Raw genomic sequence first — 72,089 nt, 5'->3', positions numbered from 1 at the left:
ATATCTATAACATTATATATAATATTAAATATTGTTAGAAACATAAAATAAATAATTTAAAGATAAGTTGTTTAAATTTAATTAAACATACTTATAACTTTGACAATTAAAATAAGTTCAATATTATCAAAAATAAATAAACTGAAAATCAACTTTGGGGTTCAATTGATGTAGCAGTTATGATTTTTTTTTTTTGTTTGATTAATCATTATTTTTTTAAAGATAAATTAGTTTTATATAAATTTGATAAAGGATGGTATTGATATTTAAATATATATAAAAGAAGTGATTAGATAATTAAAACGATGAATGAAATTATGTTTTAAGTCATGAAATTTTAGAAAAACTCAACCACCACGAAACAACTAACCCATAACATTATTTATACAAATAAAATTATTTTTAAAAATAAAAATATTTTCAGTAAAATTGTGTTTACAGTTATATATTTTTTATTATTAATTGATTATTAAAAAAAAGACCTTGCTTTAAATAATATGATTAATGAATTTTTTATTATTCAAAATAATTAACTAAAAAAATATTTAAAATAATTTTTAGTCGACTTAAAAGATGAAAATATTTAAAATAATTATTCAAAATATCACGAGTTTCGATTTTAAATTTTCGATTTCATTTGAAATTGTTTTAAATTTATATTATGTGTCAATTAATAAATTAATTGTGGATGTCATGCTTATAAATGGTGATTGATGGAAAACTCCTTGAAGAGCCACCGCTTGGTGATTAAGTCCACTCCTTAATTTTTATATATATATATATATATATATATATATAATTATGACAAGAAAAGATTGAGAAATGATGTGTCATTTCTTTCTTGAATATGCGAGAATTTTTTTTAATTTTTAATTATTTTCCTACACTTTATTGTCATTATTTTTATTTTTCTTAATCTTTATCGTGTATATATATATATATATATATATATATATATATATATATATATATATATATATATATATATATATATATATATATATATATATATATATATATATATATATATATATATATATATATATATATATATATATATATATATATATATATATATATTAATTATCTTCTCATTTTATTTGAAATTTATTTACTGTTAAACTTTATTTTACTAATTTAATATATTACTAATTCTTTATCATCTAACTATTTTCATTTAAAAAATTTATATTTATTTTTCTCAATCGAAAAATATCATCAATTTTTTTTTTTAAATTCTCTTTCTTAATATTTATTTTCTTAATTTATGTATTAATTAACTTTATTATATTTATAACTAATTTGATTTTATTATGTTGAATTAAAATTTTAAGTTAAAATCATTTAATTTTTTCTATTTTTCTTATAATAAAAGTTTAATAAAATATTTCTTTAGTTTTAACATTGCAACTTTTAATACTATGGAACATACATTTTCGAAAATGAAAATGTGAAGACGGAATTTCACAATAAAATAGAGCATAATTTTTTTGTCGACACTCGACACTTTATATTGGACGAAATTTATCTAAGGATGTAAATATATATTTTATTATAGATGAATTTTGTGTTTTAAAATTTGATAGAGTTTAACTTATTTAATTATTATAGTATAACGTTTTTCGATATATAATTTATTACACAAAATTTAAGTCCACCCCAATGTAAATTTTTGGATCCGTCTTTGGGTCATACTGTGTATTGAAATGTAATGTCTTGAACTATAAATCCCTTTCCGGAAACATCTGCATGCATGCACGCCGAACCAAAACAAATTATTTTATTTGTGTCGAAGTCAACATCTATATATAATAATAATAATAATAATAATAATAATAATAATAATAATAATATAGCGCAACTTACCCACTGTGGCTGTTCGAAAAAGTAGTCCATAGAAATTTCGATCGCCCCGTGACTATAGTCACGCCAATTCCATCTCCCATGAACATGATATTTGCTTTCTTCTTCTTCAAATCAATATTCTCTTTGTAAACTCCTTTTTTTATGTAAATAATATATACCTCCTATTACTATAGCTAGGAGCATTATTTACAGCTTCCGTGATCGATTGATAATGGCCACTTCCGTCTTGTGCCACCACCGAGTCGGCGTACAATCCTCTCGTACTCCTCGATATTGAAAACAACTCCTTATCTCCCTCGGACATCCACTTGGGATACCTCTTCCCTTCTTCATCTCTCGTGTCATTTATTGTTTGTTTAAACGGTAGACTATGCATTTGACTATACAACGCCAAAACATTACCAATAAGTTGTGTGACTTGAGCATGGCTTCCCCTTATGCCCCTCTCCACACGCCTATCGGTCCCCTCAAAACCCTCAAGAGTCAAGACACGTATCTTGGTTACTTAGGGCTGCGCTCAACCACGCCTTAAGGTTCCCTCGGTGGTGATCGATGGTTCTTAGAACCGGCATGGATTTTCCTCATCGTATCCAAATACCATGCCAGCTCCGACACAGAAAAGTCAAGGAGCTCCTTGCAATCCTCCACGACTAAAGTGTTGGGAAAAAAACTCTGACAAAAACACAAAAGAAGAAAAAAACAAATTGAAAGAACACTAACAAAATTTGATAACGGAGTTCGGCCAAAATGTTGCCTACGTCTCCGAGCACTAAGGCTATCAATTAATAAGGAAGAAGAGATACAAATTTGGGTGCAATAAACCAAAAAGGGGAGAGTTTCTTTTATACACTAAGAAACTTCCCCAACTCCCATCATCTTCCGATGTGGGATTTATTCTAATTGTGAATATAGTTTCTTTTATATACTAAGAAACTTCTTTCACTCCCATCATCTTCCGATGTGAGATTCTAATTGTGCCAAAAAACAACAAATCTCCACCTTGGCACAATATCCAAATACTAATCTTCAATATTAAAAAATAAACCTTCAGTGCTTCCAATTGGTGCTCTTCAGCGCCGACTCAAACGCGGAAGCTGTTTACCAAATCTAAACAATTAGATTTGGTTTTCCCCATGTCTTTCATCTCGAACTCTATACCCGATTGAGCCTTCAATTTATCAACTTCATATTGGCTCTTTGATGCTATCAACATATCATCAACGTACAAGAGTAGATATATGTAAGACTCATATTGCAATTTGCGCAAATACACACATGAACTGAATCTGCTTCTTGTGTACTTGTGCTCCATCATAAACTTGTCAAGTCGCTTGTACCATTGTCTCGACGATTGCTTCAACCTGTACAATGATCTGTTCAACTTGCAAACACAATTTTCTTTATCAACAACATTGAATCTATCTGGTTGATAAATGTAGATTTCCTCGTTCAAATGACCGTGTATGTCTGCGGTCTTCACATCTGGTTGAGCTAGCTCCAAATTCATCTGTGCTACCAAGGCCAACAAAATTCCAATGAAAGAGTGTTTAACAATAGGAGAAAGTACCTCATTATAATCACCTCCTTCCTTCTGAGCGTAGTTTTTAGCTACCAATTTTGCTTTGTAGTGAACATTAAACTTTTCAGGAAATCATTCTTTCTTAGCAGAGATCCATTTACAACCAATAGCTTTTTTCCCTTTTTGTAGATGCGTCAACTTGCATGTCTCATTCTTCTGAAGAGATTGCATCTCATCTTCCATAACACCTCTCATTTTTCTATTTTCAGTAATTCGACTGACATCTGAAAAAATGGATGGAACATCATCTACGACTAGAAGTGCATAGGCCGCCATGTCAACAAACCGACCTGGTTTTTGAATAACTCGTCTTGGCCTATTTATAGCAATTGATTCACTTTGTTCTGAAGGTTCTTGGGTCAGAACCTCTTCCTCATTTAACTCTTCGTCTGTCGTCGGAGAGTCACTTCTAGTTGGGCTTATCTTTATCTGCTCAAACTCCACCTGTTGCGGAGTACAATCAATCTTGTCTGGTGTTACCTTATTCAACATTGAATAATCATCAAAAGTAACGTCTTTTCTGATAATGGTTTTCTTTGCATCCAAACACTAAAGGCGATATTCTTTAACTCCCGTATTAAATCCCATAAAAAGAGCTTTCTTTCCTCGTGGATCCAAATTTGATTCAACTCCATGATAATATACAATAGAACCAAAAATATGCAAAAAATCATAATCAGTTGCAGGTTTTCCAGACCATACCTCTAATGGAGTCTTGCCACCAAGTGCAGATGATGGTAGGCGATTTACCAAATGTTGAGCGTATGACACAGCTTCTGCTCAAAATTTCCTGTCTAACCTAGTATTAGACAACATACATCGAACTTTATCCACCAATGTCTTGTTTATACGTTCCGATACTCCATTATGCTGTGGTGTTTTTCTGACTGTGAAGTGTCGAACTATGCCACACTCTTGGCATAACTTTTGGAATGGATCATTCTTGTATTCTCCACCGTTATCAGTCCGGAGAATTTTGATCTTTCTTTCTGTCTCGCCTTCAACTTGAGTTTTCCATTTAAGAAAAAATCTCAAACACTTCACCTTTATTCTTCATAGTAAACACCCATACTCTTCTGGAAAAATCATCAATAAAAGTAACAAAATAATGTCTACCTCCAAGAGAAGGAGTCTTGGCAGGTCCCCAGACATCTGAGTGCACATAATCCAAAATACCCTTGGTGTTATAGATAGCAGTGCCAAATTTTACTCGCCTTTGTTTTCCCAGAATACAATGTTCACACAAATCTAACTTACAAACTTTTGTACCTTTCAACAATCCTTGCTTGACAAGAGTTTGCATAGATTTCTCACCAGCGTGCCCCAATCGCATATGCCATAACTTTGTTGCCTCTAACTCCTTACTGCTCCCGGAAGTTGATACACATGATGTCCCATTAACTGTACTACCTTGATAGTAATACAAATTATTACTCTTCCTGATAGCTTTCAACATCACTAGCGCTCCAGAGATTACCTTAAGAATTCCATTTTCCAATTTCACTTGTAGGCCTTTCGACTCCAAGGCCCCAAAGAAATGAGATTCTTTTTCATATTCGGTATGTACCGAACATCTCTAATAATTCTGGTGGATCCGTCATCATTCATCAGTTTGATTGAACCTATCCCCTTTACTTTACATGTATTAGCATCTCCCATGTAAACAACTCCATAATCTAACTCCTTAAAGTCAAAGAACCATTTTCGAACTGGTGTCATATGATAAGTGCAAGCTGAGTCCAATATCTACGCATTAGGATGTGATGTTGTGTGTGACATCGATAAAGAGTATTCTGAATCTGTATCACCTTTGTTTTCTACAACATTCGCATCTTCAGAATCTTTCTCTTTCTTCTTCAACTTTGGACAGTTAATTTTCCAATGTCCTTTCTCACGACAGAAAGCACATTCATCTTTGACAACTCTACTTTCAGATCTTCTTCCTTTCCCTTTTGATTTGCTCTGCTGACGGCCCCTGACCATCAATGCTTCATCTACTGTACCTACTTTGTTTTTCCTTTTATCCTGATTTCTCAATTCATTACTATATAAAGCAGAACTTACTGTACAAGTGGAGCGAAGAACTTAATACTAATCATAGACCGCCTGAACTTGAACAAATCTGGGTAAATCTCAAGAATGTTCCACCACACATGTGCAACCCGATGGGCCTGGCCTATATTTCAAGCATTATAGGCAAACCACTTATGTTTGACCCAGCAATGGAAGGTTATGAGCGTGCATCTGTGGCCAGAGTTAGTGTCGAAATCCATCCAAGTAGCTCTCTTCCAATCAAGCTTGAACTTAAAGATAGACTGGGAAATTTATTTGACATTGGAGTACAATACGAATGGAAACCAAATCGATGTATATGGTGTAGCACTTTCACACACGCTACAAATAAATGTCCAGTCAATAATAATCTAAAATCGAAGGCCAATAACAACACTCAAGTAAGCGATATCAATGACTCTAACCAGGCTCAGGCTGAGAGAAATGTGAACAGGTCTGAACTTAACAGCAATGAACGCACTAAGGATAATAAGATGGGCAACCAAAAGCAAGAACAAATAAGGGTAAGGAAGAAGATAGGAAAAAGAATGAAGTGGGTAAGGGTACAAACTGGCCCTACTAACGTTGATCATATTGGTCATGTTCAGGGCACCGGTCCTAGGGATTCTGTTTTCTCAAGAATAGGTCCTATTCAAAATGTCATTCCTGGTCAGGGTATCGGTCCTGATAAAGCTGGACATAGACACATCGGTCCTAGAGCTTCTCATAAAGCTACTGTTCCTAGCCATATTGACCATATTAAGTCTGGTCTTGGACTTGTTGATCATGAAACTACTCAAGCTACCGGACTTGCTACTACAGGTCCTGATGAAAAGTGTGCAACCATTGCTGATCCCGGCTATATTGGTCCTAATACTGGCACAAGTCCTATTATTGTGGATGATACTATTGTTGGTCCTAACTCCACCGATCCCAATACTGATCAAAGAACTGGTCTTGAAGTAACTACATGTCCTAGTTCCAAAGTTTCTGAAATTCAAAGATCTATGGGACGGGGAATACTTGGCCCATATGAAACAAGCAAAATTGGATCTGAAGGCACTCCAATAGGTCGTGAGTCTACTCTTCACAATTCTAGGAATGCAAGCAGGAACCTAAAAAACAATGTCATCAAAATTCGAAATGACCTGACCCTTGGGCTCAGAGCCACCTTTCGAGATGATGAACAGGAGAATCTTGGAATAAGTAATAAAGAAGCTCTTGAAAATGGACTGGGAAATCTTGGGATTTGTGAAATCAAAAGATCAAGTGCAGAAGAAGACAATTTGGTCTTGAATAAGGCAGTGAGCCTTAATTCTGAAGTAGGGCGAATAAAAATCGATAACAAACATGAATCTAGTAGTGAAGAGGTTCAAAGTCAGAAAAAATCTACTAAAGCAGAACAAGATGAAAATCGAAGACAAAGCAGAAAGATCCTGGATCCAGAAGCTACTAAATCTATCACGGGAGAAGATGAGATCTACATGAGGCAACCCTCACTCAATGGCAATAGTATTCCATGTAATCAAACTGTAGCCATTGAGGATAGTGAGGCAAGTGATGCTTATGATTTCTCTGATGAAGAGGTCCAGGACAGTCTGGAAAGTCAGGAACCCAACACTTATATTCATTCATGAATATAGTGACATGGAACATAAGGGGACTCAATGACCCTCTAAAATGTAAAGAAATTAGGAGGATCATTGAGAATCAGAAGATCACTATTATGGGTATTCTTGAGACAAAAGTCAAAAGTCGGAACGTTGAGAAGGTTAGCAAACTGTGTATTGATAGTAGCTGGGAAATCATTCATAACTCAAATGACAAAACGGGCAGAATCTGGGTTATTTGGGATAACAAAGTTGTTGAGGTGATGACTCTTTTTTCGAATGATCAAGCAATCCTGGTGGAGGTCAAAGACAGAATCACAAGAATCGTGTTTAATCTTGCTATTATCTATGCTAGCAACTCAAGCACGGAAAGAAGACTCCTCTGGAATTGTCTTAGAAACTGGATCGGTATTGATAAATCTTGGGCTGTCCTCGGTGATTACAACGTAACTAGAAACGAATCTGATCGTAGCCCAGAATCTGAAATTACTCGGGATATGATTGAATTTAATGACTGCATCAGAGATATGGGTTGTATCGAGCCTACCAATTCTGGGAACTTCTTCACTTGGTCTTCTACGAGAGGGAATGAACAAATTAGAAAAAGTAGAATTGACAGATGTCTGGTAAATGAGAACTGGATTAACCAATTTCCGAGAAGTCAACTTCATGTTTTGAATCCGGGTATATCTGATCACTGCCCGATTAAATTGTTCTGGGAAAAGGAAGAAAGGTTCAAAAGGCCCTTTAAATTTTTCAATTTTTGGATGGATAACGATAAATTCAAGGGTATCCTCGAAAGTGTATGGTCAACAGATGTCAGAGGTTCCAACATGTACAGGGTTTCTAAGAAGCTTAAGCTCCTGAAGAATCATCTCCAAAGCTTTGACAAGAAGAAGTTCAGCAATATCTCCAATAGAGTTCTAGCTGCTAGAGAAGAACTGGAAGAGGTTCAGAAAAAGTTATTAAGGGATGCTAGTGATGAACAACTCAATGAAACAGAAAGATATGCGCTTGAAAACTTCAGGAAGCTGAGTCTGCTTGAAGAGAATTTTGTTAGACAGAAATCAAGACAGAGCTGGCTTTCGTTGGGTGACAAAAACACAGCTTTCTTCTACAGAAAATGCAAGGCTAGAAACATGAGAAACAATGTGTACAGGCTGAAGAATGATGATGGTGAATATGTTCAGGGTCAAAAGGGTGTCCAAGATCTGGCTATTGATTTCTATAAGCAGCTTATGGGTACAAGAAAGCAGCATCAAAGTCACCTGAATACCTTGTATCAAATTATTGATAGGAAAATCTCTGCAGAAGATAGTCGCGAGTTGATAAGGGTGGTCACGAAGGTTGAGGTTAAAGAAGCTCTGTTTAGTATTGATGGGAATAAAAGTCCGGGTCCTGATGGGTTTAATGCACAGTTCTTCAAAGATAATTGGTCGGTTGTGGGTAAAGATGTTACTGATGGGGTTCTGGAGTTTTTCAAAAATAGGAAGATGTTAAAGCAATGGAATACAGCGGTCCTAACCTTGATCCCCAAAACTGCGGTACCTGAGAAAGTACAAGATTTCAGACCAATTTCCTGCTGCAATGTGATTTATAAAATAATTTCCAAAATCATTTCTAAACGTTTTAAAAATGTTATAGGAAAAATAATAAATCTTAATCAATCTGCATTCATCCCCGGTAGGACAATCTCTCATAATATTCTTCTCATGCAGAGCCTATTAAAAGGCTACGGGAAAAAGAAAATATCCCCGAGAGTGGCTTTCAAAATAGATATCAAGAAAGCTTTTGACTCTGTTAGATGGGAAGCCATTCGAGACTTTCTGGTTGTTTCTGCTTTTCCTATGATTTTTATCGATTGGATTATGCAATGCGTTTCATCATCTTGCTTTGTTGTTAGCGTCAATGGAGTCCACAGAGGCTATTTCAAAGGTGAAAACGGGGTAAGGCAAGGGGACCCCCTCTCTTCTTACCTTTTCGTAGCTATCATGGCGATCTTTGAGAGCATCTTCGCGATGTTCCGAAAGAATCGTCCATACATCTTTCACCCATTCTGTGAGGTAGAGGAGGTAACACATTTATGCTTTGCTGACGATTTGTTCATTCTAGCGCACGCGGACGTTGATTCTATTAAAACTATTAGGGCTGCACTAACGTTCTTTTCTGAGGTAACAGGTTTAACTATTAATGAAAGCAAAAGTGTGGCATTTTATGGAGGCGTGAAGGACGAAACAAAACAGGACATCTTCAACATCATGGGCATCAAGGAAGGCAGATTTCCCATAAGGTACTTAGGAATTCCGTTAACTGCAAAACAGATCGAGATCTCACACTGCAAGCCGCTGATTGAAAAGGTAAAAAACACGATATCTGGCTGGGCAGCGAAAAAACTTTCTTATGCAGGGAGGATCGAACTTATCAAAACCGTGGTTATGGGCATAGTTGGCTATTGGGCGCAGCAAATGGTCATTCCGAAGAAGGTAATGAAGGAACTCGACACACTGATGAGAAACTTTATCTGGGGAAATAGTGGAAGAGGAGGAAAGAAAGTCAAATGGACCGCTCTCTGCAAACCGAAGGACGAGGGAGGCATCGACTTAAAGAACTGTATCGAGTGGAACAAGGCTCTAACCTTCAAGCATCTGTGGGCTTTGGAGCGCAATCAGGAGTCACTATGGATCAAATGGGTGCATACGAGATTTATGAAACACGAAACCAGCATCTGGACCTGCAAAATTCACGAAGGTATGAGCTGGTCTCTAAAAAAGATTCTTAAACTAAGAAGCGATATTGCAGATCTTTATGACATCCGACTAGGGGACGGGAAAGGCACTCTATTCTGGCACGACCCTTGGTTTGAAAACCAGCCCATCATCGACAAGGAGCAGTTTCAAAATACTCGTATCAGAAGGGACTGCGCAAAAGCGAAAATCAGAGACATCAAATACGGGAATTGGAACTTGCTCTTGAGAAGAATTCCAGAAGGAAAGAGGATACTTGATCATATAAGTAACATACAACTACACGACAGACCGGATATTCATGAATGGAAAGCTGAGGACAATGGGAAGCTGGTATTGAAGAAAATATGGGAGGTAATCCGGGAAAAAGCACAGAAAGTAGAATGGGCTCCTCTTGTATGGTCAACGAAGATTATCCCTCGACACCAGTTCATCCTATGGCTCGCCTTCTGGGAAAGACTCAACACACGTGATCGTATCAGTAAGTATATGAGCATCCCGGACGCGAGCTGTCTTCTATGCATAGGAAATGAAGAAACCATAGATCACCTATTCGGGAGCTGTTTTATTGCTTCGGAGCTTTGGGACAGATTCTATAAAAGCCTGGAGCTGATCAGTTTCCCGAGCGAATGGAATGAAATCAAAGAAGCGGCACTACTCAAAGCCAAGGGAAATAGATTTGCAACAAGCGTGTTCAAGTGCGGCTTTGGAGCAGTGGTGTATAACATTTGGCAAGAACGGAATGCAAGGGTATATGACAGAACCCGCAGGAGCATTGACGAGTTATGGAAAGATATTGTATCGGATTGCAGCGCCCTCGCGGGAACGTGGAGAGGAATTCCAAGCACGGAGCAGAACTGGAATATCTGCAGGAACTGGAATTTACCGTTTTTTAAACTCACTAGAATTAAAAGCATTGTAAACAGATAATTCATTTACGTTTTTAGCTTTTATTCAGAATGTTACGACTTCAAAATCATTCTAGGCCTGTCTAGAATGATCTCTTAAACTCGTGGTTTTTTTTCCCGTTTTTGGGAATTTTTAATGAAATGACGCTAAGTCGTTTTCCCAAAAAAAAAAAAAAAGCAGAACTTACAACATCAAAATAAACATTTCCCTTCCCATGAAATAACGTTGTTTCTAACTGTTCAAATTCATCAGGAAGGGACGATATCAACATCAACGCAAGATCTTCATCCTCAAACCTAACATCAAGGTTTAACAGATCTGCTACTAATTCATTAAACTTAGTTATACGCTCATTCATAGTAGTACTTGATTTGTAATCAAACCGGAACAGTCGCTTCTTCATAAGGAGCTTATTCTGACCACTCTTTTTCAGAAATTTATCCTACAATGCTTGCCATAGTTTCTATGCAGAAGTTTCATTCTTCACAGCATACTTCTGCTCTCTGGATAAGCACGATCGAATTGTTCTGCACGCCAACCGATTCATGATACTCCACTCTTTTTCTTCTATACCATCTGGTTTTTCGACCTCAATAGTAACATCTAGACCCTGCTGAAAAAGACAATCTAGAACCTCACCTTGCCACATGCCGAAATGCTCAGTTCCATCAAAGATCTCCACCGCAAACTTCAAATTCGACATCGGTGTCCTCGTCCAGGATGACGAAGGAGTTGACGCCCCTTTTGAAGACTCCACCATGCCAAGGACGAACCTTCGGCTCTGATACCACTTGTTGGGGAAAAAACCCTGACAAAAACACAAAAGAAGAAAAAAACAAATTAAAAGAACACTAACAGAATTTGATAACGGAGTTCGGCCAAAATGTTGCCTACGTCTCCGAGCACTAAGGCTATCAATTAATAAGGAAAAAGAGATACAAATTTGGGTGCAATAAACCAAAGAGGGGAGAGTTTTCTTTTATATACTAAGAAACTTCCCCAACTCCCATCATTTTCCGATGTGGGATTTATTCTAATTGTGAATATAGTTTCTTTTATATACTAAGATACTCTTTCACTCCCATCATCTTCCGATGTGGGATTCTAATTGTGCCAAAAAACAACATAAAGACTCGCGAGAGTCGACAAACGAAATCATTTCGAACATCGAGAACCCGTTGCTAGCCCGCATTGCCGTCCAAATGTGTCGTCTCCATGGCGACAACAAAAACCGATTTGGGGTCTTTCGGATTCTTAGTGTTCTCTAACTTCCATCTTAAATTCTCGAGGCACTCACTTTGATTTTGGAGCTTGTGACATGCACGAAGCATGGTAGATTTCATGGCGTATTCCGCTTGCCCTCCAAAGACTAATTGAATGAAAGGTAAGAGTAAAACAAGGAGTTTGGGTATGGCCATTAGAAACTTCATATATAGTTGGTAGAAGTGGAATTAATGTTGAAGAAATATTAGATAGGGGTGTTTTAATACTTCATGAAAAAGAGAATTTTTGAATTGTTTGTTTAGTAATGAAGGAAAGGCTAGTTGTTTTTTGGGTTTTAATAGTTCAATTCAAGTTATAATAATTAGTTTTTAAATTTTAATCTAGTTATATTAATATATTTTTCCGACTATCATATCCTTAGGGAAATTATTTATATATTTTTTTTTTTTGTTAGTCTTAATCTAATTATGAGATTTTTCGTTAACTTTTCTTTTTAGACAACATGCGGTAACATTCTATTATAATGATTTTTTTATGTGTAATTTCACCCAAGATTATGTAGTTTATTTAGTCAAACACTCAAGAATATCTTTAGAGTATTATTTAGTTGTTGATTCACCTAACCTCCAATGTTTATGGGATTCTACTTTATCGCTGATCTATCGATGAACACATTGTTATCACATAATTTAATAGATTTTAATACTCACAATTTCTAAGTTTAAATAATTTAAATCAATATTTCAAAGTCTCTCTTTAATCTTAAATTGAAAAATAAAATAAAATTAATGCTGCTCAATTCCACATTAGTCAAAGTGATGTCATTAATTTTGATAATTTTTTGAAGTGTAAATGGATTTTTAGGGATAAGTTTGATCTTATTTGTATGTTTAATTATTTAGATGATATTTAGCTGTAGGGACCCAACAATGGCCAACATTAGTCTCCTTTAGAGACTTAGATCAATACAAAGTCAAAAGTTAACTCAAATTTAAAGGATGATTAATTAAAATTCTAAAATATATTTTATTTTAAATTATTATTTTTATTATATACTTTTTATCCAAAAAAATATTTTCAAATTCAAACTAATCATTACTTTTCAAATAACTCAAGATTTTTCAAAACCATTAACCCAACTAAGCCTAAAATCCAAAGAAGGTCCATTTTATTGTCTCTTTTAATGGAAGAAAATGTAGAGTAAAAAAAACTAGTTTTAAAATTTTGAAAACCAATTTACTCTTTACACCTGTTGGTGGGCCTATTTTATTTAATATATATATATATATATTAATTTTAAATTTAATTAAAAGGTAATTTTAATATTTAATTGAATAAAATTAATTAATTAAATTGTTGATATGATATTTGAAATTTAAGAGAAAATTTAAATTTTATCACAATAACCAAATATCCCCTTAGTTAATAGAATTTGAAGTTAGTGAAAAAATATTCACCTCTACTTTGGGTAGTTTCCTCTAAAAGGTCTTGGTATGTAGTTAAACAAAGTAAGGGGCAGTAAGACCAAACTAGAGAACATAAAGTGAAGTTAATCTTGATAATGTACAACCAACCAACCAACATTTTTTATAAAAGTTTTTCATGATTTTTATTTAAAAAGCACAACAATTCTTTCATCCATTTTAAATACAATACAACATCAAATCGAGTACTAAATTACTTTAACCTTCTTTTCTTCCAACACATTTTTTAAATTTATTTATTTATTTACATTTAAACTAATCAAGCCCTGATACCACTTGGAATGAGTATTCAAACGGCTAAGAGAACACTATATTAACAAAGGGAAGTGCGACTTCTGTAGAGACAAAATATATTTCCTTGGACATGTGATTAGTCATCAACTAGTCTATTCCAACAAAAGTAACAAAATTGAGATTGTTTCTAGGATTGGCTAACTATTACAAAAGATTTATTCGGGGATACTATCAAATAGTTGGGGCCCTCACTGATTTGCTGAAGAAAGACCAAGATTTTGAGTGGTCACAAAGTTGCAGCGACACATCTCAGAATCTCAAACAGGCGATTGTGTCAAAACCGGTTTTGAAGCTTTTAGTGTTTGAGAATCCGTTTGAAGTACACACAGGATGTGGAGATGAGGTACTCCACTCATGAGAAAGAAATGATGGCGGTCATACACTATCTGGAAGCGTGGAGACATTACCTACTCAGAACAAAGGTCGTGGTGGTGACTGATAATGTTACCAACACTTATTTCAAGACACAAAAGAAGTTGTCACCCAAGCAGGCGAGATGGTAGGAATTCTTGAGCAAATTCGACTTTTAATGGGTGCATAAATCGGGCAAACATAATGATGTAGCAGATGCATTAAGCCGAAAGACCACTCAGTATACATTGGTAGAATCAACTTTTTTAAAAGAGGTGAAAAGGCAACCTTAAACGATTCCAAATATCAACTACTGGTGAAGCATGTTAAAGCTGGTGAGAGCACCAAGTACTGGATTGAAGATAAAAAATCCTCCATGTGAAAGGAGGAAGAGTATACATTCATAGGACCCTCTCCTCCTAAAGTTATTGAGGGAAACACATGAACCTCAATGGGTCGGTAATCCTAGAGTAGCGCGGCGGATGATAGCCTTGTTAAAATACTATTAGCCTAAGATGGAGCAACTTGTTTAGTGTGTTAACTTGACAAGTCTGAAAAGATGAAATTGTTTAGCAAAAAAAGCTTTTTAAAAGTAACAAAATTGTGTAAATCATATAATTTTATTTTAAATTCTTATTATAATATAAACTGATCAAAAAGTCAAAGATTATAAAAATAATGAATATTATGTAGCATAAAAACATATTTTTTAATTATAAAAACAGATAAATTTATATATATATATATATAGAGATATTTGAAATGTTTATTTTATTATAAAAAAAATATTGTAAAAAATCAAACTAATAGAGTGGTTATGAAAATGAAATTTAGAAATAATAATGCATAAACATTAATAACAAATAAAAAATAAAAGTATAATGTTCCCTCAGTAATGTTAAATGTATAATCACATAGAATTATCAGAATTAGCATGATATTAATCATCATAGGGAACGAACATATATGATTTCAATCTGCTTCGCAAATCGCAACGAAGACTATCAAATGAGAATGAATCAGTGAAACAAACAGCAAAATCAAAGATCAAACAATAAAAATGGCGAAGAAGCTCAGATATATTGGAAGGGGTATAGTCCTAGACCACAAAGATCTCATAGTGAGCTGGTATAAAACGGTTATCATCATCGCTTCTTCCAAACGCCATACGATTATATACAATGAATATTCATCAGTACAGATTTAAGGATGGGATGAATTTAAAGAAACGAACCAGATCCGAATCGATTCCGCGGAAATGAAGTCGATGAATCGCAGAGGAGATAAAACTGTTTTGATGATGATGATGATGATTGAAGAAGTCTGGGTGTGAATTTATATATATATATGATGTATGAGACGGCAGGAAGGGAACTAGGGTTTTGCTTTCGGAAATTCGAACCTAGTTGGTTTATTATTGGGCCTAATCTACTTGATGGGCCGTAGGGCTAAAATTTGAATATTATAAAACTCCATCTATCAATGTCAATCTTGCTATGTTTTTAATTGAAATTTTTAAGTCCATTTTGTTTTAAATGTTTATTTTCTTTTCTACTTTATTTTAAATTATTTTAACTCATTAATCATCTCTACATTTAAACTAATTTTAGCAATTCCATCTCAAATGTTTTTTTATATTAAAGAATAAATATTTAAGGATTTAAATAGACTTGTAACAATGGATTATGGATTGTAATTTAAAGAAGAAGTCATGGTTTGAGATTAAAAAAAATAAAAACTTACTTCATTTCTAAAGTGTATACCAAAGTTTTAAAAAGTTGTAATAACAATTGCATAAATATTGGTTTACTTTTTAGATTTTATTAAAAATAAAAAATAGAATTCCTCTCTAATACATTAATATCATTTTAATCATCAAATTGTTTATTTTATCAACTAAAATATCATATTCAATTTTATTTAAATTTAAATACAATTTATGGTTCAAAGATAATATGACATAATTAAATATTATTTCATTATCATAAAATAAATTATTATTATTTAATTTATTAATTAAATGAATTTATTTTATTATTATATATTAATATTTTCATTAAAAATAATTTTACTTATAGAAAATTATAATAAATTATGATCTTTTAATAAATAAATCCCAATTATAATTATAATTTTGAGTAGCACAAATATTTTATTTACAGGTGGCAGCTACACGTAATGAATGACGTTAACGGTGGCCCACTAAACTCGAAACTTCCCAAGCCTATGTACCTTTGCTGTGTATTTATAAGAGAAAGTACGATAAATTTAAAAGCTACGTTTTTTTATTTGTGTCTCGCGAGAACTCGTGACATCTCATTTCATTCCAAAGCCTTGTTTGGTTTAGAAAAGATTCAGAAACAGAAAATTATTTTTTTAGAGGCAGAAAAACATAATGATTAGGCTTGTTTGATGAGTTTTTTTTATATAACTATATTGTATTTGAATTATTTCGATAAAGTAACTAAAAATACATAATTTATATTATATTAAAATAATTAAATATTTATAAAAATGTATTTATTATTTTAATTTGTAATTTTAAAATTTATAAAAAGTAAAGTAATTTTCTATAAAAAATATATAATAAAATAAATTTAATATTCTAATTCATAATTTAAATAATATAATTGAAAAAAAAGGTATTTTTGAGTTTATAGTAAAATTATTCAACAACTTCTACAAGGCCTTATTCTTTTTGAGTTTTTAAAAAACTCATTCAAAATTAATTTTTCAATTAATTATTTCTCAACAATCGCATTACTCATTTTATTAATTAAATTACTAAAATACCCTTTATTTTAAATTATTATTTTTTATTTTATTCATGTATATCAATACCCTTTAAGTCTTTTTATCAAAAATAATCATCGTCTTCTCAAAATCATCACTAATCATTATTTTTTTCTTTTATAATTTTTTTAAAAAATTCTAATCCAAACTGGCCTAATCTTCTTGGAGATTAATATATCTAAAAGACAGATAAAAAGAAAAGAAAAAGAAATGGCTAAAATGATAAAAGATAGAGAGAAAGGGTTAGCTTCATTTAACTTATAGACCTTGTTAGGATAAGTTTTTTTTGTTTGAAAATTTTGGGCTAACATGAAAATAATTATTGATGGTGATTTGGACGAGGTAAATATATTTCTGGTTAAAAAAAATTTTAGAGTATTAATATATAAAGATAAAATAAAAATAATAATTTAAAATAAAAAATATTTAATATTTTGATTAATTAATTTAATTATTGTAATAAAAACAGGCCAAGCAGAAAATTATTTTTTGAATTTGGGTTTGTAAGCATGGAAATTTGACATAACCTAACTTATAATTTTAAAAATAATACTTTAAATTTTATGTTTAAAATAATCCAAAAGAGGGATTAAGAACTAAATTATAATTAATTATGATTAATTATTATAGTAATTAAACCATAATTAAGAAAATTAATTAAAAATCCAAAAATAATTCAAGGTTAAAATATTGTATTTGTTTGACCTAAATTAAACCTAAGAAGGGGTTGAAATTATTTAATTATGATTTTTAAAATAAATTGTGTATAATTTATGGTTTACAACAATTAAATAAATACCATAAATACCCAAAAATAAAAATAATAAACATAATTTTTACTATGTTATTAAAAACATTTATGTGTATTATTTTGATGAAGAAAACACAAGAAATTGTTAAAAATTTGATTTCAAATAATCATTTAAGAAAAATAGATAATTCGGTGTAGCCGAAAATAAAAAATTAAGCGTAGCAAAATCCTGGAGCATCGGATCAGTGCTAGATTTTCATCCAGTGCTCAGGAAGACGCCATGCACCCCGTTGTAGTGGAAGCATGCGCGCGCTCGGTCCACACGGAATCAACAAACGAGGACGCTAACCCAGTTAGTCAAGAAGCTCCAACACCAACGAAACGCAACAATGCGTTTCGTTTAAGCAAAACGAAGTCGTTTTGTTCGTCTTCTTCCCGAACTCCGGAGGCCCGCGACTAACAATGACGATCTTCTAGAAGCTCCAGCTCCTTTGTTTCTCAACCTTAACCTTTTGTTTTTTCACCCATGTGCATGTCTCCTCCTAGTCATCATTACCCATATGCTTTGAATTCAAATCCTACATCCTAATTAGGCTACCGAAGACAAACAAGAACTTAAAGGATAAGATTTCAGAAGTCAAACTGAAATTGAATTCGACCTCCCCAACTGACCTAGCTTGGTATAAATAGTCTCTAGGTGATCTTCTTCCACACCATCAAACAACAACCACATATTACAACCTAAATCAAAGAATCAAAGATTCCAAACAAATTGGATTTTTGTAAAATCCCCTTAGGCGATCAAAACACATCTTAGGACTACTAAACAAATGGAATAAATGTTATAAATACATATTTTAATAGCCAAACTTTTTTAAAAATAAAACCTCCTTTTGAGGGACGTGGAGGACATAACGCGAAAGTCATTTACCGAACGTAACCAAATAACGAACCCCTTATAGAAATTCTGGTATAAAATACTTTTATTTCCATACTCTTTCAACAATTTTCAATTTTTATATTTTTTTTTATTTCTCTATATTTTTTATAAAAATAATTTAATTATATTTATTAAATTAATTAATTAATTAATTAATTTAATTAAATCAAATTATTATAATAATAATATATTTACATTTTAATATAAATATATGTATGTATCAAAATATAAAATTTTAAGACAATAATCAAATATTTATATCTATCTCTATACTATATAATTTTTATTAATATATGATATTTTTTCTTTTATTTATCTAATACTTATTTTTCTTTTTTATTTTAATTAAATTTAAAATTATATATTAATAAAAAAATTTATAAAAATTAATTGTTTCATATAATTTATTTTCAAATAAATTATTATTCTTAATTTAAGAAATTTATTCATTTTTAAAATTATGTTATAAATTCAAATTAGTTAAACTAGTAACGCCTTAAATTAAAATAGTGGTTATAGTTAAGAGTGTAAATGAAGGAATTTGAAGGGCGATTTTGAATCTTTGGCTCTTACTGTAATATATATATATATATATATATATATATATATATATATATATATATATATATTTTTTAAATGTAAATTACTAACGATAAATAGACATCAATAATTCTCGTTCCAACCTTAGATGTTAATTGAAAATGCATTGTGTTATTGGAATTGTTAAAATATATTAGCCATTTTCGACGATCTCTATTTGAAAATGCCTAACTCTAGCTCCAGTTCTGATGTTGAGTTGGATAGTTTTTTTTTAATTTACTTAAAAACTATATATTTTTTAAATATCTTATTGAGTTGTTATTCTGAAATACATTTTAATTATATATATAAACAAATTTAATAATATTTGTTCGTTCAAACTCTTTTAAACCCAACTCCAAGTGTTTCCGAACATGGATATATGTTAGCCCATTCATTTTCCACCCTTCTAAGCCATCAAACTTTTCTCTATTGACCTTTGTTTAACAAGTTTGGATAAATAATCATCCCCAACTCATAATTTGTAAACATTGATTGTCTTTACATATTCATCAAAGTCATTCTAATTTTCTGGTTAACCATCACCATCAACTTGATTAGCACTATAGTGTTCTATTTTATCAATAATATTTGCAGCCACATATTATTGAATAAAGAATTTTTAAAAATAGAATTACCGATAATAGTTGGAATTATAAGCTATATATATAGGAATAAACACTAAATTTTATGAAACGTATGCAAAAGATAATTACGAATATGTAAACACTAAAAGTAGTCATTGAGTCTTAAGGAATTAAAACTGACCATAAAAATTTAAAGAAAAAAACGTTTTTACAAGTTCATTAGTACAACCATAACAGCCAAAATAACTAACAAAAGACCAAGACAATATTACATTGAGCTGGAGGATCGAGCACATGGACAATCACTTTGTTATTTTGTCTGAAATGTGAAAGATCGAGCATTAGAAAGATTGATTTCTCATTTCATTTCAAGATAGAAAAGAAGAAGGAAAATATGACGAGTTTGGAAGAAGATGTTCACGTAGGGAAGAAAAAAAGTTTGTGGGAAAAATTTGCGAAAAATTATTTTATATATATATATATATATAAATATTTATAATAGTTATAAAGAGATTTACTCGAACTGGAAATATAAAATTTGAACTCGAGCTCGATTACAAAATTAAATTACTCGACTCGAGCTCAATTAAACCGAGATCAAGTCGAGTTTTGACCGAGTTACTCACGAGATTCTCACCAACATTTTAAAAAATGTAATAAAATTCAAATTATTTTGAATAAAAAATTAAAGTGGTTAATAATTTTAAATATGTATAACATTATATATAATATTAAATATTATTATAAACATAAAATAAATAATTTAAAGAAACTAAGTTGTTTAAATTTAATCAAACATACATCACTTTGACCATTAAAATAAATTGAATATAAAAAACTTGGTTTTGTTTTGATGTAGGCCTCGGTTGAAGGGGTTTTTGAGATAAAACTCAGTTTTTATCCCAAAACCCAAACATCTTATTAACTATTAAATCAAATAATTTTATCATTTAAATATCAAAATTACCCTCTAATTTTATTTCTCTCTAAACTATCATTCTCTCACCTATACCATATCTTCTAAAGTCAAAGGGTAAATTAATCTTTAAATTTTAAAAACCAATTTTTTCCTACATTTTATCAAACAAGAGTTTTTTTGGATAAAACCCATACAAAATCCAAAAAACCCCTTCCTCAAACAAGGCCGTAGTGGTTATTGGGATTTTTTAAAAAAAAAAAAAAAATCATGTCGGATTAAAATTTCTAATTTCAACCAGTTTGGAATGGTTAAAAGTAAAAAATATTATTTTTTTATAGATAAATTAATTTTATATAAACTAAATAAATGATAATTTTGATATTTAAATACATAAAATGAATGATGAAATAGTTTAATTTTAAAATAAAATTCTAAAAAAAAAACAATAACCACTACATCAATCAATCAAACGAGCCCTTTATCAAACTAACCCATAACATTATCTATACAAATAAAAGTATTCTTCTAAACATAAAAATGAAAATATTGTCTGTAAAATTGTGATTACAATTATATATTTTTTTTATTATTTACATTGATTTAAATAATATGATTAATGAAATTTTGATTATTTAAAATAATGGAGATCAAACAAGACATAGAAATGATGAGAAACTGAAATAAATGCATGAAATAAGTGGACGTTAGGACCGAATAATTCACCAGATTTTAATTTATGTCCTCAATTCCGCAACCCACCACCTCCCTCTCACGTGTCCAGTACTTATTACCCTCCATTGATAAGCGCACTCACTTATCACTGATAAGTCAGTATATAACATGGAAAGTAAGACCCACTGCAAAACGCATCGAAGATAGCGAGACCGATGCATCCTCTCTCCTGTTTCCATTTCTGCAATCTTTCTCCTCCAGAAACCCTAGACCTCACCGGAATTCTCCTTCGATTCCGACCTTGATTCGCCGATCTGCTAGGTTTTACGTTCTCAGATTTCAGCTCAGATCAGACTTTTCTTACGCGATATGACCTCGCTCAGCAGAGAATTGGTGTTTCTCATACTCCAGTTCCTGGAGGAGGAGAAATTTAAGGAAGCTGTTCACAAGTAAGTAAATCTCTTACTGTTTTGTTCATGTATGAGTGAGTTAGCGAGTGAGTTTCACATGATTTTTGAGGCACATAGAAATAAGAAATTCAAGTATTTTGATGTTCCATTCCGTGTTTATGCTAAACGAAAGGAGAAAAGGTACAGATAAAGAAATGGGAGATAAATTAGAATTTGACATAACAGGGTCAACTAATGGTACTTGAAATATAAACCTTGTTATTGGTAGTCGTTTCGATTCTGATACTCTAAACAAAGACTCTTCTTGTACTGGGTTTGTTTTGGATCAATGATGGAGGTTAAGATGATAAAGACCTCTTTATCTTGTAGTAGGGGGGAAGGAGATGATTATTAACATTTGAGTGCTTCTAGGTTCTATTTCCCTAAATCGAGATTTTCAGATTGTTTGCTTAGTCAGCAAATAATTTATAGCAGAAGTTTAATCAATCCATTTGAAAGTATCACTTCTGCTTCTGCTACTGCTTTGGGTTTTAATTTGTCATACAAACCAACACTTTTCATTATCAAAACCCGAAGCAGAAGCAACCGCTTATTTACTTTCTTAGCCGGTAGAGGATAACCTGAATGTTTTTCATATGAATTTGGTTTTGGTGATCAGGCTTGAGCAAGAATCAGGATTTTTCTTCAACATGAAATATTTTGAGGAGAAAGTACAAGCTGGGGAATGGGATGAAGTTGAAAAGTACCTCTCTGGATTTACGAAAGTTGATGACAATCGGTACTCCATGAAGATATTTTTCGAAATTAGGAAGCAAAAGTACCTCGAAGCACTAGACAAGTACATGTTTAATTTAAACATTTTTTCCTAGTTGAATCTGTTTGACATAGTTCAAAAAGAACTTAGTTTTTCTCACATCTTTAACTGAACTGAACAGGCAAGATAGAGCAAAGGCTGTTGAGATACTAGTGGGTGATTTAAAAGTGTTTTCAACATTTAATGAAGAATTATACAAAGAAATTACGCAGCTCTTAACGCTTACCAACTTCAGGTACACAATTGTTTAACACCAACTTTTGGATTATGAGAAGTAAAGTTTTATTCTGTCCTAAATGCAATGGAGCCTCAGTAAGTTTGTGTTCCTAATATAGACCTTATACACTATTTTATTACAATAACTAAGATAACCATGCTATCACTTTTCACAGTTTAATGCTTGGGATTTTTGTTGTTTCTTCTGGGGATTTGTCTTTACCTAACATTGGTTCAAGAATATGTAAATATCTTCTACAAGAATTTCCGAATTATTTTTCTAGGAATGCCTTGTATCAATTTTCTCATTATTTCCATTTATTATGTGGTCCAGTAATTATTCATTTAAGGGTCTTTTTACGAAGTTCCCTAGTCCATTGGATAACTACAGTTTTGTTAGGTCAAAGGGTGTTTAATAAAGAAAAGTCTGCAAGAAACCATTGTGCAAAAATATGTTTGAAATTAGCTCCTTTTTGGGATTTAGGATCACAATCAATGTTTTGAACTGCATTTCCCTGAAGCTTACTTAATGGCTTAAGCATCAATTCTCTTGTCCAAACATGGTGAGGCATAGTTGTTTTAGCACTTCTATAATGTCATTAACTTCTCAGCAAAAGGGGTGTGTGGTTTGGTAATCGCGAGTCTCTTTTAACAGACTCAATAAAGGTTCATTGTTCTCAGCCATAGGCTGCACATCTTAAACTGGTAATTTGTCTGACTTTGCTTCTTTCGGATATCAGGGAAAATGAGCAGTTGTCCAAGTACGGTGATACGAAAACAGCTCGTAGCATCATGTTGATAGAGCTTAAGAAGCTAATAGAAGCCAATCCTCTTTTCCGAGAGAAGCTCGTGCTTCCTACTTTAAAATCTTCAAGACTGCGCACACTAATTAATCAAAGGTAAATAGTGATTCAGCCTGCCGTTTTATGTTATCTCACACCCCTTCATATTTGTTGTTATTTCTAATTCTCGTGTTGATAATTCAACTGAAGAATAATTACTCTATTGTAATCTTAACTAAATGTATGAGTAAACATTTCTGTTCTTTATCTATCACTAATTCTGGCCTGGGATTTATATGTGTCTACCCAGTTTGAATTGGCAGCATCAGCTCTGTAAGAATCCAAGGTCAAACCCTGATATAAAGACACTGTTTATTGATCATACTTGCACACCTTCCAATGGGGCTCTTGCTCCCGCCCCTGCTCCTGTTAGTATTCCAGCTGTTGCAGTTCCAAAGCCTATTGCTTATTCATCTCTTGGAGGTCACAGTGTATGATCATTCTCCATGTTTGTGCTCATTGTTTTGCTCTCATGTAAAAAGTGTAGTGAAGAATTGTTTGTTATACATCTCAAGTAGAGGATGCAAGCTTTGGAAAGAGCTTTTCTATTTGTTTATATCATCTAATAGTATGCTTTGATTTACTTTGCAGCCATTTCCACCAGCTGCAGCGACTGCTAATGCTAATGCCTTAGCAGGTTGGATGGCAAACGCTGCTGCTGCGGCTGCTTCTTCTTCATCTGTTCAAGCAGCTGTTGTTACTGCTTCCTCCTTACCAGTACCACCTAACCAAGGTTAAAATTGCATTAGCTATATTTACTGCCAATGTTTCCTTGTATGTTTTATCCTTGTCTTAAATTTTTAGATCTGGGACCATACTGTTAATTGCTATTTTTTCCCCAATTGCAACCTCTCATTTTTTCCCCAATATAATGGTTGGTTTCTATTAATTTGTTCCTTTCATTTGGAGGCTGGAAGTTGTTCTTGTCTGTAGAGAACAGGGTCGTAGTTGAAGGATTTTCAGCACATGCATTTACCGTTTCTTGATGAAAATAACCCATTTAATCTTTATAGAGTAGGTAGTTTACAAGCAAAAAAGAATTCAGTCACATCCTGAAAGCTGGCGAGGATCCGTTAGAAGCTCTATATACCTATTTGCAAGAACAAAATGCTTTGGTCATATGCTAATAGGCATGTAAAAATCCTTTAGATATTCTATTTAAGAAATTTGCAAAATATGAAACAATGTAGTCTTGAATTGATTGCACGACATGAAGCATGATTCAAGATCCATATGAAGATTCTTGAGCTCTTTGTGTTAGCCTTGTGCCCAAATTTTATTCTCCAAGTCTCCCTTGCAAGTTAAGTGATTCATGTTCTCTTTGGAATAGTTTCAGTGTTGAAACGGCCAATAACGCCACCACCAGCCACTCTAAATATGGTTGATTATCATCACACTGCTGATCATGAGCATCTAATGAAACGATTGCGGACACAATCTGTTGAGGAGGTAACCTTCAATATCTGCTTCTTAATACATTCTTTAGTACGAGGAAAAGATAAACCCATTATGCATTTAAATTTGTGCAAATCTTCCTTTGGATAACTAAAGTTTTAGTCCTCAGGTTTCTTATCCAACTTCTCGTCAACAAGCTAGTTGGACATTGGATGATTTGCCAAGAACTGTAGCTTGCACAATGCAACAAGGATCTGTTGTCACAAGCATGGATTTCCATCCTTCTCATCATGTCTTGCTCCTTGGTAAGTAAGATTGATCTTTACATCATCTTTCCTTTCAATGGGTCCTAAGATTTTTCCTTAGATGTATCCATGATTTGTTGCTTCTTGATGAGAAAAAAACCACATGTTTGGCTCTATATGAAGCTTAAAATCAGGATTGGATGTCCGGTGGCTTGTATTCTCATACGGATTTTGTTTTTGCAGTTGGTTCAAACAATGGAGAGATAACACTGTGGGAAGTTGCCATGAGAGAGAAATTAGTATCAAAGCCATTCAAGATATGGGATATGTCAACATGTTCTCTAACATTTCAGGTTTCCCATATTCTCCTGTTTTCAGACAAGATCGTGTGATAGATTTTACAAATGTTCCCTGACCCAAATATTCATCTTACAACCTTCTGTTTGAATGTCAACAGGCTTCTATGGTCAAAGACACACCTATATCAGTTACTCGTGTCGCATGGAGTCCAGATGGGAATTTTCTAGGTAAGTTTCTTCAACAAGAAATCTTTCAAATGATACATCGCTTTTTGCTTACTTTTATTTATTTTTGGTTTAGGGGCTGCTTTTACCAAACATTTAATTCATCTGTATGCTTATAATGGACCCAATGACTTCCGTCAGCATTTAGAGGTACGCGGAGAAAGGTTTTCTACTAAGAATAGAAAATATATTGTGACTTGATTTGAGCGCCTTGTTTCTTTACAGATTGAAGCTCACGTTGGTCAAGTGAATGACTTGGCCTTTGCTCACCCAAACAAACAGCTTTGTGTTGTAACCTGTGGAGATGATAAAATAATAAAGGTAGGAGGCAAATCCAGTATTTTCTAAGAACTTTACCTATTCGATATGGTTTTTGTTTTGACAAAGAAGGGATTTTGAAACAGGTTTGGGATTTATCTGGCCGAAAGTTGTTTAACTTTGAAGGGCACGAAGCAGCTGTCTATTCAGTTTGCCCTCACCAAAAAGAGAGTATTCAGGTATCTGAAATAACACCCAATTTGCAAAAGTTGTTCTATAGAAGTCCAAAATATATCAGCTGTTACCTTGATGACAATATATTTCCTGCAATGATTGTCAGTTTAGATCATATTCCTTTATGTTCTGTTAAACCGATTCGTCTAGGTCATATTCAGATATATGAAGTGTCTATAGCTTCAAAGAAATTATTCATGCATGGTTTATTGTTGACAAGTTTAGCTGTTGGACTGACCCCTTCTGAATTTAGATGGTACTAAGTGTTTAAAAATTATAGTACCAGACCCTATAGCTGGCTGGTGACTTGAAGAATATCAATACTGATAAACCAGGTTATCAGTATACGTCCAGTCTTCTTAATATTTAGCTAGCGTTTTGAAGATCCTTGAGTCTTCCATTGCAAAGGTCTCATATTTTTCAAGAAAGAAAACATTACAAACAATTTGCTTGTTATGCACATCAGTGCAATATAATAGGATATATATTTGTATTTATGTGAGCCAGATTCTAGGTTAAACAAGAGAGTACTTTGCTTGCACTTTTTATTTCATCACATTTATTTTGCTGCCTCTACACCCTTTATACCACTCCTTCCCTTCTGCTACTATCCTTGAAAGAGGTTGGAGTTAACATGGTTTCTTTTACCGCTTCATCACAGTTCATATTTTCAACTGCTGTTGATGGGAAGATAAAGGCATGGCTATACGATAACTTGGGGTCTAGAGTTGACTATGATGCACCTGGACATTGGTGTACGACTATGCTTTACAGTGCTGATGGAAGTAGGTAAGTTTTGTGAAATCTGGTGCAAAATATAAACAATAAAAAGAAAATAACAACAATAAGGTTTTCCATTTTTCTTTGGATTTATTAAATTTGTTTAACATATTCTAGAGTTTCATATTCATATAATTGATGAAATCCATTCAGGTTGTTCTCTTGTGGTACAAGTAAGGAAGGGGACTCATTTCTGGTTGAGTGGAATGAAAGTGAAGGAGCATTAAAGAGGACATACACAGGTTTTAAAAAGAAATCTGCTGCCTTTTTGCAATTTGACACTACTCAAAACCGTTTCTTGGCTGTTGGTGAAGATCACCAGATTAAGTTCTGGGACATGGATAATGTCAATATTCTTGCCAGCACAGATGCAGATGGTGGACTTCAGGTTTGTTTGTATCTATGTTCATTTTGTTGGTACTTTTGGCTCCTTTTATGTGCTTTTTTCAGGTTGTTATTATTGATACAGAGCCTTCCGCGCCTGAGATTCAACAAGGAAGGAAATCTCCTTGCAGTTACTACAACCGACAACGGGATTAAGATACTTGCAAATGCTGCCGGTCTTAGATCTCTAAGGGCAGCTGGAATTTCATCTTTTGAAGCTATGAGATCCCCGATTGATCCTTCTTCAATTAAGGTAATACATCCCTCTACCTCATTGATTTGTTTTTTGTATGCTCGACACAATAACATTATTTGATTTTTAATAACCTGCGTGCCTATCAGGTTTCTGGGTTTTCTGCTGTTACAAATGCTAATGCAGTCAATTGCAAAGTGGAAAGAAGCTCTCCAGTTCGAGCACCTCCTGTTCTTGTATGTGTTTGCATGCTCATTTTCCCTGTTGCTAGTACAAAAAATTAAATGTCAAGAAAAGAAAAGTAACATTACTGAATCTTCTAATTCTTACCCGTTAAGGGTAACTCAAGTGTGAAGTGGGGGTCATGTTGGTGGGATGACGTGTCTCCTGAAACAAAAAACGGTCTAATAATTTTTTTAAAAGTATTTTTATATTCATGTCGCAAGTTTCCCTTAAAAGCATTTTTCAAATGAAGCTTTTTCACTAGCATAGCTCTAAAGTTCCTTTGTACTGACGCAGTTAGTGCTTGAATATATAATCATTGTTTGAAGTTCTGCTGCATATTGTGCAATGGGATTTTTTTTGTAATATATATATTTATTTTTTTCGTTTAGAATGGAGCTGATTCTATTCCTAGAAGCATGGAAAAACCAAGACTATTGGATGATGTTATTGATAAATCAAAGCCATGGCAGTTGACTGAAATTGTAGATCCTGTTCAATGTCGGCATGTTACTATGCCAGAGAACATTGATGCAACCCACAAGGTTTGGTGAATGATATTTAGACTTTCTCAGTATTGTGCATCATTTCCAACACTTAGGCCTTGTTTGATGAAGAGTTATTTGGACTTAATCCAAATAATCCATTATCCTATCATTTTTGATCAAATGATTCATATCGTCGTCCAAAATATCTAATTATCTTTACTTTATTTTTGTAACATTTTAAATATTAAATATAAAAGATATTTTAGTCATTTAACCGAATTAATCCACTTTTTTCAACAAACAAGATTCCCCCCCAAAAGAAATCCTACATCAATCAAGCTCTTAATGATGACATGATGTTGTATTTGTATCCAAGGTTGCTAGACTTCTTTATACAAATTCTGGAGTAGGCCTCCTGGCACTTGGATCTTCTGGTGTTCAGAAGTTATGGAAGTGGAGCCGTAGTGAACAAAATCAAAGTGGAAAGGTAAATACTGTAGCAAGTTCAAAATTTTGTATTATGCTTTCTTCATGCTTTATCTGCTGTTTCACTAAATTAAGTAACTGTTTATTAGGCCACTGCCAATGTTGTTCCACATCATTGGCAACCGAATAGCGGTCTTCTTATGAAAAACGATGTCTCTGGCGTCAATATTGAAGAGTCTGTTCCATGCATTGCGCTATCGAAGAATGACTCCTATGTAATGTCAGCTTGTGGAGGAAAAGTTTCATTATTTAATATGATGACGTTTAAGGTAGGGTTCTTCTCTTCTATTAACAAACAAAAGATCAATCAATGCCTGAGATATGTTAATATGATGTATAGGTAATGACAACATTTATGCCGCCTCCACCTGCTTCAACCTTCCTAGCATTTCATCCTCAAGACAATAATATTATAGCCATAGGAATGGAGGATTCTACTATCCACTTATATAATGTTAGGGTGGATGAGGTAATTGTCTTTGTTGTCCCCATGTTGCAGATAATACCATGGCATGGGTAGTCAGTACATAAGTTATTTTTTAATTTTATAGGTAAAGTCAAAACTGAAAGGCCACCAGAAGCGCATAACCGGCTTGGCTTTTTCCAACAATCTTAATATATTGGTTTCATCTGGGGCTGATGCTCAGGTAAGGGGAATGTTCAATTTTCATTGAAAGCACATGTATTATATATAAAGTTATTATTGCGCTTAAGCTGGCACAGACCCTGTGGTCTTCCTTAAAAAAGATAAACTATGACTTAGTTGATATCTAGATGCAAGTGTGGGCTTGCAAGCTTTTCAAAAAGAATATAAACTTATTAAAAAAAGGAATATAAATGGGCTTATAAGCTTTTAAAAAAGAATATAAACTTATTAAACAATAAAATATCTAATGAATTTTCATTAATATGTTTTCATGTACCTTTAAATATTTGATGACAATTATAGAGTTATATCTGGTACTAACCCACTAAGGTAAGCTTAAGTGGAAGAGTTTTGCCTAAGAGACCAACTGGCTCCGGTTCGATTTCAGTGGGGGTCGTGCGGTTTTCTAAAGAAAAAAGAAATATGAAGAGCTCCACAATCCTGTTCATGTTTAAGATGGATGCATTTACCCATAACTAATAGGTTTTTATATTTTGACTAAACCTATATATAAGCCCTTAAAGTATTCACCAATTTTAGAACCCACCCTTGATCTATTGTATTATTTTATAGAAGCTCTTAACTATGAAACCGTTTTGATATGAACCATTTTAAGTGGCAGGTTTTAAAAAGATTTTTTCTGTTCTAATTTTCAGCCACATAGGACCATTTTTGCAAACTGGATCCATTTTATTTTTGAACAGGTCATCATCTATATATTTAACAGTTAACTTATAAAGAGTGATTGTGAGTTAGTTTAAGGGGAAATATCAAAATTGACGAATATATGAAGGGTTTATTTATAGGTTTAATCTTATATTTCTATTCAATCATGTTTTAGTCTTGTTAGTGACCGTTTTTTATGGAATATAATCACATATAATTTGGCATCATGCTGAATGAATTCTCGTTTATCTTGTAATCAACATGATCTCTTGCAGCTATGCATTTGGAGCATTGATACATGGGAGAAGAGGAAATCTGTTCAAATACAGTTGCCTGCAGGAAAGTCTCCTAGTGGTGATACTAGAGTCCAGTTTCATTCTGATCAAATCCGGTTGTTGGTTTCACATGAAACACAGTTAGCTATATATGATGCTACAAAAATGGATCGTATCTGTCAGGTATTGAACTTATCTGAGATGGTTAAACCTTCTATATAAGATACACGATACATTAATTTCTAATGTTTTTTTTGGTATGCAGTGGGTACCGCAGGATGTCCTCTCAGCTCCAATATCATATGCTGGATATTCTTGCAATAGCCAACTAGTGTACGCATCTTTCTGCGATGGCAACATTGGGGTGCTTGATTCAGATAGCCTGAGATTGCGATGTCGCATTGCTCCATCTGTATACTTGTCCCCATCAGTGTTAAGTGGGTAAGTAAGACCAGCATTTCACTCTCTTTTTTTTTTTTTGAAAATTAAAATTTATATACCTTTAGTCATGAACTGCCACAACAATACAAACAACAAGCAAAAGAATGTGGGGTTATTTGAAAATAACCTTGTTTGTGTGCACATTCAAACAAGAATAAATTAGATTTGAATGTGATAGTTTTTTAGATTAATCTTAGATAACCCATATCATATCAAACAAGGCCTTAGAAATAATGTATTTTTTTTTGTTTTGTGAAAAAGATCTTGTTTCATGTATTTAAAATGTTATAAAGAATAATTAAACGCACTTTGATACTTGAAATGACTTGATGATGGAAGAAAATTGTTGATTGGATAAGATCCAAATAAATCACATATAACAAGCCCCTAATACAATCAGGCCAGTCCTATAGTCAATTCTTCACATATTTGTGATTACTTGTTGTATTATGTTGTTCCATTTGTGATCATTTCTACAAGTTTTAGTTCTCTATGATAAACACGAAGATTGTGTTGCAGGAGTGTACCTGTGTACCCGGTTGCGGTTGCAGCACATCCACAGGATCCCAATCAATTTGCGGTCGGGCTGAATGACGGGTCGGTTAAAGTTCTGGAACCTTTGGAATCAGATGCTAAGTGGGGAGTCTCTCCGTCCTCCGTTGTGGATAGCAGTCTGGTAAATGGACGACCCGGATCATCTTCTAATGCGAGCAATCACACACCAGATCAAGCTCAAAGATGAAGAATATTTACTATATATTATATGTTTTACAAATGAACAGTGCTTAGTCGTCATATTCTACTACACTATAATTTATCTTTAAGTTAGGTTTCTCTAATATATATATCGTAGAAAGTTGTGATATTTTATTATGTTGGTGCTTGGTTTAGGTGTTTATCTGAATTCGTCATACACAACTGCTTGCTAGTGAAAGCTGTTATTATTATTCTTAAAGATTATCTTTTTTGTGCTTAAATAATTTAGTTAAGGTAATTTTTGAAAAGAAATGGATCTATTTTCAATAAAAATAATATTATTCTTCGTAAAGAAGCAAAAGAATCGGAATTATTATTAGTACACGGAAAAAGAAAAAGAAAAAGAAGAAGAAGAAATAAATAAAAGAAAGTTGGACCGGCGTTCCTCAACTGTCAATAGAACCGAAATCCCTTGACTTCACCACCGGCAACCCAACCGCGTTTCTTCCTTTTTCCGATCTGAAGAAACGGTGGAGCGATAACCGGTGGAAAACTCACTTCTTCCGGCAACGTTTTCGATCGATCGGAAGAAGAAGAAGAAGCCATTATTGCTTTTACGATTTCTTTTCTTTTGAGCTACACAGAAACCTAGCTAGCATGAGGTGAGGTGAGGTGAGGTGCTCTCCTTTTGCTTCTCTGTCCTCCTCTTCCTCAGATCTGCCTGCTGGGAGAAGAAGAAGAAGGTCACTCGGTTTTGTAAGATCTTTCGTGTTAGCTCAATTTTGGTTTCTTAGACAATATGGCGACCAGGAACAGGACTATCTTGTTTAGAAAGTACAGGGATGCATTGAAGAGCGTTCGAGCTCCGTCTAATTCTTTTTCATCGTCTTCTTCCGCTTCTGCTGGTCCAGTCATTGAATTATCTAATGTTCCTTTTATCAAACAAAATCGATCTTATGTTCCCTTAAGCACTGATGATCCTGCTGCTGGCTCCAGGTACACACATCTCTCCCCAAATCACACTTACAATTTCCTAATTTTGTTCTTATGCGTGAGAACTGATTCTATACATTAATAGCTAAAAAAGGTTTAAGTGAAGTGAATTTTGATTAGGCAACTCTCTAGAGTAAATAGAATAGTTTCGTTCAAGCATTTTATTTCATTGGAGAAGAAGAGGGTATTTAGGGCTTCTGTCATTTGAGAAAATGCTTGTTTTCCTTTCCATTGCAGTGGAGGTGCACTTACTGTGGGTCTACCTCCGGCTTGGGTTGACATATCTGAAGAAGTATCTGCTAATATCCAACGCGCACGTTCAAAAATGTCAGAGCTCGCTAAAGCTCATGCCAAAGCTTTAATGCCTTCATTTGGAGATGGTAAAGAAGATCAGCGAATGATTGAGTCTCTTACTCACGAAATAACAGATCTTTTGAGAAAGTCGGAGAAGAGATTAAAGAGACTTTCTGCTGCTGGTCCCTCTGAGGATTCAAATATTAGGAAGAATGTACAGGTAAAAGCAATTTTGTGTGTGTGGTTTTCTCTATGGTATTCATTTCCAACTGAGTTTCTCGACTGGTTTCTTTCTAGATCAGTGCTGGTTTTATATTATGTGTATTCTTTTCTTGCAGCATGCTCTAGCAACCGACCTTCAGAACCTTTCAACAGAACTTCGAAAGAAACAATCAAATTACTTGAAACGGCTTCAGCAGCAGAAAGAGGTAAGTGTTGAGGAAGAAGTACCATTTCTTGTGCTCAATTTTGGTAGTCTTCTAACAGTAATTTGTAATGTAGGGTGCGGATGGAGTTGACATAGAAATGAACTTAAATGGGGCCAAAAGGGAAGATGATGAGTTTGATGACCTTGTAAGATTTCTTGTTATGCCATGTGCAAACTTACAACTCTTTTCAGTCATTTATTTACCATGCAGAACTTGAGAACTTATTTTATCCTGGGGTAAATAACAATCTGCAAAGGAAACTTCTGATACTTAAACTATATTTGACCTTGGTGGATCTAGATTTTATTTTATTTTATATTTTCTTGTGCTCTTTGTATTTGGCGTTCTTAAGGTGCTCACACATATCAAAATTTGTTTTCTTTCTCTTGGGGTTACTCTTTGCTGTTCTCCACCTTTGTTGTCATGGAAATCAATGGACTGATCTGATAGTGTAAATAAAAATAGGGGTTTAATGAGCATCAAATGGCGAAATTGAGGAAGAACGAGGCATTTAATGTCGAAAGAGAAAAGGAAATCCAACAGGTATGTGGAAAGTTCTTAGTATGATTGGATTTGGTTTGTATGTAGCAAAATTAAATATAAACCATAATTGTTGTAGGTGGTGGAATCAGTAAATGAGCTAGCTCAAATAATGAAAGATCTATCAGTTCTCGTGATTGATCAGGCAAGGCAAACCTCATAATCCAACATTTATTTTTACAGTTTTGATATTTATGAAGTTAACTGTATATAAATATCCAAACAGGGCACAATTGTAGACAGGATAGACTACAATATCCAGAATGTTGCTGCATCAGTTGATGAAGGCCTTAAGCAGCTTCAGAAGGTTGTATTATTTTTTTTTTCTAAATTTCTTCACATCTCTGCTATTATTAATGTTTGGGAATTGAATGAACATTGTAGGCTGAGAGATCTCAGAAACAAGGAGGGATGGTGATGTGTGCGACGATTCTCATAATTATGTGTGCGGTTATGTTAGTCCTTCTAATCCTCAAGACAATACTCTTCTAATTCTCGCAAACAAGTGGGAATTTTGAAATCCCAAGGTTAGTTCAACTTTACTAGTGTGCATTTGTTTGTATCCTCTTCGTCTATTACAGAATTATCATTTTCATTATTATTATCATTCCTTCTTTTCCATGGAGGAAGAGATTGAGAGGCGACTATACATACAGAAGAATGATGGATTAATCACTTTAGATTTAGGAGATTTATAAATGAAAAAAAATTAAAATTTTTGTTGGGATTGATTGTATAGTAGTAATAGAATATTATACTTGTTTGAATTGAGAGACTACGGATTTTTCACCTTTCAATAACTAACTCTTTCATATTCATCAGGTTACCGAATTGTTTTGTTGCTATTTCATTTTGTTATTTTTACGAAAACCATCATAAGTTTTTGAATTGGGGTTTAGGGAGGAGGGATAACTAACCATATCATGATTTTATACTCGTCTTCACCACACACAATATAAATAAACTAACCGTTTCTTTTCGATAGCATGTTATGTAGCAACATATAAATAAACTAATGACTGAGGAGCGAAAATTTATGGCGAATGGTGTAGAGAATAAGTTGAAATGCTGATTATGAATAAAACTTCAAACCTCTAATATTTTTTTTTTCAAATAGTACATATATTATAAAATGATAAGAAAAATTTAACTATGACAATAACATTATATTATAGAAAAAAACAATAAGGTCACAAAATATGTAAAAAAGAAAAATGAGACATTATTTGTTTCTAAACTGTCAATAAAGACATTAACAATGTGCTTTCCTAAATTGAAATATGTAATAGGGATCTTAAATTAATTAATTTAATAAAATATATAAATATATATTTATTAAATTATAAATAAATATATATAAACAAATAATAAATTTTAAATATCAAAATTATTAATTATTTTTTGGTTCTACTAATATTTTCTCTTTATTTTCCTTATTTATTTTATTTCCTCCATTTAATCAATCATAGAAGACAACTACTAGATTATTTTATTTTCTCTGTTTTTTTTTATTTAATCAAATCACTTTATCATAAATCATATCATTAAATTCATTTACTAAAAGATCAAAATATTACTATTTTTTTTAAAAAATGAACATTATAAATTAATACATTAAGTCTTCTTTTCTTTAAAAAGAATATTATTTTCTTTAAAATCATCATATACATCAACATTTTTTAAATAAACCTTTATCAAACAAGATCTTAGTCATCTTGTTAGTTTTAAAAGTGTAACTTCTCTAACTTGCTTCAACTTCAATTGCTATATATAAAAATGTCATTAACTTCAATTGCTATATTTAAAAAGATCATCTGGTTTCTTTAACAAATTAGATACATATATGGACTATGGAAAACTTATTTTTAGTAGGACCCCAAACACGTGTTTTATTCTAAACAAGATGATATGCTTCGACAAAACATTAATAATGACAATTCTATAATTTGTCCGTTATGATAATCATATATGATTTTTGTTAAGAAAAGTTCTGTGAGTCAATTTTTTTATTTTTATCAAAGATTTCGATTTTGGGTGAAGCGCTGCTCACGATAGAATTTTTACAATTGATATATATATAAAAATGTTATATTATTGTATATCGTTGTCACATGTGTCAGAATAAGGTTGAATTGACAATTTACTTTTCTTTTGTATTGTCAATGAATGACTAATATATGTAGTCTGTTGTGGAGTATCTGAGACTTATCAGGTCATTTTCGAATCTTTAAGTAGTTGCTGAAAAGTTTGAATTGACGCAACTTACATTATATTTTAATCAAAATCTTATTAATTTTGTTAATAATTTAAATAAATAAAATATTTTTTAAAATAAGAGAAAAACATTTTCAAATATATATATATTATATTTGAAACCATATATATTAAAAATGATATGAATCGTTTAAGCATATAAAAAATGACATGAACAAAATAAAAAATTTACGTTACTCAATATATTATCTAACTCGTAATTCTTCAAGAAAAATGATTAACTCCCTGATTGATTCCGCAGATTTTCCGAAACAAATCACGAAAAATGTCATACAAATAACATTATAAAATGATATAAATCGGACGATTACGATAATTAAAAGTTCGTCGATTTATCTTAATTAGATAGTGCACTATAAAATAATTGAGATGATAACTAAATATGTAGGTTTGTTATATAATCACATCAATCTAAATTTCTCATCAATTACCTAAAAGCTTGGGCATCACCTAATCAATTTCAATAATACTGCACACAAAACTCTAGATATTAACACAATATAAAAGTAAGTGAGTTGTCGATTCAACATCTTTTTGATACATATGACATCGACTTACCATAATACAACATTTTTTAATGCACATAATCTGTAAGAATTTCATCATGAATAACATCCATCCAAAAACGAGATCTTCTTCCAAAACTTCTCCCAACAAAAATCGTATTGAATCACTTAGGGAACAAATTGTATCAATGTCTCAATTGCCATTTCTTATAAAAAATAAACTATATTTTGTGAAGATTCTCTAAATATTTAATCACTCTGGATCAAACATGTACTTAGTTGACATTTCTACGTAGCAAATGAAACAAATTCATGATATGGTGTAACTAAACTTTTCACACTACAACAAATATCGTCCCCAAAACTGATCGAAGATACATCCCCACAATGAAATCTAAACTGCTCACGATTTTTTTTCCACATAAAATAAATTTCCTTTAAAATACTACATCCCGATAGATAATTAGACCTTTTGGTGAATCAACCGAACTATTGTTGACCAGATTAAATCTAATAATCGATGTCCAAAATCTATTCGACTTTGTTGCAATCTACTATACCATTTCGATAGAAGAACCTTATTAAAAAAAATATGTCTGATTTATTAAGATTAACTTGAAAATCTGAACATACATTAAAATAATTATAAAATATCTTAAAAATGCTTAAAATTCATTAGGTGACCTAAAAAATGATACATTTTTTTTCCACGATTCACTCCACCTATTGAGTCTCGAGTTTTCTATAAAGACCATAATTTTTTTTTAAAGAGTTTTCATAACATTCACGGGAACAATAAAAGAAATAATGGATCACCCTTGAGATCTGAAACAAAATCTAATGCAGTCAAACTATTCCCATTTTGTCAATGACATAAAAAAAAATATAAAATTCCATTGAGGTATATCCAAACAAACAAAATCTAATGCAGTCAAACTATTCCCATTTTATCACTGACATAAAAAAAAAAATATAAAATTCCATTGAGGTATATATCCAATCAAACTCCCCATTGAGGTGATCATTAAATATATTTTTTAATTATTTTTTTTTCCTAAAATTAATAGCCAGATTTGGTGTTTGGAAACAAAGTCATCTTATTATGATGATCTTTGATCCTAGGAGAACAGAAAAAAAAAATGAAACATCATAATAATGAGAATAAAATTTGCAAAAAAAGATATCATCATCTATGATTGAATCTAACATAACTTAAAAAGTAAAAATTCTACAAAACTTAAACCTTATTAAGATTTGGAGTCGTTTTACCGCTTGTAAGAAAATAAAATAAAAGCAATTAAAAGTTGAGATATTTGGGATAAAAAGTACCAAAAAAAATCAAAATCCCATCAAGAAACTGTTTTTGTCTGCCTGATCCAAAAAGAAAGCCAAAATCAATTATTCTTCTCTTCTCCTCTCCTCTCCATCAGTTGTTGAAGTTAAAACCACCATTAGGGACAGCAGGATGCTGACCACTTCCAAAGTGAAACCCTCCTCCTTGAGCTGGATTCGTCCCATCCGCCGCAGCCGCCTCTTCGTCATCTACCTCTTCCTCCGCCCAATACGTCTCCAAAAGCTTCACCGCCTTCTCGTAAATATCATTATTATCGTGACTCTGAAGATTCTCAATCTTTTCCAGCCCTTCAGCTTCATCAATCATTGTTGCAAAAAGATTCACTTCACCATTAATCCCTAAATTCTTATCAGCTTCTCCAACCTTCAAAATATTCTCAAGCCCCTCCAGACAAACCGTAGCAATCCTAGGATCCGTGCAATCAAGAAGATCGCACAATGGCTTGATACATCCTTGACCCACGAGGTACCTGTCATTTTATTATCAATCAAACTATTCTTTGATGATCAAAACACAATTAACTGCAACAACAAAAACAGACAAACATACTTTATTTGGTCGTGTGTGCCACCAGAGGTGGCATTAGAAATAGCCCAGGCAGCTTCTTTCTTAACATCAAATTCAGCAGTTTGAAGCAGCTGAACCAGAGGTCCTACTACATTGGCGTTAATTGCCACCTGGATCTGATCCTTGTTTCCAGCAGTGATATTGGAAATTGCCCAACAAGCTTCCTTCTTAATGCTCTTCTTGTAGTTCCCAGTCATCAGATTTACTAGGCAGGGTAATACTCCATGGTTGATGATAAACTACACAAAATACAAAAGTAATTAATCACCTTATGGCTTTGTTTTTCTTACAAAACATTTTCAGATTATATTTTCAGTACCTGTGTTTGCATATCATCTCCAGTAACAATGTTGCCAACAGCACGAAGAGCGGGAACAAGAACTGATGGGGTCGGGTGCCTAGAAAAAAGGAAAACACAAACAACATTAGGGAAAATGGATGGACCCAAAATCAATTCAATTCAATTCAAATGAAATGAAATGAAATACCCACATCAAAAGTTCAACCAGACGTGGGCATGCACCAGCATCTATAACTTCTTGAATTTTTTCATTTGTTCCATCAGAAAGATACGAGAGAGCCCAACATGCATCTGTCAAAACTTCCTCATCATTGGAGTGAATAAGTTTTTGAAGAACAGGAAGAGACGGCTTCAACTGTACAAAGTTAGTCAAATGAACAACCAACATTATATTTATTATTCAACAGCACAATGCAGCATATATTAAATGAAAAAAACATCAAATTTATAAATAGATAGATACCTGGTCAAATTCTGGCTGTGGCTTGCCTCTACAGAAATTTGAAAGAGTCCAAGTGGCATTCCTTAGCATGGAAAGCTTTGAGTGCTCATTCAGTTGAGCCAGTAATGGGAGCATGGCACCTTCTTTAAGAACAAGGTCTCGGCATTTGGGAGAGTCCCCAGCAATATTTCCTAGCGCCCATACAACCTAATAAAAAAATCACCATACTATTATTACTGACAAACAAACATGGGATCAGAAAACAAAGCAAGATGAATGATTATTTTACCTGCTCTCGCACTTCATCACTAGCTGAACTCAGGAGTTTCACAAAATAGGGGATTGCTCCATTGTCAATGATCACTTTAGTGTGCTCAGAAGTTCCAGAAGCAATGTTTGTGAGTGCCCACGATGCCTCAAACTGAAGAAGAAATCAACTAGATTAGCAAAACCTTCAAACATAAGAAGAAGAATCTCTTCTTCCACGAAAACAACGAAAGAAACGTCACCTGAAGCTGTGGGATCTCTTCCCTCATAAGAAACTGAATCATTCTGGGAACCACACCAGACTGTATAACTTCATCAATTGGAGGGTTTCTTTCTGGTAAAACAATATATATTAAATTCACAAGCAAATCACACAAACAGGCAGGAAGGAAGGCACGAAATCATTACAGGAGAAGGACACAAAACAAATGTTACCTATAGAAAGCAATTTTCTGAACTGAGTAGTTGCAGTCAACTGCAAACTGATATCATCTGAATAAATCCCACTCAACATTCCCGGTATATTCTCCAACTGCACCATATCAAGTATAAAACAAAGCGTATATACAGAATCAGAAATCATACAGATAAATATGAAAAACATAATAAGCCAGCCAGGTATCCGCCGGATCTATCTAATCTAAACCTAGAGAAAACATAAAAATAAGATATTCTTACTTTGCCGTCAACAGAGAGAACTGAGCCAACTGATGAAGAATGTTGTTGACTTGATTGAAACTCCCTCCTCTTCTTCTGCAAGTTCTCTTCCCTTCGATTCTTCCGGATCTCCACCATATCATCTTCCCTCCTCCTCCGACCTTCATCAGCATCGACAGCAACCTTGTACCGATTACGACGAACCTCCGTCTTCGCGCTCGGCCTCAGAGACATGTTTGGTGGTCAGAAATCGAACGAACGAAGTTACTTTCTCTGTTGTAAGTAATGGAGGAAAGGAAGTGTGAAAACTAGAGAGAGAAGATGAAACACCGCCAACGGCTGTAATGAACGAACGAATGAGGGCTGGCTACAAGAGGGAAAGTTAAATAGGGCTAGAAAATTGGTTTCTTTCATATTTGGGCATCTACTTTAACTTATTTACGAAATTATCCTACACTAGAATTTTTTTAAAAGTGCACTATCGACGTGGTCAAACTAGCCGTTAATCGCGATTTTTATTCCTGAATAAAGACCCTCCTTCAACTTTGTCTAAATAAGTAAAGAAATCTTTACACTTTAAACCTAATATACTATTATTATTTACATCAGTTATTTTACTTGTTATGTCAAAATTATAAAATATAAATATTTCTATGGTACAAGTTAATTTTTTTTTACCAAATAAAATAAATAATGGGTTTTCCTTATCAGAAAATAAAATTTCTCATTGTATATATGATCACTGCAATTATAGATTTACTCAAAATTAATATATTTGGTAGTTGTTATTTTATTTTTAAATTAAGTTATAAATAAATAATAGTTTCACATTGTATAAAACATTAATTATATATTAACTCAATCTTATCTAATATTTGCACGAATAATAATATAAAAAAATAAAAAAATAAAAAATGTGACTTTATACTTTAATTCAATATTTTTTTTTATCTAATTATTAAAAAAATATGACAAAACTTACATTTATTCATCATTCGTTTTATTTAAAATAGCTTTGTTATTTTGATAAAACAAATCTTCCAACATTGAATTTTAAATCAAATTACCAATCAAATATAAAGTTATATTGGGTCTAATATTACTTATTATTATATATTTATTTGAAAAAAATAAGAATATTAAAAAAATTATCTAAACCATTCATTTAAGTTTTATATATAATGATTTTAATTATTTAATAACCAAATTCGAGGGTGCATTCTTAAATATGATCCTAAGCCCTAAATCACTCTTCATGGAGAAAACTTTAGGTTTTATCACCAATGTTTGCATTATTCAAGCCGACATTTCCTCCATAGACGAATTCTTAGATTTTTTTATCAATGTTCGCGCACTCACATATAATAATTACTTCATTTGGAGAGATTCAAACCCTAGTCTGAGTATGAATGTTAACATTTTAACCGCTAAATCACTTATGATTGTTGAAATAATATTATAATTTTGTATATGTATATATATATATATTGTAAGTTAGATTATGAATAACTATATAAACTAGCATGTATCCCGTGCATTTGCACGAGTAATAATATAAAAACCCGTGAAAAAAATATTACGGTAAAAATTTTATGGGCGGGTAAACCCACAATCCGGACACTTTAAAAATTAAGTATCATTATATATATATATAGATTAGTTAGTGAAAAATTTAAACTTATATTGTTAAAATGTCACACGTTTATCAAATTTTGGGTTGAATTTAAAATATAAAGTGTTGTTAGCCTAGTTGGTTAAAATGTTGTACTTGTTTTTGTTAGGTTACAAGTTCGAACCATACCTATAACATTTTTAATTTTATTTTTAACCGTTTTAAATTTATGGGCGGGTCAACCCACAATCCGAGCCAAGTATCCATTTACTCTCACATATATCCAAATTAACCACAGATCTCGACAATTGGACACTTTAAAAATTAAGCATCTTTTATATATATATATATATATATATATATATATATATATATATATATATATATATATTAGTTAGTTAAAAAGTTGAATTTATATTGTTAAAATGTCACGCGTTTATCAAATTTTGGGTTGAATTTAAAATATAAAGTGTTATTAGCTTAGTTGGTTAAAAAGTTGTACTTGTTTTTGTTAGGTTGCAAGTTCGAACCATACCTATAACATTTTTAATTTTATTTTTAACCGTTTTAAGTTTATGGGCGGGTCAACCCACAATCCGACCCAAGTATCCATTTACTCTCACATATATCAAAATTAATCACAACTCTCGACCCGGCAATCCAGACACTTTAAAAATTAAGCATCATTATATATATATATATAGATAAGTTAGTTAAAAAGTTGAACTTATATTGTTAAAATGTCACGCGTTTATCAAAATTTGGGTTGAATTTAAAATATAAAGTATTATTAGCCTAGTTGGTTAAAAGGTTGTACTTGTTTTGTTAGGTTGCAAGTTCAAACCGTACTTATAACATTTTTAATTTTATTTTAAACCGTTTTTAGTTTATGGGTGGATCAACCCACAATCCGACCCATGTATCCATTTACTCTCACATATATCCAAATTAACCAGACCCGACAATTCAGACACTTTAAAAATTAAGCATCATTATATATATATATATATAGATTAGTTAGTTAAAAAGTTGAACTTATATTGTTAAAATGTCACGCGTTTATCAAAATATTTAATAAAAACAAAATATAATAAAAATAATTAAATCTCTTATACTAATAAGAAATACAAATAATTCTATTAATAATGATATAACATTATATATAATAAAAATTATTAAATTTATTATCCTAATTTTTTCTCAATATATTATATAAATATATTAATAAAAATTTATTTTTATTTTATTTTTTTCCTCTTATATATATATCTTATTTTTTCACCTAATTTATGTTTCAATATATAATAATTATATCATTTTTATTTATATCATTTTTTTCCTAACTAATTTTTTTTTTAAAAATATTAAATATTTATATATATTAATTAAGAAAAAAAGAGTATAAGAAAGAGAAAGTAATTGATGATGTGAATTATTGTATTGTTGACTTTAATATATATATATATATATATATATATATATATATATTAACACAATTATAATATATATATTTACTCAGATAAATATTATAAATTAATTTCTTAAAAAGCTATTAAAAATTAATACTAACTCGTGTACTATTTAAATGATAATTAATTGAAAATATTATTTTAATTTTATCTTAATTTTTGATACATGTACATATATTTGGTTCGAATTTGAGAGAACGGTAGTTCTAAATTTGAATTAAAGTGGCAACCACCTTTTTTCTTTCCGAGACCTTAAGCGACAGTCATTTCTCTCTCGTCGAGACTTAACCAAATATTTCATATTTTTCTCGTTTTATACTTTGCTTTCACTTTCATTACCTTTTCAACCTAACGAAAACTAAGGAAAATATTTTTTTGAAGTACAATAACAATTCTACACTATATAGTTTACGACGTTGTTGTAAGGTTCTATAAGGTTTTCAGTTGACGTCTACGACAAGAGCCGATCCTTAGTTGCGACGTCAACACGTAAAGGTGAAATTTGTTTCGGGTTCTCTACAATTGTGAAATACAAATTATTCTTATCATGTGCACACAATTAAGAAGGGACTTTGGATACGGTGTTTGTGGATAAATGTGCAATTTGTTTTGGTTCTCTACAATTTGGAATTAGAAACATTTTTAATCATGTGCACACAATTAGGTGGTGTAGACACTCAATTTTTACACCCCAAAATTAAAATAAGTCTACCCGGTTTAGTATGATGTTCATACTTGATATTGGACCGAGAGAGAAAAATAAAAAAAAATTCACTTTTTGAAATTGGATCGAAGTGATCCTCGAGTAGCGGTCCAAATACCAATTTCCAAAAATACTCGAGCTTCATATGTTTTCATACGTTCAAAATGACCGTATTGAAAAATCATAAACTCTAATTATAATATTGTTGTTGAACAAAATGTACTGAACACCTAGTTTAGGGCTCATTATTGTGTCCAAATGTCATTTTTCAAAAAAAGTCAGAATTCGTAAAATTTGAAACGTTCAGATTGACCGGTTCGAAAAATCTTGAATTTTGAGTATAATTTTACTGTTATCAATTTTGTGTAGAATGTCTTCAAATGGGCAAAATCGTCAAAAATGAGTTGAATCGGTCGAGTTAGGAGAGAGTTAATGGAGGTCAACGTGCCAGACTGCACGCCCAAAAGGATTAAAAAACGCGCGTGCTGACGTCATGCTAACGCCAGGCGCACGGTTTATTTGAAAACGCTCAAAACATGGATTTTGAAGTATTTTTTGTGAAGAAATACTAGAGGCACCTTCAACTTCAAAAATTCACTCAACAGAATTAACTTTTTTGGATATTTTGGAAATCTTGGAGAGTTCACTACAACGCTCGTTTATATCCGGAGTAACGTCGATGCTCTTAACCCCTTCAAATCGGCGGTAGAAGACAATGTGACCGAGAGAAGATCAAATCATACATGTCCTCAATATTTAATTCATAACTAATATTATAGTGCTTAGTTTTTGGATTGTTACCTACAATTAGAAAGCTAAGACGTAGAACGTTCAAATGATACTGGCCCTGTGCCTCCATTCAACGGCTAATGTAGTCAATTTAGCTCGACAACTCGATGCAGGCTCACCCACTTTGTTCCTGGAGCGAACTGAAGCATAATGTGACTTTGAAAATTCATATCTTTTGATTGGCTCAACCATTTTGAGCAACCGAGATACCATTGGAAATGCCTTTGAGTTAGATTTCATTTGATACCAAGTAGCACTCATGGTTCAACCTACAAACCACGTGAGGTTTCCCGTAAGCCAATATGTTCTCTTTGAGACCCTCGACGTTCCATCAAGGATTGCATGAACCTGCGGTCAGTCTTGAAGATTCCTTCCAACACAAAAGTGGAAGCTAACAAGCTCAAATTTTCAACGTATACTGGCTCAGCCTTAATGTTGGTATGAGTCAAAAGTTATGGCCATTTAAAGTCTCAGTTAGTCCAGATTGGTAGAAAACCAAAACTAGAAAAGGCCTAACTTAAAAAATGTGTAACTTACACTTAATATTTGACCGGAACAAGACCTAAAGTGTAGCTTGATCGGTTAACTACATAGGAAAATTAAGCCTAGGCGCGACTATGGAGGAATTTAAGTCGGTTGAACTTAAAGAAGTAGTTACCGGTTTTCCAAAATTCCTATTCCTAAGTTACCATTGCCCAAGTGGTATTTAAAGAGTTTGACTCATTTAGGAAAAGGAAGTAATAGAGTTATGATCATTGGAATTCCATTTTGAGAAATACACACTTATGAGAAGAGAGAGAGAGAGGCTTGGAGAGAAAACAACCATACAAAGAACACTTGGAAGCTATTTTTAGCGAGTTCTTGAAGATTTCTGCGAGATCATCTTCAACTACAGTTATTCTTTGTTTCTTATCTGCTTCGGTAGCCTTTTTTGCTTTCATGTTATTGTAATCATGTAAGACATCGGTTTTGTACACCGACGTCAACGTTAAGTTGAATTTAGTTTTATTTATTAATTAAACTTCATTTTGTTAATTGATGAATGTTGTTTGTTTAATTGGTTAACCTTAGTTGATAGAGTCCTATGTAGTTGAGTCATAGTCCTAGGTAGTTGAGTCATAGTCCTTGGAAGATGCTAGGTCATGGCTAGCCTCGATTCTAAAATTTCTATTCACTATAAACACATCAATGTTTGTGTGATTGATATTTTACGCTGACAACAACATCTTAAAATGTTTTTCTGGGATCTCAGTTTAAAAAAGATTGTTTTAGAAAAATTCAAATGTGAGGGAACTAATTTTAAGGTTCGAAAAACTTAAGTTTATAAAACGAGGTTTTGTAGACAACTCCATAACCTACCACCGTCGAATCTGAAAGAGAATGAGAGTTTTTTAATGGGAAGTATGTTACAGGTTTATTTTAATTTTTTCAATTTTAATTTTCTCACGACTATAGAGTCGCCACCTAATTTTAAAAATTAGGAATTATGAGATTGAGTTCGGCGTTTGGTTACGAGTGTGAAATTGGGTGCAAATCATAACCCAAAGAGACTAATATACAATATAAAAAATAAAAATAAAATAATAAAAAACAAAAAAGGTTAGCCCGAGGCTATGTCTTCTTGGCCGGATGAAGAGTCTCAGGTCTATTATGTCGATCATAAGTGTCAGGAAAACTAGTTAAGGTGTAGAGCCAAGATAGTTTTCTTGGTCGTGTGTGCACAACAACATCCAAAAGCACTAGAAGCGTCGGGAAGGTGTCGATCTCCGCGTGCAGAAAAACTACTCGGTCGACTGGCACCCGCGCGCGCTCCAGGGTGCATATTTCTTAGTCGGAGGCTCTTCCAGTGCACTACAGGGCTAATTTCTTCGGTCCTAAGCGCCACTACTTAATAGAAGGTCTTTTCTTCTTCTAGTTTTTGACCTAACCTTAATCTAACTAAGTTTTGGTGATCCAAATAGGTCCCAATTTACACAAAATTTCCCGAATGACTATTATCATCTATATAAACAATAATATTAATTAAAACCACAAGATCAAGGCATGCAAAATAGAAACAAACAAGAAGAGACAAAAACATTTCTTTTGGGTTTTCTCGGTCAAGTGACCTAAATTTCCTTCAAAATAAAATTCCAACTGGACTTAAATTATTAATTTTGCAAATAATTTAGAACAGCCCAAGTCGATTTTTATTTTATTTTACTTTTAAAAGACATGACCGATAAAGTTTTATCATTAAAGTTTATCCTCGGTCAAGTGTTATTTTAAAATTTTAATTTTAGTTTTGGCTTGGGCTTAATCTATTTATTTTTAAAATAAATAAAATTAGTGCAAACGAAATTTATTTTTAAGTTTTTTAAATGCAAGATGACCGAAAAGGTTAAATCTTGGGCTAGTTTTCATGGTTTTCGGTTTTGATTTTAAAAAAGGATAGAAAGTTTATGTTTTTTTTTTGTTTTACTGTATAATTATATGTTACATATGTACATATTTACAAGATCATGTACAAAATAAAGAAAATCAAGCAATATTGAAATTTAAAGAATGCAATTTTTTTTTTGTATTTTCTGTCTTTTAATTGTTTAATTATGTTACATATATTCATATAGAAAATAAATCCCTAAACACCTATCAAAATAGTAAGTTTAAAGGAAAAATCATGCATAATAGTGAATGTAAATAAAGCATAATTAAAATTAAAATTAAAAAAGGAAGGGAAACAGAGCTTACAAAAGGGGTTGTTCCTTTGACGTAAGGTGAATCTAGCCAAAACAGAAAGAGACTTGAGACACAACCACACTTGTTGTTACTCTTGTTTAAGTTTTAAAAATGGGCAGATTTGGTGTGTTTTGTGGAGAAAAGAAAATAACAGCCTAGGGGCGACTTGGAGGTGAGAAAATTGTGTTTATTGAAGGAGGGATTGCCTTGTCTTAAAGGATTGAATTTTTAATATAAAAAATGACTTAAGTCTTTTCTCCTATTTCCTTGCTAATTCATGTTCACTGTTGCGAGAGTGTTTTCTAAATTCTTCCACCGACCATGGACTTGAGAATCTTCTAGATTCTTCCATTGACTTTGAAAAATAAAATCAAAATTCTGAAATTGCCCTTTTTTCAAAGATTTTGGTTTATCTTGATGACCTAAAACCTTCTTGATGTTTCTTGAATCCTTTTGATGGTTCTTGAATCTTCTTTCCCTTTTGATTTTCTTCTAACATTTTTCTAAAGTTCTACAAAATCATTGTTAAAATAAAAAAATAAACTATTAATTAACTTAATCAATTAACGAATTAATAATAAAAGGGAAATATTAAGTTGCGACAACTCAGTCTTATACCCAAGAAGATTTTATTTCTTAATTAATCAAATTAAATCAACTAACCTAACTTAATCTAAAAAACAAACAACTAAATTAATTATTTAAAATAACTAATCTAATTAATAAAAATATAATTAACGATTTTTTTTTTAAAAATCTTTATAAAAACGTTAATATATACATTTTGTATTTTTTTGATTTTATAAATACCCAAGATAATTAATTAAAACCTTGAATATTCTAAGTATAATAACTTTCTTAAGTGTTATAACTTAGACAAATTACTACATTAACTTATTAAAATCCCAAAGCAACTTTTTCTTGAAAAATCAATTATTTCAAAGATAGTTGTTTGTAAACTATAAAAATGGGAGGGAGGGTGAAAATTGAGTGTCTACAGAATGCCCCTCTTGGACAAAATTTGTAGAAATCACTTGGTTTAGAAAAATGCATGTCCAAGCTTGAACAAAGGCATTGCGTTTTGAAAATACCCAATTTATAATTTATTTTGGATTCCTTGAATGAAAAGAGAGCTAACTTGACGAGCCTTTCGGGAGACTCGTGTAATTACTCTTCATTCTTCAAAATTAGTTTATCATCCACTTGTTGACGATTCTCCTTCGTTTACAATATACATCGCTCAAGGTTTATCGACCGTGTAGATCGAGCTTGGTTGTTTCGACTATATTTCTACGCACCTCACCTAGTCTTTAGATTGTACGTGAGTCCTCGGTCGTGAGTCCTCGGTCCTCGGTCCTTAGTCCTCGGTCCTCGGTCCTTAGTCCTCGGTCTTGGGTCAGCTTCAGGTGCAGGCTGTAGGTCCTAAGCGTCTCTAAAATAGGAGACCTACTGTTCTTTCTAGTTTTAACCTGACCCTAACTAACTACGACTTTGGTGATCCAAATTGATCACAAACTTAATGAAAACTTCCATAAAACTATTAACATGCATATAAAAATCAATATCAATAAAAATCACAGGATCATGCATACAAAACAAAATCAAACAAAAAAGGCAAAAACATGTTTTTTTCTTTTTTTTCCGATCAAGTCATCTAAATTTCATCCAAAATAAAATTTCACTCAGACTCATATGATTTATTTAGCACATAATTTAGAATAGCCCAGGCCAATTTCGATTTTACTTCATTTTAATGGACATGACCGAAATTTTTTAATATTAAGGTTCATCCTCGGTCAAGTGCTGTTTTAAAAAGTTAAGTTTAGTTTTGGTTTGGGATGTATCTATTTATTTTTAAAATAATTAATATGAGTGCAAACGAAATTTAATTCCAGGTCTTTAAAATGTAAGATGACCGAAAAAGATAAATCTTAGGCTAGTTTTCATGATTTCCAGTTTTGATTTTTTAAAAAAAGATAAGAAAGTCTATGTTTTTTTTACTTACTAACACCCATTTGCAAGATCATGCATAAAATAAGGAAAGTCAAGACATATTAAAATCAAAGCATGCAAATTTGTTTTTGTACTTTTTTTTTTGTGTGTTATGTATTATTGTTAAATTATATTACATATGCACATACACAGAAAAAATAGAATCCTACACGCCTATCAAAACAACAAGTTTAAAAGAGAATCATGAATGGAAGTGAATAATAAAAAAAGGCAAGCAAAACTAAAATTCAAATTCAACAAAAATAAGAGGAAAGGGAAAATAGCTTACAAAGGGACTGCTCTTTTTCTTGTGGGATTAAAACAGAAATCTTCTAAGAAAAACGTATGACACAACTCTACAATGGTTGGTGTTTGCTTAGGGTTTCAGTTGTGGAAAAGATTGGGCAGCCTAGGGCACTTGAGAGTGAAAAAGAGTGTATTTTGCAAGGTGATTATAGGCAAAACCATGAAAGTCAAAGGCCCACTTAACATCCTACCCACACGGTTTGCCATTTTTTTTTAAATTAATTAAAATGGCCTAGTTTTAAGGGAATTCCTAGTAAGAGACTGATTTTTCTTTAATTAATAAAAACTAAGTCAATTCTCTCTTCTTTGCTCACTCACAGTTGGGAGAGACTTCAAGATTCTTCAACCGTCACCAACATGAAGATGAACGTTGGATTCTCTTTTTTTCTTTAGAACTTGATCTCATGGGTCGAATCTTGGGCATTGGTCGATCCATAGGTCAGGTCACCGGTTGGATCCGTCAATTGGATTATTTCCTTGGTCTGACCCTTAAAAAGTCACACATCTCCCTTCATCCTACAACTTTTTTTTTGTTAAAAAATAAATTTAAAACAAACAATTTTATTTATTATTTATTCCTATTTATAATGAATAATTCTAATTATAATAAAATTCTAACTAAACTAACAATTTAAAACCACTATTTAATTATCAAAATAACAAAATTATACATAACAATATTTTTTTATTTTGAAATTAAAAAATATTAATATATATATTTTGTATGCTTTTTTATTTATTACAAATATCCAAGGTATTTACTTAAATGAAACCTTGAATATTCAAAGTATAATAACTTATTCTCTAAGTGTTGTAACTTAGACAAATTACTACATTAACTTACTAAGAATTCAAAATCAATGACTTACAAATTGTGCAAGCCCGTGAATGAATTTGAGAGATTTACATAGGCTCAGATCTATTAAAATTATAAACTATAAAATTGGGGTGGTGAAAAATGAGTGTCTGATCTCAGCCGATTTATCGCTCCTGATCTTAGTGTGCTGATGTAGACACTCATTTTTCACCTTCTAATTTTAAAGTTTATGCTTTTAAAACATCTGAGCCTATAAAAATTTCTCGAATTCATTCACGGGCTCATTACATTATTTATTTTAAAGACAATTATTTTTTAGAACAATTGAATTTTATGAAATAATTGATTTTGGATTCTTAGTAAGTTAAGGTAGTAATTTAAGGTAGTAATTTATCTAAGTTACAACACTTAGATAAGCTATTATACTTTGAATATTCAAAGCTTCATTTAAATACCTTGCATATTTATAAAAAAGAAAACATACAAAATATATATATATTAAAATAAAAAATTCATTATGTATAATTTTGCTATTTTTATAATTAAAATAGTTGTTTTGAATTGTTAGTTTAGTTGTCGACTAGATTAGTTGTTAGATTAGATTTTTCAATTTATTTTTTGAATTTGAATTAGTTAGTTAAATTTTTTATTATTAATTAGAATTGTTCTTTAGAAATATGAATAATTAAAAATAAAATTGCTTATTTATTTTAAACAATTTTTTTTGTAAGATGAAGGGAGATATGTGACTCTTCAAAAGTAGGATATGTGAATGGGGCCAAGAAAATCCAAATCAAAGGCAAATTAATTCGAAGTCAAGCCAAATAAAGAATCTAATTGAAGGATCTGATTGGTGACTCAACCTATGGACTGACCCATGCCCAAGATCCGACCCATGGAATCAAATGCTAAAAAGGACAAGATGAATGCAATGTTCATCTTCATGATGGTGGAAGTTGAAAATCTTGAAGTCTCATTCCAATCGTGAGTGGCCAAGGGAAAAGGGAGAAGTTGCAAAGAAAAAGGAAGAAGTTGTCTTGGAAATAAGGAGAAGTTGCCATAAGACGAGGGTAATTTCCTTAGGACTAGGCATTTTAATTAAATTAAATTTAAAAAATGGACATGGTTGTGAGGAACCTTTCCTCGTGACCGGTGTTAAGTGGGCCTTTGGGCCCTAGGGTTTCATAGTTTTGTCTATAAATACCCCTCTTTAACACCTAGGAAAAGATATTTTTTTCACTCTCAAGTTCCCCAATGCTGCCCTTTCTATTTCTCCACAAAACTGTTCACTTCAAAAACCTAAGCAAGAGTACCAACTAATGTGGTTGTGGTGGTTGTGTCTCAAGTCTCTTGCTTAGAGTTTTCATCTGTCTTGTAAGATCTAAGAAGCAACCCCATTGTAAGCTCCCTCTTGATCTTTTATATATATATATATATTTCAATGCATTTTCTATTACACATTATAAGAAATGCATGTTATTTTTTTTACTTTATTTAGTGTTTGTTCTTTATTTTCGTGAATTCTATGTAAATATGTACATTATGTAATGTAAATAAACCTTTAAAACCAAAAAAAGTTAGACTTAAATAAAACTAGAATTGAAAAACTTTAAAAATTATCTAAAGTAAGTTTTATAGGTTATGTATGTTTTTAAAAGCCTAAAATCAAATTTCCTTCGAGCTAGATTTCATTATTCTGTAAATAAATCTATAATAATCAAGATTTAGTATTATTAAATTGTGAATTAGTATTATTAAATTGTGAATGAGGAATTAATATTTTGGAGTAAAAGTTAAAGTTGGGATAAAAGGGGGGGTTGAATACTAATATTAAGTAGGAATTAGGGGTGGCAATATTTATGTGCCACTTAACAATCATGCAAAGAAAGATGGGTGTTTGGTCTTTCACCAATTTCTCTCTCTTTTGTGAGAATTATCTTCTCATCTACTTTTCTTGTTCTTCAACCAACAACCCTCTCCATCTTCATTTGAATTGAATTTCTTTCTATCTTCTTCAAAGTTGAAGTCTACAAAGTGAGTTACAACGGAAGGAAGCACCCAACATCGCTAAGGGAATTTCAGGTAAGTGGATGTATATACATTTGGTCTTTAGGGATCTAAATTCAAGAGTACTAAGGTTGATTTGGTTGAGGTAAGTGGCAAGTAGTTTTAGCGTTAGGTGATTCTTACGTTTTGGCTATGTAATGTGAAGAAAGACAAGATATATATTAGTATGCGTAAAACCATGAAGTGTGGGTAAGATTTAGTTGATGCATGTTAGGTTTCTTCCACTTAGTGGATGCATGTTATGTTTCTTCCACTAAGAAACTTAGTGGATGCATGTTATGTTTCTTCCGCTAGTCGGATGCACGTTATGTTATGTATTGCCTACTTTTGCTAAAACCCTTTAACATATTTTAAGTAAAAAGTAAAGTAATAACAAGATGTTATTATGATTCATTATGCACAAGTATATAAATGTATTTTACATCGCTTACTTAGCATTAGGCTAAACTTCAACTTTTGATGTAGCTGAAGATGCTAAATCGCATTCTGATGTTTAAAGTGCAGTCGAAGATAAGTGATCGTGAGGTGATTTTGTGCTTGGCAAGGCTTATAGACCTGTAGAATACGTCAAGTAAATTATTTTGGTAGTTATCATAGTAATTGACAACTAGATGAAGTAAATATATTTTGGGATTAGATTTTGTAAGAAATAGTCAATCTCGCTATGTTATGATCTAGAAAATTGTAAGGCAATTAGAAGTATAACTGGTGGAAAGTTTGAATGTTTTTACTTTTCTTCTTAAGAAAATTAGAAGATAAGAGTGAAGAGATATGAAAAGAACAAGAAAGTTTTATTTCATTTACAAGTAATATTTACCAAACTTACAAGTTCCTTCCAAATATTTTTATACTAAATGTCGAGTCTCATGACGATCTTTGGGTCGTTACAATTATGGTATCAGAGCACCCGGGTTTTAAAAGCGATTCTGTAGACTACCAGCCAACACAAAATAACCGCACGAGAACTCTTCATCGAATGTAAGTATATATGTTTAGCTTTGATTTTTAGAAGTTCAATTATTGTTTGATTATGCTCAGGAATAAAAGGAATTTCCCTAACAACTTATATGAGGGATGGAACCTAGAGATAAGTATATTCAACGACTAACATCACTGATAGAGATTCAATCTCAACTATTGACGAAATTTATAAACAGAGGAGGAAACGGAAGTGGAAACGGACAAGGAAATGCTCTACCTGATTCATGTGGGGAAAGATTCAGGCGATTAAGGCCTCCTACTTTTGATGGACATTCTTCGGATCCTACTCATGCTGAGGAGTGGATCCGGAAGATTGAGAATATGTTTGACTATGCTCAAATGGAGGAAGCTTAGAAGGTTCCTTGTGCAGTATTTCACATAGGGAAAGACGCCAGTTTCTTGTGGGAATCAGTTAAGCCCACAACTAATGTAGGGGGATTGACATGAGGGAAATTCAAGACAGCCTTTTATGATAAATATTTTAGCCGAACCATCAAAATTAACAAGATGTCAGAGTTTACCCAACTGCGCCAAACTGAATCAGTGGTAGACTATATTCGACAATTTGAGTCATTATCTCGGCTTGCAAGTCACTTAGTAGATAAAGAGGAAAACAAAGTGTATCAATTTGTCCAAGGACTAAAGCTAGAAATCTATACATGGGTGAGGACTACTGGAATTGATGATATGCCATATCAGAAAGTTATTGCTAAGGCCTTAGAGTTGGATGATATTGAGATGAAGATGCAGCGACAACGAGATTCACCAAAGAAGTTTTTTAGAGAAGTAAACTCACAACAACTAACCCAAGGGTGGCAGCCATAAAAAGGAGTAAAAAGGCCAAGTGAGGCGGTGAATGACTGGGATAAAGGCAAGCGGCCACAAGGAGCCCCTTCGACTTCTATATGTCCTATTTGTAAGAGGCCACATTTGGGGGAGTGCAGACTATTTACTGGTCGATGTTTTAGGTGCAACAAGGAAGGGCATCAGGTTAAAGACTGTCCAATGCCAAATCGAAGGCCACCACGAGCTACTCCTAGGATCTTCGCCCTAATTGAAGAGAAAGATGAAGCACATCCATCAGTTGTCTCTGGTAATATTCTTATTTGTATTTTTTTGCTTATACATTGATAGATACAGGAGCCACTCATTCCTTTGTGGCAAGTAATTATGTGACAAAGTGGAACCTGGAGTTTGAATCAGCCCATAGAAATTATAGTGTCATGCTCCTTTCTGGGGAGTCGTTACATTCCAGTCAAGTAGTAGAAGGAGATATATTATGCATTGGCGGTCGAAATCTATATGCAAGTTTAATCATAGTCGGTATCAAGGGATATGATGTAATTCTGGGGATGGATTGGTTGTTCAGGCATTACGCAACTATAAATTGTAGAGATGGGGTAGTAAATTTCAGACCACCGAAAGAGAATGAATATTCATATCAAGCGACTACAAGATCAGGTAAAATACCTATTGTTTCCTCCATGGAGACTCAATATATGCTAAAATCAAGTTGCGTCTGTTTTCTAGCTAGCGTAGTCGATACACATTGGCAAAATTAGAGAAAACTGGTAGACATTCCTATCGTTCAACAATTTCCAGAAGTATTCTTAGATGATCTACCAGGATTAACCCCAGGTAGAGAGAGATTTTACAATTGATGTTTACCCTAGTACAGAACCAGTATCAAAGAATCCATATAGAATGGCGCCAATAGAGTTGAAAGAATTAAAAGCGCAATTGGAAGAGTTAGTGAACAAAGGTTTTATACGACCAAGTTTCTCCCCTTAGGGGGCACCGATATTATTTGTCAAGAAGAAGGACAGTTCCTTACGTATGTGCATCGACTATAGAGAGTTAAATAAGGTAACTATCAAGAATAAATACCCTTTACCAAGAATTGATGACTTATTTGATCAACTGCAAGGAGCTCAAGTATTTTCGAAGATTGATTTACGTTTAGGCTATCACCAATTGAGGGTTAAGGTTGAGGATATACCTAAGACAACATTTAGAACTCGTTACGGACATTACGAGTTTTTAGTAATGTCCTTTGGGTTAACAAATGCTCCTGCAGCTTTTATGGACTTGATGAACAAAGTATTCAGAAAATTTCTAGAGAAGTTCGTAATTGTGTTTATTGATGATATTTTAATGTATTCCCGGAATAGAGAAGAACATGCTGAGCATTTAAAGTTTGTTCTTTCCGTTTTAAAACAACACCAATTATATGCCAAACTCTCAAAGTGTGAATTTTGGTTGGACCGAATTAACTTTTTGGGTCATGTGATTTCGAAAGACGGTATTTTAGTTGATCCAAGCAAGATTCAAGCTATAAAAGATTGGCCACAACCAAAGAATGCTACCGAAGTACGGAGTTTTATGGGTCTAGCTGGTTATTACAGAAGATTTATTGAAGGATTTTCAACGGTTGCCCAGCCTCTAACTAATTTGACAAAGAAAGAAGTGAAATATGAGTGGACAATAAGATGTGAAGAAAGTTTTCAAACTTTAAAGCAAAAGTTAACCACAACTCCTCTTTTAATACTTCCAATGGAGAACGTAAGATTTAGTATTTATTGCGATGCTTCCAAGATTGGATTAAGATGTGTACTGATGCAGGAGGGAAGGGTGGTTGCTTATGCTTCAAGGTAATTGAAAAATTATGAACAAAACTACCCTACACACGATTTAGAGTTGGCGGTAGTAGTGTATGCATTAAAAATATGGAGGCACTACTTGTATGGGGGCAATGTGAAATACTCTCGGATCACAAAAGTTTGAAATACCTATTTACACAGAAGGAATTGAACATGAGACAAAGACGTTGGCTAGAATTTGTGAAGGATTATGACTTCGAGATAAAGTATCATCCAAGTAAAGCAAATGTCGTGGCAGATGCTCTAAGTAGGATGCCAAAAACAATAAATTCTATGGTTTCTTGTATGTCATTGTCTTTAAGGAAAGAGATACAAATATTTGAACTCATGATCGTTTCAGAGTTGCCGACTATACTTGCAAAACTATCTCTACGACCGACCATTATGGATCAGATTAAAGAAGCTCAACAGAAAGATTCCGAGGAGAAGAATAATATACTCAAGAATATGAGTGATAATTCAATTGACTTCACATACTAAAATGATGGAGTTTTAAAGTTTAGATAAAGATGGTATGTTCCAAAAGATGAAGAATTAAGGAAGTTAATTTTAACAGAGGCGCATTCTTCTTTTTTCTCTGTACATCCGGGCAATACCAAGATGTACCGAGATTTGAAACAACTTTATTGGTGGCCGAATATGAAAAATGAAGTGGAAAAATATGTTGAATCGTGCCAAGTTTGCCAACAAATAAAAGCAGAACACCAAAGGCCAAGTGAAAATTTACAGCCCTTACCGATTCCAGAATGGAAATGGGAGAATATTGGGATGGATTTTGTGGTAGGTTTACCAAGAACAACCAAGGGACATGATAGTATTTGGGTGATAGTTGATCGATTGACGAAGTCGGCTCATTTCTTGCCTGTAAAAATGACTTACACAATGATTCAGTTGGCAGATTTATATTTTCAAGGGATCATCAAACTTCATGGGATTCCTGTTACAATCGTATCAGATCGGGACCCTAGATTCATTTCTAGATTTTGGAAGAGTTTGCAAAATGCTATGGGTACGAAATTGACTTTTAGCACGGCATTCCATCCTCAGACTGATGGGCAATCGGAGCGGACAATTTAGATATTAGAAGACATGCTGAGAGCAGGTGTATTAGAATTTCAAGGCTTGTGGAATCGGTATCTACCATTGGTGGAGTTTGCTTATAACAACAGTTATCAAACTACGATTGGAATGGCTCCATATGAGGCATTATATGGTAGAAGGTGCAGGTCGCCTTTGTATTGGGATGAAGTTAGAGAATCCAAGCTATTTGGACCAGAGATTATACAACAGCTAATAGAGAAGGTTGCAATTATTAAGCAAAGAATACAAACAGCACAAAGTCGCCAAAAGAGCTATGCGGATAAAAGAAGAAGGAATCTAGAGTTTACTATTGGAGATGAAGTATTCTTAAAAATATCACCATTTAAGGGTGTCATGCATTTTGGCAAAAAGGGAAAGTTGAATCCAAGGTTCGTTTGACCGTTTGTAATTTTGGAAAGGATAGGTGCTGCGGCCTATAAACTTCAATTGCCCGTGTCAATGGAAGGAGTCCATAATGTCTTCCATGTGTCCATGTTACGCAAATGTATGCGCGATCCGACTCATGTTGTGGAACCAAGAAATATCGAAGTTCAACCAGCTTTGAGTTATGAGGAAAAACCGGTACAAATTTTAGAATCTTCTGTTAAATTCTTACGCAAAAAGTCAATTCCTCTAGTAAAAGTCTTATGGAAGAATCATGGCATTAACGAAGCAACGTGGGAACGACAACAAGATATGATGGACAAGTATCCAAAACTTTTCGAGTAAGTAATTTTGGGGACAAAATTTTATTTAAGAGGGGTAAAATGTAATAATCAAGATTTAGTATTATTAAATTGTGAATTAGTATTATTAAATTGTGAATGAGGAATTAAGATTTTGGAGTAAAAGTTAAAGTTAGGATAAAAGGGGGGGGGGGTTGAATACTAATATTAAGTAGGAATTAGGGTGGCAATATTTATGTGCCACTTGACAATTATGCAAAAAAAGATGGGTGTTTGGTCTTTCACCCATTTCTCTCTCTTTTGTGAGGATTATATTCTCATCTACTTTTCTTGTTCTTCAACCAACAGCCCTCTCCATCTTCATTTGAATTGAATTTCATTCTATCTTTTTCAAAGTTGAAGTCTACAAAGTGAGTTACAACGGAAGGAAACACCCAACATCGCAAAGGGAATTTCAGGTAAGTGGATGTATATACATTTGGTCTTTAGGGATCTACATTCAAGAGTACTAAGGTTGATTTGGTTGTGGTAAGTGGAAAGTAGTTTTAACGTTAGGTGATTCTTATGTTTTGGCTATGTAATGTGAAGAAAGACAAGATATATATTAGTATGCATAAAACTATTAAGTTAAGTGTGGGTAAGATTTAGTTGATGCATGTTAGGTTTCTTCCACTTAGTGGATGCATGTTATGTTTCTTCCACTAAGAAACTTAGTGGATGCATGTTAGGTTTCTTCCGCTAGTCGGATGCACGTTATGTTATGTATTGCCTACTTTTCTAAAACCCTTTAACATATGTTAAGTAAAGTAAAGTAATAACAAGATGTTATTATGATTCATTATGCGCAAGCATATAGATGTATTTTATATCGCTTACTTAGCATTATGCTAATAGTTCAACTTTTGATGTAGGTGAAGATGCTAAATCGCATTCTGATGTTTAAATTGCAGTCGAAGATAAGTGATCATGAGGTGATTTTGTGCTTGGCAAGGCTTATAGACCTGTAGAATACGTCAAGTAAATTATTTGATAGTTATCATAGTAATTGACAACTAGATGAAGTAAATATATTTTGGGATTAGATTTTGTAAGAAATAGTCAATCTCGCTATGTTATGATCTAGAAAATTGTAAGGAAATTAGAAGTATAACTGGTGGAAAGTTTGAATGTAACAGCCTTAGTCCCTCCTCCCACACTTTCTCCCACAACTTGCTCCTCTACAAGCCTCATTCCTTCAAGTGTACAAAAGCTAAGGCTGGGTACCTACACCACACACAACATAGTGAGTCTAATGACTCAGCAAACAATTAAATATTTTAAAATCTGCTGGAATGCTTTGCTTTTAAAAGAAAGAGGTATACATAAATTGTTCATACTTTAAAAGATGGTCAGTCCATAAAAAGCCATATGCATGTTTATAAAATATGAGTTAATGGGCCTGTACAGTAACATCTTGAGCCATGTTTAACCCTACACCATTCAGACCTGATCCTGAAGGCAGGGAATCTGTTTGAGACGTATTTGGAAAAGACACAATTAGGAGTCCATCCCTAAAAGCCCTAAACTTGTTTGGACCGTCTTTGGGTTGGGTAACAATAAATAGAGCTCATGCTAAATATTATGGTCCCATAAATAATTCAGCCAGTATATTTGGAATTAGCTGGCTAGAGCTCATGCCAGCCAGCCTCTTCCCGTTTCCGTCAATACTCCTTCATAAATAGTATGCGCCCATGTATGCATAAATTATAAGGGTTTCTGTTTTATAAAAGTTTATACTTAACAAATCATGGAAACCCTATAGTTTCTGGAAAACATGAAGACCCTTGTCTTTCTTTAAAAAACAGATTGTTTACAACCCAAGTTTGTCCATAAATCACTATTATGCCTTAAAAACATGTATTTCCAACATATATGAAATTTAGGCAGAAAGTACTTGTGATATATTACTATGTGTGGCATAAAGAATGAATTTAAGAAAAAGCTTTCCTTAATTTCGAAATTGAGATAAAGAAGATGATCTTGGCTAGGTTGGCTCTTGCCTTGAAGGAAAGCTCCTAATTCTTGCTTAAAGAGAGATAGCTGAATTTGGAAATGAATTAAGCTAAAGGGGGTAAGGTGAGCTAAGGGCTGCTATGCTAAGTGTGTAGCATGCAACTGGGGTAAGTGGAAAGCATGCAATGGGTATGAGTGGAGTGTTATTTAGATGCCATGTGTCCAAATTAAAGGAAAAGCAAGTTGGTTTAATTATTGACTAAAGAGGTAATTAAATTAGGATTAAACTTATCCTAATTATCTAATGGGTCCCTTCACATGGGTCCATGCCACTTGCTGTTTTTATTAAAAATTGGCTAAGTATAAATAAAAGCCTCTAGTATACCATGTTCCTTATACATTCTAGCTATATTTATAAGTTAACACATAGCAATTATATCCCAATTCATAATAGCAGCAACAAGTCTATTCCTAAATATTAAGTGTGAGCCTCTTCTACCATGGTTCTTCCTACAAACTGTCCCATAATATAATTAGCACAACTTTTTTATATCTCAGCCCCTAGTAATAATAATACAAGTCTCTTCCTAAAATGACCCATAAATAAATACATAAGGGTGAACAATTCCAGAATTACACCCTTGACCCTACTAGCCTTTTTGAACAGAAAAAGATGAGTTTGGGCATAACAATTCTACCCTACTTATAAAAATTTCGACCTCGAAATTTACTTACGGAACAGTTCAGGATAATTCTGCTGCATATCCTGCTCTACTTCCCAGGTGGCCTCTTCTACTGAACTGTTGTGCCAAAGCACCTTGACCATATTTACTTCTTTATTTCTTAACTTCCTGGTTTGCCTGGCCAAGATCTGGGTTGGTCTCTCCTCATATGATAGATCCTTTGCTAACTGAACCTCTTCATAATGAATCACATGGTTGGCATTAGGAATATAATTCCTCAAATTGGACACATGAAAAACATTGTGAACAGCAGCAAGGCTTGGAGGCAATGCTAATCTATATGCAACTTCACCAACTGCCTCCAGAATCTCAAAAGGCCCTATATATCTTGGATTCAATTTTCCCTTCTTTCCAAACCGAATGATACCTTTGTAAGGAGATACCTTAAGAAACACATGATCGCCTTTGTTGAATATTATATCCCGACGCTTCTTATCTGCATAACTCTTTTGCCGGCTTTGAGCTGTTAGCAATCTTTCTCTAATCTTGCTAACTAAGGAAACTGTGTTGGAGACGATCTCAGGCCCTATTAACACTCTTTCCCCAACTTCATCCCAATGCAGGGGAGTTCTACACTTCTTCCCATAAAGAGCTTCAAAGGGTGCCATTCCAATAGAAGATTGATAGTTATTATTGTAGGCAAACTCTACTAATGGCAGCCTTGATTCCCAATCACCACCAAAATCTATAAGGCATGCCCTTAGCAGATCTACTAGGATTTGGATCACTCTTTCAGATTGGCCATCTATTTGGGGGTGAAATGCAGTACTGAATGCTAACTTCGTCTCCAAACCATTGTGCAAGCTTTCCCAGAAGTGCAAGGTAAAACGAGGGTCTCGGTCGGACACGATTCTGGTCGGGATGCCGTGGAGTCTAACGATCTCTTGTAAGTATAGCTCCGCATATTGATTCATTGAAAAAGTTGTCTTTACTGGTAGAAAGTGTGCTGACTTAGTAAGACGATCTATAATTACCCAAATGGCATTCATTTTTCTCAAGGTCAGAGGTAATCCAACAACAAAGTCCATGGCAATATCGTCCCATTTCGAAACAGGTATGGGCAGTGGGCAAAGAAGTCCAGAAGGCCTTTGACGCTCCACCTTAACTTGCTTGCAAGTTAAGAACTCACTAACATACTTAATGATATCCTTCTTCATACCCGGCCACCAATACAACATCTGCAGATCTTTGAACATTTTGGTGCTTCCTGGATGAATAAAATATGGAGTAGTATGTGCCTCAACCAATAATTCTTGCCTTAAAGAACCTACTAAAGGTACCCATAGTCGATTCTTGTGATACACCAGATTATTCCTAGTGCTGTACAAAGGTGTCTCCCTCTTCTCATCTCTTTGCTTCCATAAGGTGAGTTGTGGGTCATCAGCTTGTCCCAACCTAATTCTTTCTACAAGATCAGGAACAATGGCTAGAGTTGCAAGAATGCACTCCTGCCTTGGCTCAATCACAACCAGCTCTAATCTTTCAAACTCTTGAATCAGGTCAGACTGGGTAGTGATTAGATTAAGGGTACCAGACTTACGGCTTAAGGCATCAACTACAACATTGACCCTCCCCGGTTGATAAACAATTTCACAATCATAATCTTTAACCAGCTCCAGCCAACGCCGCTGTCTCATATTCAACTCCTTTTGAGTAGATAAATATTTCAAGCTTTGATGATCAGTAAATATTTGAGACTTCTCACCATAAAGATAGTGCCTCCAGATTTTAAGAGCAAAGACTACATCAGCTAATTCCAAGTCATGGGTGGGATAATTCCTTTCATGAATCTTCAGTTGCCTTGAAGCATAAGCCACTACATTCCCGTTTTGCATAAGAACAACTCCTAGACCACACTTTGATGCATCTGTGCAAACCACAAAGTTGCCTACTCTTTCTGGGATGGTAAGCACTGGGGCAGAAATCAGGTACCGCTTTAACTCATTAAAACTTGTCTCGCATTCATCAGACCACACAAATTTCACATTCTTGCGCGTTAGAGTTGTAAGAGGTAGTGCTATCTTGGAGAAGCCCTTGATGAACCTCCTATAATAGCATGCTAATCCAAGAAAGCTCCTCACCTCAGTCATATTCTTTGGCGTCGCCCACTCCTTAACTGTTTCCACCTTTGATGGGTCAACTTCCAACCCCTTTGCTAAAATAATATTCCCCAAGAAAGAAATTTGTTTGAGCCAGAAATCACACTTACTTAGCTTTGCAAACAGCTGATTTTCTTTTAAGACTTGCAAAACTATAGCCAAATGTTGCCTATGCTCTTCTTCCGAACGTGAGTAGATTAATATATCATCTAAGAAAATCACCACAAACTGATCCAAATACGAATGGAATACCCTATGCATCAGTTCCATGAACACAGCTGATGCATTGGTTAGTCCAAACGGCAGAACCAAGAACTCATAATGCCCATAGCGGGTTCGAAATGCAGTTATCTTTACATACTCTTCCTTGATTCACAATTAATGATAACCAGATCACAGATCAATCTTGGAAAACACTGAAGCACCCTGAAGTTGATCAAACAGGTCATCAATTCTTGGCAATGGGTACTTATTCTGAATTGTCACCTTGTTCAACTCTCTATAATCAATATAAAACATTTTAGAACCATCTTTCTTATTCACAAGAAGGACTGGTGCACCCCAAGGAGACACACTTGGGCGGATGAAGCCTTTGTCCAGATAATCTTGCAATTGATCTTTCAGCTCTTTCATTTTTACAGGTGCTAAACGATAAGGTGCCTTTGAAATTGGCAGTGTCCCTTGCTTCAATGTTATAGAGAACTCCACATCACGTTTTGGCGGCACACTTGAAATATCATCCGAAAATACACTAGGGAAATCTCTCACTACTTCAATATCTTCCAACTTAAGTTTCTGCCCAACTATCATAGCATACTGTTAGACTTTTAAATTATGACCGAGCCTTTCAAGTTCTTTAATTCAAGAAACGTGTTCTTGATGATCGGGGCCGATGGTGGAATTCAACACTTAAGCGCAGCGTACATAGAATGAGAGGAGAATTCGAGGTTAGGGAGAGAAGAGCCGAAGGGGAGGAGAAAAATACCACTAGATTACACCTAGCGGTCCAAGAAGGGGGAGGAGGGCCGAGAGATAACTTAGAGCACCAAGTTCCAAAATATTCATTTCATAGCCCCAAAAAGTGGGATGGCCATCACCATTTAAAGAGGCTGGTTTACTCAAAAGTATTCGGTTACAACTACTTGCAACATAACAGAATTCGGTTTCAAGAAAGATAAAAGAGAAAATAAACAAAACAATATTATTCCTTAAAAAACATAAACTGGCCCATATGGACACTTGGGCCGAGAGACGGGTGCATAAAATATTTTAGGACCGAGGTTTTTGATGAGCAACCCGTAACATAATCCCCCCCTTCGAGGTTCGTCGCCCTCGACGAAAAGAACATGGACTGGTCAGCCTTTAATACGCATCTTCAACTTCACAACTTTTGCTTCGGTCGGGCTTCGGCACATTCAGCAAGGGTCGCAGCATAAGACCGTATTTTCTCAAAAAACTTTCGGCAAAATCGCTTCAGTAGTGGAACTGGCCGGGTCCTTGCGGTCTTTTGCGCTGCTGGGTCGCTTGCCACTCCGCCAATGTGAGGAATTTCTGTGCACCTAAGGTCGAGTTTTTCAGTATTTAGAGCTGGCCTTTGTTGCTGCAATGTCCCCAGCGCCTGGTGCAAAAATAATTTCTTCCAACTTCGATTAAACTCCATACTTGGCTCAAAAATCTAGGCCAAATCTTTTTCCCGAACCAGCATAACAGCAGCATCGAAGGAGCCATAACTTCTAATTAAATCGTTAGGAATATCTTCCAAGGTCAATGCCGCGAGTGAAATAGTTTGGCCTTCGGCCTTACTCTTTACTTGCATTTTGGCAGCAACAATATATTCATCTAAGGTCTTTTCCAGCTGGTTTCCATGCATCAGACTAGCCTACGACCGAGGAATCCCCTTTAGGACCGTGGTTCTGTCTTGCTTCTCATAGGATAGGGTCAGCTTTTCAAAGTCCCAAGAAGACGGGCTTAGAGTAATCAACCATTCAATTCACAGCACAATATCATATCCGTCCATGGAAATTACCTTTATTTCTGTTTGGTATTCATTGCCTTCCATCGACCACTTTAAGTCCTTGCAAACACTAGAACATAACACATTAGACCCATCGACCACTCTAACCGATTGCACCTGGGTTGCTATGCTTTTGTGGTCTATTTTCTCCAAAATCCCGTTATTGATAAAATTGTGGGTGCTGCCTGTATAATTCAGGATCACCACCGGCAGGTTCCCAACTTTGCCAAGAATCTGGAGCGTTTGGAAAGCTTTAAACCCGGTCAAGGCATGTAAGGATATGACTGGTTCATCCCTTGAGCCGAGCAATGAAGGTAGATCATCCAAAACAGGTTCTTGGTCAGGTTCTTGATCTTCTTGATTGGCCGAAACCATGAATAACTTTGATTTACACCTATGGTTTGGTTGTTATTTTTCATTACAAGAGTAGCATAGGCCCTTCCTTCGCTTTTCATCCATTGATGCTGGGTCTAATTGCTTAACATGGCCCTGGTTTGCATTTGAAGAGGACCCATATGATGAATTCTTGAAGTCAGTATTGGTGCTCAGCCCGGCTGTGTTGATATTGGATGGCGTGGGCAACAACGGTGCTTCAGCGCTGTACAAGTTACCACTGCTCATTAAGGACCGATATATTACTTCTTGGACTTTAGCCATGGCCATGGCTTCGTTTAAAGAATCCGGGAATCGCAACCTGATGCAGTTCGCAATCTCTTCCCTTAGACCGGACAAGTAACAATCAATGACGTAGTACCTTGGCATATGTAATAACTTTTGAGAGATCGACATGTACCGGAGATTATATTCTTGAACCGACCCAACCTGTTTTAAATTTATCAACTGTCTCATTGGTGTGTCATGTATAGAGGGCCCGAATTGAGTCATAAGATCTCTTTTGAACACGTCCCAAGATAAGGCCTCCATATGATTTCGGTTTTGAAGATATGACCCATACCACATTATTGCTTCGCCAGAAAAATGAATGGGGGAGATTTCTAATTTAGTGGAATCCTTAGTTTTGTCCACTCTGAAAAATTTTTCGGCATAAATTAGCCAGCCCTCGACATCCGACCCATCAAACCGAGGAAAATCGACCTTGGTTAGCCGAGTAGGAGGAGCATAGATATGTTGGTCGCGGTTCTGGCCAGGGTGCGGGGGCCTAAATGGTGAAGGACCGTGGCAAGATTTATCATCATAGGGTCTGTGGCGGGGTTCTTGCACGTTTCCAGATGCCCCGCTCTCAAAGGCTGCCATTCTTTCTTCAGCCACATCAAATCTTCGGTCTATGGCAACTTGCATCGCGGCTGTTTGTTGGGACAGGTTTTCAATAAGGGCCTTGAGCGCATCCATTTCTGATTGCTGACGAGTTTCTACCATATTGAGAATCGGCCAGCTCTGATACCAAGATGTTAGACTTTTAAATTATGACCGAGCCTTTCAAGTTCTTTAATTTAAGAAACGGGTTCTTGATGATCGGGGCCGATGGTGGAATTCAACACTCAAGCGCAGCGGACATAGAATGAGAGGAGAATTCGAGGTTAGGGAGAGAAGAGCCGAAGGGGAGGATAGAACTACCACTAGATTACACCTAGCGGTCCAAGAAGGGGGAGGAGGGCCGAGAGATAACTTAGAGCACCAAGTTCCAAAATATTCATTTCATAGCCCCAAAAGTGGGGTGGGCATCACCATTTAAAGAGGCTAGTTTACCCAAAAGTATTTGGTTACAACTACTTCCAACATAACAGAATTCGGTTTCAAGAAAGATAAAAGAGAAAGTAAACAAAACAGAATTATTCCTTAAAAAACATAAACTGGCCCATATGGACACTTGGGCCGAGAGACAGGCGCATAAAATATTTTAGGACCGAGGTTTTTGATGAGCAGCCCGTAACACATACTTATAAGACATCACCCTGGTGGCTCTTTCCAAAAACAGTTGCTGCCGTTTAAATGCTGGAATCGCACGAAACAGAAAGGTCTTCCCATACTGATCTGTTAACACCACCATCTTCTTATTACAATTAATCTGCGCCTCATGTCTGAATAGCCAGTGCATACCTAGGATCACATCAAATCCTACCATATCTACTACTATAAGATCTGCTAACATCTTATGGTTTTGATTATAAACTGGGCAGGCCTTAATAATCTTATTAGAATTTAGGTGAGAGCCTGAAGGAAGTGATATGCTATATGCCATCAACGACTCCTCAGGTTTTAAACCAGCTTTTTGAACAAAACATGCAGTAATAAAGGAATGTGTTGCTCCAGTGTCTATCAAAGTGTTGGCTAAAATATTTTCTATTAGAAGATTACCCGTAATGATCGTGGTCTTAGGGTTGGCCTCCTCCCTGGTCATTGAGAAAACCCTCCCTAGTGCAACCTCATTCTTCTTGGGACAGTCCCTCTAGATGTGCCCTCGCTGCTTACATAAGAAACAAACATTGGACCCTTGCATACAGCTCCCTATATGAGTCTTCCCACAGATGGTACATACTGGAATTGGAGTGTTGGAAGATTTGGTTGAGGATACTGATCCAGCTGGTTGAATCCTCTTTGATTGTTGTGACTGCTGGGGCCTTTGAGAAAATCTTTGGTTGTTGTTGTTGTGGTAGAAGTTCCTTGGCTGCTGAGAATGCTGAGAATTAGCAGCTTGATTATAAGATGACTGGGGCAAAGCATTTCTATTGAAGGACTGATTAAAAGGCCTCTTCATTGCTGGAACATGAGACTCCCTTCCTTGATAACTGGTCCTCTTGGCCCGAGCCTCCCTAATTATATCCTGGTTGTCCTTCTCAGCCATTAGAGCTCGGTCAACCGTTTCCCTCATGGAAGAAGGATTACTAAGCCTTACATCTCGACGAATTGTAGCATTGAGTCCCTCAAGAAAATGATTAAGCTCCATGGAAGAATCGTCGGTAATCATTGGAGCAAAATACTTGCCTCTTTCAAACCTTTTCACATAATCTGCAATACTAGAATCCCCTTGCTTAATTTCCAGAAATTCCCGCGCTAACTTGTTTCTTGTGCTCAAAGTAAAATATTTCCCATAGAAGACCTCTTTGAATTCTCTCCAGGTTATGTTGTTAAGATCAAGTGCTACTTTAGCCCCCTGCCACCAAATTCGTGCATCATCCTTCAACATAAAAGTGGAACACCTGACCCTTTCCACTTCTGTAATCTGCATAAATTCAAAGATTGTTTCCATGGACTGAACCCACTCTTCAGAAATAATTGGATATGTGCTACCTCTGAACTCAGCTGGCTTAAATGTCATGAACTGCTTGTAAACAGGAGCTTGCCCTCCTTCATGATTGTTGTGAGTACTACTATTATTATTATTCTGGAACATTGCCCTCACTTGCTCCCCTTGAAGACGATTCTGCTCCTTCAAGGTCTCAATTAATCCTGTCAAAAGTGTATTCTGATCTGGCTCCGTTGCTGCAGAAGATGATGAAGATTAGGCCTTGGCAGCTTTCCCCATTGTCTTAGATCTAAAATCACATATAGACCCTAAGAAAAGCTTAGCATATTTTCAAACCATATAAACTGAATTCTTATTCCCTATCATCGATCTTAATATCACATTTAATCACATAAAACTTACAAACAATTAAAGGCGGGACCGTTGCTCTGATACCAACTGAGACGTCCCTGCTCATATATTAATAACTACTACTCACTTGTATCTCTATTTAACTTTAAGAGCTCTAGTTGAAGCCATATATACTTGTTCTGTTCAATTATATATTATATATATATATATATGTTGCATCAAACAGCAACAAGAACTACAACAGGCTAGCCTATAAACCATCATGCCCACATGTTTCTGTACAAGTCTTATATACATGCACCATTAACCAGTAAGAAAGGACCCAAAAATAATTGTTAAGTGTTGATACAAAAGACAAGTAAATCTAACAGCCTCGGTCCCTCCTCCCACACTTTCTCCCACAGCTTGCTCCTCTACAAGCCTCATTCCTTCAAGTGTACAAAAGCTAAGGCTGGGTACCTACACCACACACAACATAGTGAGTCTAATGACTCAGCAAGCAATTAAATATTTTAAAATCTGCTGGAATACTTTGCTTTTAAAAGTAAGAGGTATGCATACATTGTTCATACTTTAAAAGATGGTCAGTCCATAAAAAGCCATATGCATGTTTATAAAATATGAGTTAATGGGCCTATACAGTAACATCTTGAGCCATGTTTGACCCTACACCATTCAGAGCTGATCCTGAAGGCATGGAATCTGTTTGAGACGTATTTGGAAAAGGCACAATTAGGAGTCCATCCCTAAAAGCCCTAAACTTGTTTGGACCGTCTTTGGGTTGGGCAGCAATAAATAGAGCTCATGCTAAATATTCTGGTCCCATAAATAATTCAGCCAGTACATTTGGAATTAGCTGGCTAGAGCTCATGCCAGCCAGCCTCTTCCCGTTTCCGTCAATACTCCTTCATAAATAGTATGCGCCCATGTATGCATAAATCATAAGGGTTTCTGTTTTATAAAAGTTTATACTTAACAAATCATGGAAACCCTATAGTTTCTGGAAAACATGAAGACCCTTGTCTTTCTTTAAAAAACAGATTGTTTACAACCCAAGTTTGTCCATAAATCACTATTATGCCTTAAAAACATGTATTTCCAACATATATGAAATTTAGGCAGAAAGTACTTGTGATATATTGCTATGTGTGGCATAAAGAATGAATTTAAGAAAAAGCTTGCCTTAATTTCGAAATTGAGATAAAGAAGATGATCTTGGCTAGGTTGGCTCTTGCCTTGAAGGAAAGCTCATAATTCTTGCTTAAAGAGAGATAACTGAATTTGGAAATGAATTAAGCTAAAGGGGGTAAGGTGAGCTAAGGGCTGCTATGCTAAGTGTGTAGCATGCAGCTGGGGTAAGTGGAAAGCATGCAATGGGTATGAGTGGAGTGTTATTTAGCTGCCATGTGTCCAAATTAAAGGAAAAGCAAGTTGGTTTAATTATTGACTAAAGAGGTAATTAAATTAGGATTAAACATATCCTAATTATCTAGTGGGTCCCTTCACATGGGTCCATGCCACTTTCTGTTTTTATTAAAAATTGGCTATGTATAAATAAAAGCCTCTAGTATACCATGTCCCTTATACATTCTGGCTATATTTATAAGTTAACACATAGCAATTATATCCCAATTCATAATAGCAACAGCAAATCTATTCCTAAATATTAAGTGTGAGCCTCTTCTACCATGGTTCTTCCTACAAACTGTCCCATAATATAATTAGCACAGCCTTTTTATATCTCAGCTCCTAGTAATAATAATACAAGTCTCTTCCTAAAATGACCCATAAATAAATACATAAGGGTGAACAATTCCAGAATTGCACCCTTGACCCTACTAGCTTTTTTGAACAGAAAAGGATGAGTTTGAGCATAACACAATGACTGTGTACCTACACCACACAAGCGTAATGAGCCTAAAGACCCAGCAAGTTATAAAACAGATTGTAGAAAAGATATTTTAAAAGCTTCTTTGGATCCACTTGCTGGTTTGTAAAGTATAACATCATTTGTGAAAGTATAATAAGATCTTGAGTACATATTTTGGCCCTTTACAATTCAAAGCTGATCCTGAAAATTAGGAATCTGGTTTGAGCACATATTTGGATAGGCACTCTTCAGAGTCTATCCCTAAAGCCCACAACCTGGTTCGACACCTGTCTGTGTGTGTAGGATCTTCTAGAGCTCGTCCTAAAAGTCCAGTCCCAATAGAAACCCCAGCACATATTTTGGAATCAGACTACCAGAGCTTATCCTGCGTAGCCTTCCTCCCATTCCGTCAATACTCATACATCATTGTTTGCAATGATTCCATAAAACGTTTCATACTTTGGAAAACAGATCCTTGTTTAGAAAATAGACCCTTGTTTATAAAACAGACCCTTGTTTATAAAACAGTTCATTCTTTATAAAACAGACCCTTGTTTATAAAACAATTCATTCTTTATAAAACAGACCCCTCTCTTAGAAAAGGGACCCTTGTTTGGAAAACAGGCCAGCCTTTGGAAAACAGATGGTACCTTGGAAAACAGTTTGTCTTTTTGAAACAGATCATAATTGGTTCATTAATAAAGATATGAATATGCAAGGTAAACATGCTATAAAAACAGTATGCATAATTTATAGAATATACATGAGTTATATAAGCAAGTGTGGGTTTCTAAAGAGTGATATAGAAAGGTTTTCTTGCCTTATACTTTGAAGGTGCTAAGGATTGATCTTACTATGAAGAGTTGCTGTTCTTCAAGGGCTTCTAGTGATTCTTAGTGAATACTAAGAATCAAGGGTGCGAAGAGAATTACTGTTGGTCTATATACCAAACAGTCCATAATAATAATAATAGACGAATAAGGGCGAAGTCACATCTTCATCATTCTATTCATGGGTCCTTGGGGAAGAAAGATCAGCCTTATATAGGTGATGTCTTGCCCCAAAATATTCGGTTACAATAATAACTAGAAAATAACAGAATTCGGTTTGTAAAGTAGAAAAGGAAAGCAAAACAAAATAATAAAACAACAAAACAAAAATCTGGCCCATGTGCACCATAGGACCGAGACCGGGTGCCGAGAAAGGTTGCTGGAATTTATTCTAGGACCGAGGCCTTGATTTTAGACCCTAACATTATCTCCCCCTTCGAAATTCGTCGCCCTCGACGAAAAGACCGTGGTCTGCCGAGTCTACCGAGCCTCTAATGCGCATGCTGAATATTTCAAAGAATTCGGTCGGACTTCAGCAAGTCCAGCAGGTGTCGGAGTTTTAGGACCGCATTTCTTAGAAGCCTTCGGTCTTCCTGCTCCACGACCAGTCCTTCCTTCGGCCCAACACGCCAAGTGCAGCAAAAGGGCCATCTTTCTTCCGGGCATACTCTAGAATGTCTTCAAATAACCAAGCCCAGTCCTTTATCCAGACCAGCAACACATGCGCAACAACATAGCCATGTCTTCCGACTACCTTCCTAGCTGATGTTCGGTTGTTGGGTTGCTGGGTGAGCCCTTTGATTATTTTTTGGAAATTTTTAGGAGCGTCTTCCAAAACAAGTGAAACACTTTGGCATTCGTTCTTACTGATTATTTTTATCGTGGCAGCAATATTATGATTTTCCAAGGCCTT

The 72,089-nt window shown here is 34.0% G+C and overlaps 4 protein-coding genes and 2 non-coding genes across 6 annotated transcripts; 2 read left to right on the top strand and 4 right to left on the bottom strand.

Annotated features, from left to right (window-relative positions):
- Positions 1–14,995: 14,995 nt before the first annotated feature.
- Positions 14,996–15,071, bottom strand: LOC124928302. The gene has a single exon (XR_007098509.1). It is a non-coding gene; the product is annotated as a small nucleolar RNA snoR53Y (small nucleolar RNA).
- Positions 15,072–15,178: 107 nt separating this feature from the next.
- LOC124928298 lies at positions 15,179–15,271 on the bottom strand. The gene has a single exon (XR_007098505.1). It is a non-coding gene; the product is annotated as a small nucleolar RNA snoR69Y (small nucleolar RNA).
- A 6,280-nt stretch (positions 15,272–21,551) lies between these two features.
- LOC124927871 (topless-related protein 3-like) lies at positions 21,552–31,820 on the top strand. The gene is made up of 25 exons (XM_047468361.1): positions 21,552–21,803; positions 22,423–22,602; positions 22,700–22,813; positions 23,535–23,693; positions 23,887–24,067; positions 24,228–24,369; positions 24,967–25,085; positions 25,201–25,336; positions 25,520–25,629; positions 25,734–25,803; positions 25,877–25,950; positions 26,026–26,121; positions 26,205–26,297; positions 26,954–27,081; positions 27,226–27,460; positions 27,542–27,709; positions 27,799–27,885; positions 28,264–28,416; positions 28,736–28,846; positions 28,935–29,114; positions 29,186–29,314; positions 29,397–29,492; positions 30,433–30,615; positions 30,698–30,873; positions 31,393–31,820. The coding sequence occupies exons 1-25, from the start codon at positions 21,724–21,726 to the stop codon at positions 31,613–31,615; spliced, it is 3,423 nt and encodes a 1,140-aa protein (XP_047324317.1). The 5' UTR covers positions 21,552–21,723; the 3' UTR covers positions 31,616–31,820.
- A 194-nt stretch (positions 31,821–32,014) lies between these two features.
- LOC124923919 (syntaxin-43-like) lies at positions 32,015–34,591 on the top strand. The gene is made up of 8 exons (XM_047463919.1): positions 32,015–32,565; positions 32,800–33,076; positions 33,195–33,284; positions 33,358–33,429; positions 33,750–33,827; positions 33,904–33,969; positions 34,051–34,131; positions 34,209–34,591. The coding sequence occupies exons 1-8, from the start codon at positions 32,369–32,371 to the stop codon at positions 34,314–34,316; spliced, it is 969 nt and encodes a 322-aa protein (XP_047319875.1). The 5' UTR covers positions 32,015–32,368; the 3' UTR covers positions 34,317–34,591.
- Positions 34,592–37,812: 3,221 nt separating this feature from the next.
- LOC124923917 (importin subunit alpha-1a-like) lies at positions 37,813–40,536 on the bottom strand. Its single transcript, XM_047463918.1, has 9 exons — positions 40,214–40,536; positions 39,971–40,067; positions 39,778–39,869; positions 39,558–39,689; positions 39,290–39,475; positions 39,018–39,181; positions 38,845–38,923; positions 38,508–38,764; positions 37,813–38,427 (listed from the first exon to the last, which is right to left on the bottom strand). Exons 1-9 carry the CDS (start codon positions 40,424–40,426, stop codon positions 38,031–38,033), a joined length of 1,617 nt encoding a protein of 538 aa, XP_047319874.1. The 5' UTR covers positions 40,427–40,536; the 3' UTR covers positions 37,813–38,030.
- A 26,791-nt stretch (positions 40,537–67,327) lies between these two features.
- On the bottom strand, positions 67,328–68,272 carry LOC124927972. Its single transcript, XM_047468486.1, has one exon. The coding sequence runs from the start codon at positions 68,270–68,272 to the stop codon at positions 67,328–67,330; it is 945 nt and encodes a 314-aa protein (XP_047324442.1).
- Positions 68,273–72,089: the final 3,817 nt, after the last annotated feature.

The sequence above is a fragment of the Impatiens glandulifera genome, chromosome 2 (assembly GCF_907164915.1).
Source record: "Impatiens glandulifera chromosome 2, dImpGla2.1, whole genome shotgun sequence".
In the NCBI taxonomy this organism is placed as follows: domain Eukaryota; kingdom Viridiplantae; phylum Streptophyta; class Magnoliopsida; order Ericales; family Balsaminaceae; genus Impatiens; species Impatiens glandulifera.
The sequence above is the reverse complement of the archived record's forward strand: the minus strand, read 5'-3'. Positions and strand labels throughout refer to the sequence as shown.

Bases quoted from the DNA above. Each gene is read 5' to 3' on its own strand.
- LOC124927972 (XM_047468486.1), bottom strand. From the start codon at position 68,272: ATGTTCCAGAATAATAATAATAGTAGTACTCACAACAATCATGAAGGA.
- LOC124927871 (XM_047468361.1), top strand. From the start codon at position 21,724: ATGACCTCGCTCAGCAGAGAATTGGTGTTTCTCATACTCCAGTTCCTG. The intron at 26,298-26,953 runs GTATCTGAAATA...GCTTCATCACAG, and splicing joins ACCAAAAAGAGAGTATTCAG to TTCATATTTTCAACTGCTGT. The intron at 30,874-31,392 runs GTAAGTAAGACC...ATTGTGTTGCAG, and splicing joins TCCCCATCAGTGTTAAGTGG to GAGTGTACCTGTGTACCCGG.
- LOC124923919 (XM_047463919.1), top strand. From the start codon at position 32,369: ATGGCGACCAGGAACAGGACTATCTTGTTTAGAAAGTACAGGGATGCA. The intron at 32,566-32,799 runs GTACACACATCT...TTTCCATTGCAG, and splicing joins GATCCTGCTGCTGGCTCCAG to TGGAGGTGCACTTACTGTGG. The intron at 33,970-34,050 runs GCAAGGCAAACC...ATATCCAAACAG, and splicing joins CAGTTCTCGTGATTGATCAG to GGCACAATTGTAGACAGGAT.
- LOC124923917 (XM_047463918.1), bottom strand. From the start codon at position 40,426: ATGTCTCTGAGGCCGAGCGCGAAGACGGAGGTTCGTCGTAATCGGTAC. The intron at 40,068-40,213 runs GTAAGAATATCT...GATATGGTGCAG, and splicing joins TTCTCTCTGTTGACGGCAAA to TTGGAGAATATACCGGGAAT. The intron at 39,870-39,970 runs GTAACATTTGTT...TTGTTTTACCAG, and splicing joins CAGAAAATTGCTTTCTATAG to AAAGAAACCCTCCAATTGAT.